General features: G+C 34.6%; 3 protein-coding genes across 4 annotated transcripts; 1 reads left to right on the plus strand and 2 right to left on the minus strand.

The window, feature by feature from the left end:
• Positions 1 to 7,506: 7,506 nt before the first annotated feature.
• LOC139844047 (PHD finger protein At1g33420-like) lies at positions 7,507 to 11,038 on the plus strand. Of its 2 annotated transcripts, XM_071834255.1 has the most exons (5): positions 7,507 to 7,822; positions 8,701 to 8,827; positions 9,086 to 9,301; positions 9,377 to 10,018; positions 10,180 to 11,038. In XM_071834255.1, exons 1-5 carry the CDS (start codon positions 7,507 to 7,509, stop codon positions 10,952 to 10,954), a joined length of 2,076 nt encoding a protein of 691 aa, XP_071690356.1. In that variant the 3' UTR covers positions 10,955 to 11,038. The 2 variants fall into 2 exon arrangements, with proteins under 2 accessions (XP_071690356.1, XP_071690357.1); XM_071834256.1 differs by lacking the exons at positions 7,507 to 7,822; positions 8,701 to 8,827 and having other exon boundaries at positions 8,936 to 9,301; positions 9,377 to 9,991; positions 10,141 to 11,038.
• A 1,537-nt stretch (positions 11,039 to 12,575) lies between these two features.
• LOC139840750 (DEAD-box ATP-dependent RNA helicase 10-like) lies at positions 12,576 to 15,769 on the minus strand. The gene is made up of 13 exons (XM_071830999.1): positions 15,595 to 15,769; positions 15,359 to 15,482; positions 15,209 to 15,278; positions 14,679 to 14,741; positions 14,417 to 14,491; positions 14,103 to 14,222; positions 13,930 to 13,971; positions 13,773 to 13,847; positions 13,550 to 13,696; positions 13,341 to 13,478; positions 13,148 to 13,259; positions 12,945 to 13,033; positions 12,576 to 12,864 (listed from the first exon to the last, which is right to left on the minus strand). The coding sequence occupies exons 1-13, from the start codon at positions 15,767 to 15,769 to the stop codon at positions 12,745 to 12,747; spliced, it is 1,350 nt and encodes a 449-aa protein (XP_071687100.1). The 3' UTR covers positions 12,576 to 12,744.
• A 7,528-nt stretch (positions 15,770 to 23,297) lies between these two features.
• On the minus strand, positions 23,298 to 55,601 carry LOC139840751 (ATPase family AAA domain-containing protein At1g05910-like). Its single transcript, XM_071831000.1, has 11 exons — positions 55,550 to 55,601; positions 54,770 to 55,333; positions 54,565 to 54,607; positions 54,231 to 54,440; positions 53,279 to 53,281; positions 49,482 to 49,514; positions 49,133 to 49,319; positions 49,027 to 49,066; positions 24,596 to 24,633; positions 24,273 to 24,522; positions 23,298 to 23,653 (listed from the first exon to the last, which is right to left on the minus strand). Exons 1-11 carry the CDS (start codon positions 55,599 to 55,601, stop codon positions 23,298 to 23,300), a joined length of 1,776 nt encoding a protein of 591 aa, XP_071687101.1.
• Between the last annotated feature and the right edge of the window lie 16,488 nt (positions 55,602 to 72,089).

Below are 72,089 nucleotides of genomic sequence, written 5' to 3' on the forward strand. Positions count from 1 at the left end.
TGTTTGTGTGTGTTGAGAAACCGGATAGTAGTGACAACAACAGTGAGCACCAGTAGCAATAATAGAGTGTTGTTAAGTGTTGTAATGGTGACATTTTAAGCTGGGTTTTGGGTCTCGGTTAATAATAAAACAGGGAACAGATAGCAACAACATATAATTTTGGTGGTAATGGGTTTTAGCAAGGGTGATAAACCGGTGATGAAAGGTGGTTGTGGGTGGTGTTTTAAAGTGGCGATGATTTCAAGTTGATGATGGCGGTTACGATGGAGAGTGGTAGTAGTTAGATGGTTCTCGAGGATGTACGAGGGTGGTGTGTGATTTGTAAATGAGAAAGGTGATGAAAAAATGGTTGTAAAAGTTGTTTGAAACAGAAAAACAGAATAGAAGTGGGTTTTTGTTTGGGGGTTTACGAATACACAGAGAAAGAAGAAGGTAGAGAGGGAGAGTTAGTCTTCATCTATATGTATATTTACTAACTATATGTATGTATATATATATATATATATATATATATATATATATATATATATATATATATATATATATATATATATATATATATATATATATATATTATAGATAATGGGATAGTGGGACAAACAAGACAAACACAATGCACAAATATAAATCCCGTGAATCTAATTTAGTTTTATGTTACCGACAGTTTTGTAGGGATTATTTCGTACTCCGTTGTTCATCAATGACGGATAAAAGTACACAGAAAAATCCTAAATTTTTATATTAAGTAACATCATTTAATTTGATCATAAAAACAGTCATTGATTGTTTAAAATACTAAATAAAAATTTAATCAACTGTCTGCACTCGACCCCAGGTAAAATATAAAAAAAAATTCTAAAATTTAACAAATAATTCGTAAATACATTTTTAATAAGCCTAAAATTTATATTACTCATTTTCGGATCATCGTTTATTTTAAAATCATATAAGTTCGAATTAAACTTCTCTAAATAATAATCGAAACGTCAAACGAGTAATACAATCAATAAATTATTATTTTAAGTTATTATATATACATATATTTAAATATTTATATTTATATGTATATATATACACACATTTATTAACAAATAATGGTTCGTGAATCGTCGAAACTGGTCGAGGTATGAAACAGTTCAAAATTTTTGAGACTCAACCTAACAGATTTCTCTTATCGTGTCAAGAATATTAAATCGTATCGAGAGTTTCATTTAAAATTAGTCGGAAATTTCCGGGTCGTGACATTATGTCCCGGTTCCGGTTTCTCGAATGCATTTTCGTACGCTTAGAAAACTCGCAATTTACGTTTTGTGACTCGTACCTTTGTCAAAATATAATCTTAAATTATCAATAAACTATATTATTCAAAGTGTATCTTAAACTTTCGAGTGTTTTGGTCATTTACTTCTATAAATCATTGTCTCGCTATTTGTTAATATATATATAATAACAAATCGTTTTATGACCAAGTTAATATATATTTTCAACATTCATAAACACGTTTTAAATATACGTCGCAAGTTATTCATACAATTAATATTCCAACTTATCATATATATTCAAATAAATATTTAAACCAATAAGTTTAATGTACGATATCAAACAATTAATACATTGTTACGTTTTCAAGTTATAGTATATATATATGTATCTATATACATATAATTGTTCGCGAATCGTCAAGAACAACCGAAAGGTATTTGAATATATGAAAGTAGTTCAAAAATTTTGAGATTCAGTTTTACAGACTTTGCTTATCGTGTCGGAAATGTTAATCATACAAAGATTAAGTTTAAATTTGGTCAGAAATTTTTGGGTCATCACACAAATAGTTAGAGACGTCACTCTCAGTAGCGCTACTCACAATAACTGAGTTTGCATCTTATACCTCAGCAATTAACGATATTACGGTGGGGATTTAGCATGACAAAGCACGTATATAGTATAAAAGTTTGAGTACGTGTGTCTAACGTGTAAAACAGTTATAAAAATAGTGCATGTATTCTCAGCCCAAAAATATAGATAAAAATGGAGCAAATGAACTCACGATACGATACGATAGTTTGTAGTAAATATGTGTATGATGATACTGAACAAGTGCGAAGTTGTCCTCGGATTCACGAACCTATATTCAATTATATATATTAAAACATATACTTTTAATTGAACCAATATATATATATATATTATTATTAATGATATAGTTTTTATATTAATAAACTATATATTTCATTATCTTATTAAATATATTCATTTTATATATTTTAATAAATAAGATATTAATATAGTTTAATCATGTGTATTAAGTATATTGTTATATGAATATCATTTGTTAGTTAAATTAATGAAAATATTAAGATAAGGGTAATAATACTATTAGATTTAATAATAATAATAATAATAATAATAATAATAATAATAATAATAATAATAATAATAATAATAATAATAATAATAATAATAATAATGAAATTTTTATATAATATGATAATTTTAATAACACTTATAATGTTAATAATAATGATACTACTAATAATATTCTTAATAATAATACTAGTTTTAATAAAATGATAGATTTAAAAATTAATGATATTTCTAGTATTAATGATAACAGTAATAATAATGATATTAATAATAACTATAAAAATAACCATTTTGTTACTAATGATAATAATAATAGTTTTAATAATAATAATAATAATAATACTATTAATGATAATTATACATATTTTAAATTTTTGATAAAAATACTTAGTAATGATAATAATATTAGTAATAACAATAACTACTAGTAACAATAATAATAATAACAATAAATAATAATAATAATAATAATAATAATTAGAAAGCTACCTTATAAGCCTTAAAAAAAATGTCACGAACCAGGTTCGAACCCGAGACCTCTCGTTCACATACCCAACACTAAACCATCGACCCATATCTATTTTTCCGTTTTTATTACCAATTCATTTGTATTTAAACCCGTTTATTCGGTTTCCCTTTTCTTCATCCTCTTCAAAAACGACTCAGGATCAAATCCAAGTACAAAGGAGTTATTTCATAAATTTTATGGTTTAAATCTTATACAGAAACGTTTAGTGGTTGCTGGAGTTAATTATAAAACATATAAAAATAAATAAAACGAACTGAAACAGAAAAATAATAAAATTATGAACTTGAAATCGACTTTTGCCATTAGAGGCTGTTATAGACCTCCATTCTAACATGAAAAATATTTCAAATCACCTCTAGAAACTTTCCAAATCCTCAATTGATCCAAAAACAACAAGCAGAGTTCAAATTTCTCGAAGAACAAATGGTTGACTTTTTTTAAATTGAAACTTTGACTCGATAATTAAAGCTCGATAAAAAAATTGAAAGTTGATACTTTGCAGAAAGATTAACTAAATAATTCCTAACGTTATTGCATTATTACATTTTGAAATACAAATCGAAATCGAGTTTTGGCAAAAATCCTCAAGAACAGAGGTATATCACTGTTTTTAAAAAAAATAAACAATTAAATAATTCTGTTTTTCTTCAACAATTAATAGCAATATATAGAGTGCTTGTGAGTGATTGATATAGATTATGTGGATGTCGACACAAATTTGGTGGCCAGTAGTCAGGAAAAAAAATATAAAGTTTGATGGTGGTTGATCACGATCAGATGAAAAAGAAATTAAAAACAGATAATGATCTGAACTGAATTAGGTATATGTCTGATCATCAATTTCCTTTTTTTTTATATATATCTGTATTATTTTTACTTAATAATATTAATTGATAAATATATTAAAAAATACTAATACTAATAATAATAATTAATAGTATTAATAATAATAATAATAATAATAATAATAATAATAATAATAATAATAATAATAATAATAATAATAATAATAATAATAATAATAATAATAATAATAATAATAATAATAATAATAATAATAATAATAATAATAATAATATCAAAGTAATAGTTAAAATACTAAAAATGATATCAATGATAATATAGTTTATACTAATTATAATAATAATTATATTATTAATATTAACAATAATAATAATAATAGTTGACATCATAATATCAATTAATTAATAATAATATTAATACTAATAATAATAATAAAAGTAATAATATAACAACAATATTATCTTGTATAAAAGTTTTACGTTTTTAGTTATAACAATTAAGTCGTATAATATTTCAAGATTATATATATATATATATATATATATATATATATATATATATATATATATATATATATATATATATATATATATATATATATATATATATATATATATATATATATATATGTATGTATGTTTATTTAAAATTATTTGTTCGTGAATCATCGAAATCGAAATAAAGATTAAGTTTAAATTTTATCGGAAATTTCCGGGTTGTTATACATGAGCCATCCAATAATGCTTGTGAGCCAACAGGAGGAGCTGCTTGAAACATCTTTGTAAAAATATATGTACTTTAATAGATATGAACCTTACCTTTAAACCATTATGACCTTTCTGCAAATCATATCAAAGACTACCACACTACAGACACGAACAAAAACTCAAACAAAAAGATTACAAGCCCATAACCATGTCAGGTACCACTTGACCCGCCCAAATGAAAATTATAGTAGACAATGAAATTTAAAAAAAAAAAAAAAATTCAGAAAACCCAAATGAGGCTAAGAAAATTGTCTAATAATCAAAATTCTTTTAGATAGACATATACGCATACATATAATATAACATACAAATATTATAACGGCACAATCATGAGTAGGCCCAATATGACCCAACCCACTTGGACCCCATATAAAATAAAATAGTTAATCATTTAAACCTTTAGTTTAAAGTGTATAGACCCGGTAATAACAAATATGTTACCAAGTTAATGATAATATACCATCAATCAAAACGAAGTGCAGGTAAGAAACATATACAGTAGCATTCATCACCACTTCCGTCACATTTGCACATATATTGCAGTGCTAAGTCACAAAGAAAGCAACTCACTCAATGGCGCTTGCTTTCTTAAAGAGCAACACACCAAACACAACAAAATACATAAGACAGAGCAACAAACCAGAAACTATATACTAAAAAACGACAGTCAAACATAAACTATAAATAGAAAAAATTGACACAATGAACAATAAAATGTATTACCTTCACCAAACTAACCCACCTACAACAGATAAGAACTACTGCGATAATGGAAGGTGCAGAAAAACCTGAAAAGAAGAAAGAAAAAACCCCACAACACAAAAATATTAGCAACAACATAATTCGATATCAACATGGAATCCGAAATTGAATACGATTTCAACATCAAACTTGAACAAAAAAAAACACTAAACATTACGAATAACCAAAAAAAACACCTAATGTTAGTCCCTCTGCAAATTATTTCAGAAATTCTGAGCAAGTTTTTTGCTTTGTGAATATGAGGACCAATCAATTGTTGACGATGGATATAAAATAGGTAGTTCAGATTGACTGAATCTTCAATCTGAAACACTTTATTTGTTAGTGTAAGGCAGTAAGGGGATCGTAATGCTTTGCCTGTGATATACGATTTGTAAATATCGCTAATTTGTGATTAAATGAATTGTTTCAAAAAAGTGGCCGAGATTGATAAAGGGAAGCAATGATGGTTTTGACTCAATGCATTTTGCAAAAGATTGACTCAATTGAATTTTTCATTTAATGGATTGATTTTGGAAAAGAAATATGGATTGTAGAGAACATCACTCCTAAAGAGATTAATAAATAAGAATATATCTCTCCATTAATTGTATCCAAACCGTTTGATTGATTATTGTGGCGTAATAATAGGAAGAATTTTGTTTTGGTTACTGATTGACTTTAATTGATTTGATTATTTATATGTAATTTATCTAATTTTAATTTCAAAATAAGTAATCCAAATTTTTTGGTCAAATAGTTGAAAATGGATGCGATTTTAAATGTGATTTTGGAAGTTTGAATTTGATATTCATAATAAGCTGTATGATATCGTAAATAAAATGTAACATGAGGTTATTATTGTCATTAGTTCTCAAATTGAAAAATCTATTATGTAATAATCTTTTCAACAATCAATCTAATGGTTGTAATTAACTTTTTTGATTAAATCAATGGTTAAGATTAAATACTTGAAAAAATTATTACTCATTTTAGCTTCTCTTTTAATAAGAAGAGAGATATGAAATATGGATATATGAATATGAATTAATTAGCTAAGTAAATAAGAGAAGAAATTATGAGTAAATGTTGTTCTGACTTTCATATATAAAAATGTTAGTATTAGAATTTCATTGACTTTAGTGTTATTTTGAGTAAGAGATATTTTTTGAGACAAATATAAATAGTAATGCAAATTTTTTTTATGAGACGGGAGTATAATGATCAATTTCAAATTTTTGAGATTTAATATCCTCTTCCAACCATGTCAGGCCGTAAGCAATAATTTCCCGGTTTTATACAAATGGTATTTTAATAATTACTAAGTATATATTTTTTTACAATATTTACTTTTAAATCTTTTTTCTTTTCTATTTGGAACTTCAAAATCTTTAATTTCTTTAAATCTTTTACTCTTTATTTTTTGAAGTTCGATTTCACATTCTAATAAAACACTCTGTACCAAAGAGCCAATGTACCGGCAACAAGAAAGCCAAGGTTCCGGCAAAAATGTGATTAAAGGTTCACATTTTTCAACAATTCAAATTTTCTTTTAAGACGGTTATATTTTCAAGTAGTTTCAATTCATTGGGTTTTCTCTTCACTTCGTTATCTATCTCAAGTGTTTCAAGTTTTCAAGGATGGTTTTATTGGATCGTAAAAGACTTTTGTTTTACTAGTTTAGCTCAAATTGTTTGTCTAGGTTATGTTTCATTGTGTTGTAGGTTTTAGAACGAAAAAAAAAAAAAAAAAAAAAAATTTCAAATTTTCTATCATTGCCCTTCCCAGACAAAAAAGTGATCGTATCAAATGTTAACCTTAATTGAATTAAATTTAAATTTAATTAAATTTCCAATTAAATTAATTAATTAACTGTATCATGTACGGAGTACTCCTTACTCCTATAATTTAATTTTAAAGGATGGATGGATGGATCCCAAACATCTTTTACAAATTAATTTTAATTTATTTATTTATTTTATAAGTGTATAAATATACCTATAAATACAGATATACATATACTCCGTATTTTCGTATAGAAGCACTTGACTCTCCCTCCCTCCGAAACCGACTCTACTCCGTTCCCTTCAAATTACCCTATTAATAATTTTAAATTTTAATTTTAATTTTATTTTAAGTTTAATTCTAAATTTATTTTAAATCAACTGTTTAAAATAACTTTCGAGCCCTAATTTCCGCCAAAATCCCCAATTCTTTTTTTCCTCCCTCAAACTTCTTCAGTTTTTCGAACACTTGTATGTGATTCGTGCACAAGTAGTCCAGATCTAAACGTTTATAACTATGGTCGTTAACGGACGTCCAATAAAAAGAATGAAACGACGAGTAACGGCCGATCTGAACGACTTTTTGACTTTTCCGGCCGGAGAAAACACGGCGACGGCGCCGTTTAGGACAAGCGTGAGAGAGTTTTTACTCCTGCACGCGTTGTTACCGCCGCCTTCAAATCTATTACCACACCTGTTGACGTGGCAGATATTATTTAGGGTTGGTGAAGAGAGGAGTGATGTGAATGGTGATGCGTCTGTTATTCTTGATGTTATTGAAGAAGATGTGATGAGATCTAGATCGGTGTATTGTGATCAGTGCCGAGTTGTTGGTGAGTTAACTCAACTCGACCGAACGATTTAGTTTGACTTTCTCATTATATTGGTCAATTATTATTTTCTAAAAAAATCAATATAATTGCGAGCTGTATTGGCGGGAAGTTTGGTAAAGTTTTTTAATCTGATTGATACACACGTATCGAATAAGCGATGTCACCATAATTTAACAGGCCCAAACATCACCTATGTCTTTTTTATTTTAATAATTAATAATTAATAATTAAATTATATAAATTTAAAATCTATTTAAGTACTCCGTCGACCGTCAGTCTCTATTGAGTATTGAGTATTTGTTTTAAAGCCGTCCCAAATTAAATTAATAGTCTAAAACTAATTTATTAAAATTTACTTTACAAAATATGTGAAAGATAAGCTATTAATGAAAATAATGAGTAGTAAACTTTAAATATTTTTTCAAACATAAAAATATAGTAAAGTTTTAGAAATATCAACTTCCTTAATATAATTAGCATTATTCTTTTATTCTTTATCAAAAATAAAATACCTTAAAGTCACCAAACATAATTTTTTACTAAATAATTGTTGGATGTGTGAGAATCACCTCTTACCATTAAAGAATATTCATTTTTCATTTTACATACTATAATAAGTATGAAAGATTTTTTTTTTTCTGTATCCCCTAATAAAACCATTTTTTAATATTTAAGATTGGTTGGGTAAAAAGCCAGAATTTAAAATTTAGATCAACAATAATCGGAGTAAAATTAAAATATATGTTTGGAGCGGAAACCCGGGGGTAAATAAAAAGTAGTATATAACTACACGTAATCCATTGGATTTGGGAATTTGTTTCTTAATTATAAATTATAATTGAAAATTGAATTGAATTGAATAAACTTGATACATGAAGGGTGGAGCGGAAACCCGGTATGTGGGAAGAGGTACCATTTCATAATAACGGGTCATGGGGCCTCCATTGGTGGCTACAACAAGTCTTGTGCTGCTTGTGGTACTTACCTTCAATTGACTTATTCAAGGTCTGCTCTCTGCTGCGTGTGTTTGTTTCCCTAAAATCTTTTTCATTTTTTTTTTTTTTTTCCTTTCTAACTTTAGCTCATATCAGCAAGTACTTATAATTAATTGCAATCATAAAACAGTTAATGGGGTCACGGAGATGTTAGTGAATGTCATATATGAAGTTCAAAGCACAATACACAATAGTGATTCTTGTATATAGTTACCTGGGGTTTATAGTTACTTTTTTGAGCATTTGTTCTGATGTTGAGCTTTTGCAGGTGCAAATCATGCAACCATGTTATGACTACTGAAGAAGTTGAGGACTGGATGTATAAACAATTGGAGGATACCAATCATCTGTTACATGGTGTGGTCCATGCGAATGGGTTTGGTCACCTACTCAGAGTCAACGGCCGAGAAGGTGGGTCCCGTGTCCTCTCGGGCGCTCATATTATGGACTTCTGGGATCGTATTTGCAAAGTACTTGGAGTCAGGTTAGGGATCTTTCATAACATAATTGAGGTTTAAAAATGTTAACGTATCGTGTTTCTAATTATTTTATCATACAGACAAGTGAGTGTTACGGATGTGTCTAAGAAATACGGTATGGAGTTTCGGCTACTTCATTCTGTTGTTAAGGGTAATCCTTGGTATGGCGATTGGGGTTACGAGTTTGGTGCAGGAAGCTATGCTATTACTCGTGAAGATTACAAAAATGCAATTGAAACTCTAGCAAATGTCCCGTTGTATACCTTTTCTTCACAAGGAAGTAAACCTCAAACACATTTGCAGGACTTGATTGCGTTTTACCAATCTCGTTCAGAGTTGGAAATTGAAACTGTTAGGGATTTGTTCCGTTACTTGACTACGTTAATGCATAACGCCGCCAAAAACCGCACAATGGTTGGAAGGACCAGTAAGAAGGCTAAACCGAGTGAGTGTAGGGTGTTATCTGTTTGGAATGCGAGTGACATTGTACTTGTTGAGGAAGCAATGTTTAGAGTATTGAGAGCAGTTAGTGGGACATCGTGGGTCAGTTTGCGTTCTTTACGTGGGGCCGTTTGCAGAGTGGGGCCACCTGAACTTCTAGATCACTGCCTCAAGGAACTAAAAGGGAAACAAGTACCTAACGGTATGGTGGTTGACGCCCGTTCCAATCCAGAATCGGGTGCTCTTGAATACAGGTTAGTAATTCACACTTGCTATCTGCAGTAACCCACTAGACCCAACCCATTTTGCCACCTCTGCTATTATGGTTGTGGCCTATTTTCCCATCTATACTCCTATAGTTGTTTATGTTAAGTTCACTAAATGTTTCTATCAATATTTGCAGGCTTGAACCTGGTAGCTTGCCACTGATTTCTGCCCACAGAGACGATCCAATTGCTATCTGCCCGTCTGAAGACCTTTTGCTGCGAGATCTAAGATACTTATACAAAGCTTTACTATATCCTCGATCCATGGTTAATCACGTACCTATCACAAAGAGTAACACAATGGTAAACTCTGCAATGAAACTTCTTGATTGCAAGCAGTTTGTCAAAAACTACCACCCTGAAAGCTTATATTCAAAAGCAAACCCGAACTCACTAATACTCTCATGTAAACCAGAACTCACTGAACAAATTTCGCTAAACCTACCTCCAGAATATATTATCCTTTCCCCAAACGCCACCATTCACTACCTTAAAGTCGAAGCATCAAAGGCTTTTCAAGAAGTGTATATAATTCTGAGAAGATTCCAAGCAGAAGAGCTTGTTGGACATACGGGTGTTGATGATTCTACCAAAATCAAGCTTTTGGGCGGGTCAAAAGTTGAGACGCTTACTCTTCGTGGGAAGTGTCAAAATGGGCTTAGTAAGTTTCGAATGGAAAGAGGGGAGGAGACGTGGACAATGGATTGTCGGTGTGGGGCACAGGATGATGATGGGGAAAGGATGTTAGCGTGCGATGTATGTGGGGTTTGGCAACATACTCGATGTGCAGGTATTCCTGATTGCAATATGGCGCCGGGGAAGTTTGTTTGCTGTAAATGTGACCATGTTCGTGACGGAAATGGGGCTATGTTGAAGGGGAGCTTGTTTGAAGTTGGTGGAAAAGTGGATCTGTTTCGGGGTTGTCGTGTCTCGATGCATCTCGGTGGCTAATTTTTTGCCTGATTTTGTAAATTTTTGCCTTTTTGAAGTTGCCTTTCAGATTTTGGTGCATGAGGTGATCTAACGTCTAGCGAAAATGTGTAAATATTTAGACTTATATAGCCTCGTAGTCTCGAATAAAGGACTTAGCCATCGATCTCCTTTCTGCATTTTTTTTTTCCTGTTGAAAAAAAAAAAAAAAAAACAAAAAACTTATGTTGAACCTAGGACCTTTCATAAAACATGAAACCGACAGGGAGTCGACTAGCACCTAGCAAACAACAAACGAAAACCTAACTGCTAAAACTAACAAACACAACCAACCAAGGCACGAGCCAAACAAAACACGGGATGAAATAAGATATAAACAACACTAACATCCAGTCATCCACAACCACAAGATCATAAACAAAAGCAACAACAGAAAAAGAGAAACATGAAAATTGTCAAACACGGCTAACAAACCCGGAACAAACTTAATCGAAGCGAACCTCCTAGCTAACACCAAGCTTTTTCGCCGCCATGTAAGCCTTCCTACCTCGATTCTCAGGTTTGGAGAATTTACCAAAGAACTTGTTTGTAGTTAACCGTTTCGTTCGATCTTGATTCGTAAAAACCGTTGGATACGCACTCTCGTCCGTAACAGAAGTAGCACCAACATCGAAATTACCAACAGCACCTTCATCTTCAACGATTGGAAAAAGGAACTCCTCGAAACCAGGTTTCATTTTTCAAATTTGATTTCCTAGTCGCACCCGAAAGACAATCGAATGCCACTTTGTAATCACGAGTGAATATCCATGCCTTGAGGCACCTTTTTTCACAAACTTATACCAAAACACGGGCCCGCCATCTAACCTTCCAAGCATAAATGGGGAGTCAAACCTCCTCAACCGCAATGCTACTCGAACCCACGTTTGAACCACCATAATAATCAACAACCGAGGCTTCGATAAATAACTTTTGAACCGCTTCACCATAATCAACATCCTTCATCTACACCGATAACAATCCGATTCAACTTTGAGACCCAATCCGATGACCAAGCATCGTTCCACCCCTGATTAATACAAGCAAAATTGGTAACTTCGTTGACTCAAACATGCGTGCTAAGACCACCCTCATTGGCCTCCAACACGACATCGACTAGATCATGGATATGTTTGACCTTAGATGATTCGACGGAAACAAAAAGAGATCCAAATACACCAACACCAACAGAAGGTTTAACAGAACAGAAACAAAGTTATTAAACATAAAAGAACATATTATAAAAATTCATAAGTGGATAGTTTTTAGTGCATAATCAGATTTAACTATATTTGAATACGAAATCAAAAGTACTGATACATAATTTAGATTTAAGTCACCTTCGATTACTGTCGAAAGAATTTCAATGTACAACATCTGTTAACAACAAACAACTATTCAAGATTTGTGGCAAAGATTTGTACAATAGAAACTGCTGCATCAAATCATAAACTATACCATGTCATTCGAGTAAGAGCACCCAAAGAAAACATGCTTACACACCTAACAAAATACATAAACAATTACTTTGTCATTGCAGCTACAGAAAAAAAAGATAATAAACGATAAAGAGAACTTTGAAAGCAAAAAATCTAGACTACCATAAACATTCAATTTTAAGTTGCTTTAGTAATATTAATAAGGTACCAAAACATAAAATCCAAAACTTTCAGAAATAATGAAACCAGACGACGAGAATTTGCGAAGCTAAGGTTCAATTCTGTTTTACATTATCCATTCATATATCTGACTGCAATTATCAAATGCTCGATCTATCGTCGTTTTGACTTGTTATTTGATGACCTCTTGTTGTTTTTTCCATGAAACTTCTCAACTTCCTCGTCATCTTCACCACCTCTCCTTCTCTTATGACCTCCCCCTTCCTTTATTTTCTACATTTTTTACAAAAACAAGTTCAGTACACAGCATAAAATCATATTCTTAATTCTATTAAAAAAATTCCCTTTTATACCATCGCAGTTAAACGTTTGGCCTCGGTCACACGTTCCAAGAAGAACAGAACTTCCTCTTCTTGGGCTGGATACTCTGGCAGCTTATAACCTGAACCATTCAATGGTAAATAAATAATTGAGAGCTATACGCATTAAAAAAGAGACTTTTCATACTTCTCTACCCGAATAAAAAAACTAAATGGCCAATAATGTCTGGGCTTACCAATAAGTTTCTCTATTTGGAGATACCACTCGAGTTCATACTGATTTATTAAAGAGATTGCAACCCCAGTCCGCCCCGCACGTGCAGTTCTTCCCACTCGATGAAAATAATCCTGAAATTCCATTTCACACCTCATTAAATGCTCCAAATGCCAGCTGTACATCCTTACAATTCAAACATGTTGTAATTTTACCTTTGAGTTTGTAGGTATATCATAATTTATAACCAACTCAACAGATGGAATATCGAGCCCTCTGCTAGCTACATCAGTACAAATAAGAATATTACACTCTCCAGCCTTGAACTTGTTCAGCGCTCCCAGTCTTTTTGCCTGTTAACAACATCAAGAAACTAAGAATAAAAAGCACAATGTGATAAATGTTTGAAAAGTCAAAATGGTACCTGAGTCATTTGTCCAGAAATCGGTATTGCCCGAAAGTTAAGGTTCCGTAGCATAAGAGATAGATGGCGGGTTGCTTCACATGTACGGGTGAAAACCATCGATGTAGTTTCAGATTTTTCATTCAAGATATATACTAGATAACAATCCTGTAGATACAAAAGTACTTATATTTTAAGTCATATACTTCATATATGATTAAAATCTAGTAGTCAGGTTACAAACCTTATGCTTAGCAGGAACAAAACGATACTTTTGATTCAAGGTAATAACAGTGGAATATTTGGAGTCAGCTTCAATCTGAAATAAATTAATAAAAAATGGTAAACCATCTTACACATTAAAAAGACTTGCAGTTTTTAAGAAACGTTTATAATGCTACCTTTACAGGATTCCTTAGACAAGCCCTCTGTAGTTTTTTCACCTGAAATGTTCATAAAACATCAGCATATGCAAACACAATTCTTCACATGAAAGGTCAAAAATTCATATTATAACACTAATGACAATCATAAATAAATTCTAAAAATACAACGTGACGTAAAACATTCACACCTTTTTGGTCATAGTAGCAGAAAACAAGTATGTTCTTCTCTCACGGGGAATGGCATTAAGGATCTCATCGAGGGATTTCTCAAAATCGACATTTAGTAACCTATCTGCCTCATCCAACACCTGACAAATAGGCAATGAGAAAATCAAACATGTATATTAAATTTTTTTTTTAAATAAAAACACTATTCACAAAAAAATATAATAGTATGTCGATATGCAAAAGGAAAATCAAACTAAGACCATCGGGCATCAATTGGCTAACTTAGCAAGAGAGAACATGCTAAAAAAAATTGTCAAAATTCTTATTTTTTTACCAAGTACTTGATGGTACGAAGAGAAAAGCCTTTAGTATTTGATAAATGATCCACGAGACGTCCAGGCGTGGCAACCTACATCAAGAGAAACTCATATAAGACGCATTTCATGACAAAACAATCATGTTCAGTGCGAATAATATAATGTTTCGAGAAATCGAAATGTTATTTGAGAAGACAAATCAGCATGTGATTTAACAAACATTTGTGAACATAAAAGGTGAACTGAAAAATATAGAGATCATGGGCAAGTATATCTTACGACAATATGTGGTCGCTTTCCAAGTTGAATGCTTTGTTGCAGTTGGTCAACCCCTCCAACAAGCTGCAAAATTAGAAGAACTAATCACACAAAATCCTAAACCCTAACTTAAGAGTTTATAAAAAAGGCATTAGTTATTCAATACTCCGTAGTTGATATCCATCACTGTCGTTTTCAGCCTAAACTTTCTATAACTATATTTTACTATCTTGAATAAATTCTGAAGTGTTATTATTCATTTCAAATGCTCACATTTCCTCTCTAATATATGTTAGGAGTGTTTAATCATGGATATTGTGAGTTTTTACATTGGAAATAATCAATTTAAGAAGGCTTAACCATAGTTGATAGCCCTAAGGGTTACCATTAGCATTTTAAAAAAAAAAATTCATAAATATATACGTCCTCGCATTCAAAGTTTTAAGAAATAAATAGAATTATGTAACACGACAATAAAAGAAGAAAAAAAATCATCCTATGTCTGCAAACTCGATAGATCATAGCAAGTTATCAACTAAACAAAAGCTCACCACTGCAGACTTTACACCAATGCTTGATCCCAAAGCCTCAAATTGTTCAGCAATCTGAATTGCAAGTTCCCTACAACACCATAAACAAAACATTAAATATAATATAATCTATTTCAATAGAACAAATAACCAAGAAACGAAATTAGAAACCTCGTCGGAGAAAGCACTAGAGCAAAGAATGCCTGTGGAGCATCCAATAATGATTGTATTATTGGCAATGCAAAAGCTCCGGTTTTACCCGAACCCGTTTGCGCTACTCCAATTAAATCTTTCCCTAAATATTATTATTATATAATAAAAGCACACAACTTCAGCAACACATACATATAAACAAATATACTTTAATTATTTAAAAAAAAAAAAAAAAAAAAGCAGCAGCAAACAACCTTGAAGTGCAAGAGGAATAGCATCAGCTTGAATTTTAGTAGGTAGTTTCCAGCCCAAACTATCACAAGCTTCAATCAATTGGTCAACGATACCTAACTCTTTAAAAGATTGCACCTCTTCTTCTTCTTCATTTTCTGCTTCTTCTTCTTCTACTACTACTTCTTCTTCTTCCATTTTTTCAATCTGCAAAAAATCATACTTCAGACTGATTATTCGTTATCATAAACTATGCGATATATGTTTTTAATATAATTAGGGTTTACCGATTTTGATCCCATAGGAAACGAAGAAATTATGGTTCTGCTTGATGATTAATTACAACGTATTTCGCCGATTGCAAAAAATGTGAACACAAATTGATGGCTGGAAATTAGGTTCAAGTAAGGGTTTAGGGTTTATTATATTTGGGGAAATTTTTCTATACCGCTACTATTTGGACTGTGGCCCAACGGGCTCCATTCCATGCTTGTTTGGGCTTATGAATTTATTATGATGTTTATTTTACTTTTTTTAAATAAAATTAAACGACGAATTTTTTTATTTTTTTCGAACGGCTAAACGACGATTTTGTAATTGAACTGAAATTGAAACTTTAAATAAGTCAGACACTTAATTTAATTTTTATGTTTGATGTTTGATTTTTTTGAATAAATTGGTAAATAGTTAAACAAGTAAAACATGTCATAGAAAAACTAGTAACCTACATGTGCTTTTCAGTTCAATATGATCAGATTAAAGTTGAGATATACAAAATCACCAATGAAGCATTTATTTCAGTTAATCATAATTCAGACTCAGAACCATCAATTAATATTTTCGATGATTAACTACACATTGCAGTTTTGATCAATGGAATACATTGTAATATAAAAGATAAAGACAATAATTAGTAGAAATACAAGATAATGTTATGTTGTTCCGAAAAAGATATACTAGATGATGTTAAAATTTATCTTTATTATAATAATGAAAGCGGAAAACATGATAAAAATGCAAGTGTTGTGGATAGAAAGACAATGTAATTTATAATAGGATTTGTTTCCAAAGGATCCTGAACGGACTTTTAGGCCATGTTTGACTCACGCGTGTCTAAATTCAATTTTAATATCGCCTGAATCTCATTGATTCCGTGAGCCAAACGGGGAGTTAGGTGTTGTTTGTTTTTTAGTCTGCATATCTTATTATGTCTTATGTATGCGTGTTCGCAGACGTTTTTACTGCAGACCTGTTTGTTTTTCTGAAGACATAAGATAACATAACGTATTATTCTGTCTTCAAACTCGTAGACTTGGAAATATGCTTCTAAGTGATGCAGACAATATTAAATTATTTTGCGGACATAAAAACAGTCTTCACTATTTAGCATATATACCTTTTGAGCCACATCTTTTCTATACATATGGTCCACTGATCTTTAAACAAAATATCTTAAAAAAACAAACACCTTAGTATTTGATGGGGCCGTTGGCCGATGATGCAACAAACATATACAGAGTAACATATAACATAAACACAATATAATAATATCGTTCTATATTTATGAAAATATATTGATTAATAGCATATTGTCACAACCCAATAAGTTTGTGGCCCAACCCACTAAGATTATGACCCAATTAAGGGTTTTAACCCAAGAACTTCATGGAAGGCCCAAGAACATCATGGAAGCTCCCTAGAACTTTCCCATGAGTTCTTCCATGGAATGGTATGGAATGTTCATGGAAATATCTATCTCCATGTATATACTTGAAGTTTCTAGTACTTAGATCCTAACCATTGATTTAGATTAATCTTAGCCATCCATTTTGTGTTAGAAGTAGTATAAATAGGGGTGGTCTCATTTGGCACACCACACCTCAAATCTCAAAACATTCTCTCTTGTAAAGCATTCTCAAGCAATATAAGTATTTTCTTCAATTCCACTTGTTCTATAATATTTTCTCTTTTGGTTACTTGAATCATTATAAGGTCCGAGTAAGGCTGACTTAGTAGAGACTAAGTGTCGCACGTGAGCTTATTGAGATAAGTCCGTGACATTTGGTATCAAGAGCAAGGTCGATTCAAGGAGATGGCAACCGAGACAGAGAAGAATGTGAGCGCAACAAGTGGTGTGATGGGTGATGAGACTCGTGGTCGGGTAGAGACTCGACAAGGAGCCAAGAAGAACCGAGGTATGTCCAAAGACTTTATCGCAAACTTGGACAAGAGGATCATGGATGTAGAGACATCCATGGACGACGTGAAAGCAAAGGTCGAAGACGTCCACCAACGTTTGGATGGTTTGGACGGGGACTTTGACGAATTGAAAGATGATTGCAAGAGTGCAATCAACGTGCTAGACGTTGACATGCGACGTGAGATCCATGACTTAAGGGGTATGCTCATGGGTGAGATTACGAAGTTGCGAGGCGAAATGGAGGGGGAGGTCTCCACTATTCACCAACGCCTCGTGGATTTACAAACCAACATGAACTCTTGTTTGAGATTCATGGCTAGTGGGGGTAGCAACACTGGATGCAATGATCCGAAGGTGGACGTTCCCAAGCCGTCACCGTTCGTGGGGAAGCGGGAAGCCCGAGCGGTTGATGATTTTATATGGGAGATGGAACAATACTTGGAGGGAGTCAACATAGTGGATGATGCAATGAAGATCAAGACGGCAACCCGTTACCTGAAGGATACCGCAGCGTTATGGTGGCGTCGTCGATATGGAGATATCGAGAAAGGTACGGTTACTATTGATACTTGGGATGATTTCCTTACTGAACTTAAGAATCAATTCTACCCCAAGAATGCTCAAAAGGATGCGATGAGTCGTCTACGTAAATTACATCATTCCGGGACGATTCGGGAGTATATTAAAGAATTCACGAACCTTAGCCTGGAGGTCCCAGATATTCCCGATGATATTCTCCTCTTCTATTTTCTCGATGGTTTGCAACCTTGGGCTAAAACGGAGTTGGAGAGACGAGGAGTCCAAGACCTTGCCACCGCAATTGCTCAAGCGGAGGCACTAGTCGACCATGCTAATAGGAAAGATTCGTTCAAGTCAAAAGATAAGAAGGTGAGCCATGAGAAAGGTGGGGGAGATAAGCCCGCCCAATCAAGGAATGATAATACACGTAAGCCACCAACCGGGAATAACAAGAGCATAAAAACTTCTTACAAGAATGATGGATGTTTCATATGTGATGGACCGCATAGAGCCCGAGATTGTCCGAAGAAAGCTAGCCTTCATGCTATGGAAGCTCAAAAGGCGGGTTGTCAGGATGAGGAGCGGTGCATAGGATCAATGCATATCCTCAACGCAATCAAGGCCAAGACGGAGATACCCAAGGTAGTGGCTAAAGGACTCCAATTCGTAGATATTAACATTTGTGGAGATCGGGTACGAGCTTTGGTGGATACGGGAGCAACTCATAACTTTATCTCCACCGATGAAGCCAAAAGGCTAGGACTTAAGGAAACAAAAGAGAGTGGCATGATGAAGACGGTGAACACGAGTGCCAGACAGATTAGTGGGGTGGCTAAAGACGTATATGTGAAGATTGGAGAATGGGAAGGAATGATTGATCTCTCAGTCGTGCCTATGGACGACTTCAAGTTAGTACTTGGGATGGAGTTCCTAGATAAGGTACGCGGTTTCCCTATGCCGTTTGCTAATTCACTGTGTATCTTGGATGGTGAGAAGACTTGTATGGTGTCAACCGAACGTGGAAGCAAGAGTGCATCCAAGTCACTTTCGGCCATGCAATTCAAGAAGGGGTACAACAAGAATGAGACATGCTATTTAGCGGTAGCAAAGCAAGAGACGGTCGAAGATAAGGGAAAACTAGAGGTACCCAAGGAAATTGAGAAGGTCCTCGATGAGTTCAAGGATGTCATGCCCAAGGAGTTACCAAAAAAGTTACCACCTAGGAGGGAGGTTGACCATGCGATCGAGTTGGAGCCGGGATCAAAACCACCTTCCAAAGCCCCATACCGAATGCCACCACCCGAGTTGGAGGAGTTGCGAAGACAACTCAAGGAGTTGCTGGATGCGGGATACATCCGACCGTCAAAATCCCCGTATGGTGCTCCGGTACTATTTCAAAGAAAGAAGGATGGGTCCTTGCGGATGTGTATAGATTACCGGGCACTTAACAAGGTAACTATCAAGAACAAATACCCAATCCCACTTATTGCTGATTTGTTCGATCAACTTGGGAAGGCGAGATACTTCTCCAAGTTAGACTTGAGATCGGGATATTATCAAGTCCGAATTGCCGAAGGAGATGAGGCTAAGACCACATGCGTGACGAGGTATGGCGCTTATGAATTCCTAGTCATGCCCTTTGGTTTAACCAATGCCCCTGCCACATTTTGTACTTTGATGAACAAATTATTCCACCCGTTCCTCGACAAGTTTGTCGTGGTGTACTTAGATGACATAGTCGTATATAGCGACACCATGGAAGATCATGTGAGGCACTTGAAACAAGTTTCCAAGTACTAAGGGATAATAAGTTGTATGTGAAACTAGAGAAATGCTCATTTGGATTAAAAGAGGTGGAATTTCTTGGACATCGAATAAAAGATGGGAAGTTGCTGATGGACGGGGCTAAGATCAAGGCAATCCAAGAGTGGGAGGCACCAACCAAGGTTACTGATTTACGATCTTTCCTTGGTTTAGTAAACTACTATCGTCGTTTTATCAAGGGATACTCGGCGAAAGCGGCTCCATTGACAGAATTGTTAAAGAAGAACAAAGCTTGGTTGTGGGATGAGAAATGTCAAGCAGCATTCGAGGAGTTGAAAGGAGCTGTCATGGAAGAACCGGTGTTGAGACTTCCGGATGTGACCATTCCGTTCGAGTTACACACAGACGCATCAGACTTTGCTATTGGAGGAGTTCTAATGCAAGAAGGTCACCCAATCGCGTTTGAAAGTCGAAAACTTAACGAGACAGAAAGGAAGTACACTGTGCAAGAGAAAGAGATGACAGCGATTATTCATTGTTTGAGGACATGGAGGCATTATCTTTTGGGATCAAGGTTCGTGATCAAGACGGATAATGTGGCAACGAGTTATTTTCAAACCCAAAAGAAGTTGAGTCCCAAACAAGCTCGTTGGCAAGACTTCTTAGCTGAATTTGACTATGTGTTGGAGTATAAGCATGGGAAAGCCAGTGTGGTAGCTGATGCCCTAAGTCGTAAGGCGGAGTTTGCAGCGATCACAAAACCACAATTCTTCCTTCAAGATCGTATAAAGGAGGGATTAGAGCATGATCCTATAGCCAAAAACCTTGTTGGATTGGCTCGAGATGGGAAAACGCGAAGGTTTTGGCTCAAGGGTGATCTATTATTCACCAAAGGAGACTGGTTATATGTGCCTAAGTGGGGTGATCTTAGACGGACAATCTTGAAGGAGTGTCATGATTCAAAGTGGGCTGGTCATCCAGGTATTAAGAGGACGCTGGCATTAGTAGGAGGCACTTATTATTGGCCAAGGATGGAAGACGACGTAGAGACGTACGTGCGGACATGCCTAATATGCCAACAAGATAAGATAGAGCAACGCCAACCAGGAGGACTATTACAGCCGCTACCTACACCTAAAGGACCATGGGAGAGTGTTTCCATGGACTTCATTACTTGCTTACCTAAGTCGGAAGGGTGTGGGAGTATTATAGTCGTGGTAGACCGGTTTTCTAAGTATGGTACCTTCATAGCCGCATCATCCGAAGTTACCGCGGATGAAACCGCAAAACTATTTTTCAAGAATGTGGTGAAGTATTGGGGGATACCGCATGTGATAGTAAGTGATCGAGATCCGAGGTTCACAGGGCGTTTTTGGACGGAGTTGTTCAAGATCATGGGGACGGACTTGAATTTCTCCACGAGTTTTCATCCCCAAACAGACGGACAGACGGAAAGGGTGAATGCACTATTGGAGCTCTATCTTCGACACTATGTAAGTGCAAATCAACATGATTGGACTAAGCTTCTTGATATTGCTCAGTTCTCTTATAACATGCAAAGGAGTGAGTCCACGGGGAAGAGTCCTTTTGAGTTGGTGACAGGACGCCAACCATTGACCCCGAATGCTTTGGCCGCTTCATATGATGGAAGCAGCCCAGCCGCTTATAGAACGATGAAGGAGTGGCACGAACAAGCCGACTTGGCGCGAGCATCACTAGATAAGGCGGCCAAGAAAATGAAGAAATGGGCGGATGAGAAAAGACGACATGTTGAGTTCAAAGTTGGGGACCAAGTGATGGTGAAGCTTTTACCTCAACAATTCAAAACATTTAGGAAGGTGCACAAAGGATTGATCCAGAGATATGAAGGCCCATTCCCGGTAATTGGACGTGTTGGGAATGTATCTTATCGAGTTCAACTACCGCCCAAATTAAAGATTCATCCAGTCTTCCACGTAAGTTTTCTAAAACCTTATCATGGGGACGAGGAAGACCCAGAACGAGGAGTTTCCAAACGAGCACCAATGGCAGTTGCGACTTCATTCGATCGTGAAGTGGAAGATATCTTGTTGCATCGAACGGTACGGAGACGAGGTGTGCCGAGCTATAAAGAATACCTAGTTAAGTGGCGTAACTTGCCCGATAGTGAAGCAAGCTGGGAAGCTGAAGACTTATTGTGGCAGTTCACAGACAAAATCAAGAAGTATCACGAGGATCACACGACGAGGACGTCGCGAGCTTAGGTGGGGGAGAATGTCACAACCCAATAAGTTTGTGGCCCAACCCACTAAGATTATGACCCAATTAAGGGTTTTAACCCAAGAACTTCATGGAAGGCCCAAGAACATCATGGAAGCTCCCTAGAACTTTCCCATGAGTTCTTCCATGGAATGGTATGGAATGTTCATGGAAATATCTATCTCCATGTATATACTTGAAGTTTCTAGTACTTAGATCCTAACCATTGATTTAGATTAATCTTAGCCATCCATTTTGTGTTAGAAGTAGTATAAATAGGGGTGGTCTCATTTGGCACACCACACCTCAAATCTCAAAACATTCTCTCTTGTAAAGCATTCTCAAGCAATATAAGTATTTTCTTCAATTCCACTTGTTCTATAATATTTTATCTTTTGGTTACTTGAATCATTATAAGGTCCGAGTAAGGCTGACTTAGTAGAGACTAAGTGCCGCACGTGAGCTTATTGAGATAAGTCCGTGACAATATGTTGACACTCTATATTTATGAAAATATATTGATTGATAGCATATGTTGACACACCGTTGAATGCTCATTTTAAATCATAATCACTCCTCAATGACTGATGTCATATTTGTATATCTTCTATCTTTAAACCATTGATTTGAATTTCAACTACTGATTAGAATTACATTCAAAATATTATGTATCGTAGACATTCCTCCTATTTTGTTATATCTAAATTAATTATTTGTCTGTCAACAAATTAGTTATATGTCCCCTTTCTAATTAAATATTATTTATACATTTATATTTATTACTATTACTAACAAATTGTGCATTAACTAATTATTGATATTAATCCGCGATGTCACGAGTTATAAACTGATAGTACAAATACAAAATGTGAGGTTAAAAAGTGAAACATCTCATGTGCATGATTCAAACTCGAATCCACCAAAATGATTTAATTAGTAGATTAAAAACAATTGATTAAATAAGCAAACAAAACCTATCCACAGGTAAACAAAAACAGTTCCACTTCAAAAATTAGCCTTGTTTTCAGCAAACTTCAACAAAAAGTCAAAAACTAGAGGCTTGAAATTGTCCTGTTCGTTTTTCAACTCAAAAACACCTTTAACGATTCGAGTATACAGTCTTTCCAGCTGTGGCACTCCATAATCAGATGTGCGCTCCAGTAAAAGCTTCTTAGCAGACTCAATTTTACCGTCACTCTCCACATCTAGAATGGTTACATCTTGAGATTTGGACTCACTAACCTCATTGGCTGTACTAGCCACCTCATCGCAATCAGGAGGCGAGGTTGTAGGGTTTGCGTCATTTTGATCATCGACTGTTGGTTCTTGAGGCTGCTGAGACCCTTCATCGGCAGTTGAAGCTGAAATTCCACAAAAATTGTAGATTAGATACCCACTATAATGTCATGTTAGATGTTTGTAGAGATAAAAACAAAATACAAATAAGAAGTTACAATTTTACAAGAATGGGCGGCCTAATCTAGCCAAGGGTGTGTTTAATAAAACTGAATGATTAACCGCTAAATGATTCAAAGCACTGAATAAAGTTGGTTCTTAATGAAAAATAATAATCATTTTGAATAAACATTGTGAATGATGTAGAATTACCTTATTAACCTTTGCATGAATAAAAAATATTATAATTGATTAATAAGTGTTATTGATACGAGTATAATTTAAAGAGGATAATATATAAATTTTCGGTGCATAATGGTTAAGAGAGTATTTCAACTCTGTCATCACTGAATGAATGTTGAACCATTCAGCACCATGTGTCATTTAGAGGTAATGCTGAATGGTTTAACATTCAACGCTGAACCATTCAATTAAGAGGTAATCAAACGCATCCTAAGATAACTAATAAGAGACTTGAAATAAATGAGATACAGTAAATCTGTAGTTAGATAAGTAGCTTGGATTTATTCAACTTTCTCTTTTAATATAAAAGCAGGAAAGCAGGATATGAACGCATGTAATAACCTGTATGTGAAGGATCAGCACTCTTTTTGGGCCGCTTCAGAGCTTCATAGCTCTGATCTAAATTAACTTCTGGTTGAGCATGACGAAGACGTGCGATAGCCCTAGTCGTAGTTGCCGCCTGAACAACAGGAACATTCTGGAAACAAGAAACAGAAATATCTTCTGGAAGAGTCAACAGACCACCATTTTCAGCAATCATCTCACAGGAAGCAACCAATGCGGGGTCCATTTGCGATAGCATCCCATGTACCTACAGAGATATCAAAAGTTACAAACAATGGCATAATAAATGAAGCTTTATTCACACTAACAAAACAGCGTACTGAATCTCGAAGTTCATGAGCCCTACTGATGTAACACCCTGATTTTTTTTAAAGTCACAGCGGAAGTCCTGTTTATAAAATATGACACGTAATACAAACGACATCTGTATTACATTACATTAATATCACATCAAATATTAAAATCCGTTACATATATAAAAACCATGTGTTACATTAAGCAAAGACACTATTAACAAAAGACACGAAATCAGAGTCTCGACTTGTCAAACATATCATCCCGCATCTCGTCTTCACCCTGGTATCTAACATGCAATCGTACTGAACCTGCAAGGGTGGAAATGTGGGAGATTAGCACAACTGCTAAGTGAATGGAATCTATCTAACGGATCAAGTCTAAGCATCAATCCATCAACCATATAAAAGTATGCTAACGTCCTAACAGCATACAAACAAATACAACGACAATATGAGGATTGGCGGCTTGTACGAGCACACGACTCCTAGTTGATCGGGCTAGAGTCTACCGATTGTCCTCGCTACTCGATTCACAGTATAGTCATTCGGACGCAGGGGATGCGTCATTCAAACTATACTCCACAATCAGTAGCCTTTGGACCCAACCTCCCCAGGCTCGGTTGACCTCATACGGACTCTAACCTCCCTAGGCTTAGTTATGAGTCCCCAGCCTCCCTAGGCCCGACTGGCGTCAAACACAGTGCACATAATATCACACAATATCATCAACGTGTAATAATTCATTAACATGTTAACCATTATCTAAACATGGCAATGAGATATCTAATCATGGCAATCAGATATAACCACGGTCTAATAAAATAGAGTAAACGACAGTAGCGCGACTTGCTACTCAAACTCTATCCTTAGATAGACCCACTCACCAATCGCCAGCAAAACTCAGTAGTCTAATGTCACTGAGTCTTCTCCTCGTCAGTATCACCTGAGAAATACTGAACAAGTTAGTAAATCACATCACATTTACTAACAATATTTCACTATATATGCATATATACAATACTACCACTTTATATAATATGCATATATAAATATATATATATATATATATATATATATATATATATATATATATATATATATATAAACATGTATATACGAATCATGCCTCATCGTAACAATATATATATATATATATATATATATATATATACACTTACACACACACATATATATATATATCACAATACAACATGCACTTGTATATATTTGTATAAATATATACACACTTACGGATATATTATATATATACACTAAACATGTCCAAACGAGCGGGTCATGAGCAACACGAGCGATTAAACAACACACATGAACCACAAAACAAAGATACGGGTAAACTAGTTGCGCACCACGGCTGCGAACAGCAGCAAAACGGGCTGCAACAGCAACTACAAAATGTTGTAGCAAAACAGTAGCAGCAGAAGCTGCTGTCCATCCGGGTTTCGACCCCAAAATCTATGATTTTTGATTATTTTGGTCGACTTGCAAGTTCACAAAGGTCATAGAAACAGGTCATTAGTAAACAAGCAATCCACCCAAAAAGTCCATTTATACAATAACAACCCAATTACCACTAAAAATGGCTTATGGACTAATAACGGTAATTTATACAAAATGCACACTTATACACATCGAGTCACGAGTAACAACAACAATCTACACACTAGGTACACTTATACCAATTTCGACCCAAATAAAAATTAACCATTGAATCGAGACTAAAACGGGCAAAACCGAGTTATTCCTAATTTAACATGAACGGTTCGAAATCAAGCAACCCGCGCATTTCGCACAAAAAGTCCACTTTAATAAATTACAACCCAAATTAAACTAATAAAATGGGTATTAGAATGATAAAACCAAATGTCCACAAATTAATATAAACGGGTCGGGATCCAATCGGGTAAACCGAAACCTTTCGCGGGCCAAAACAACAAACCACCACCGCCCGACTGCCAACCACCACCGCCGGCTGCCGCCAGCAGCGGCGGTCAGCAGTCAAACAGCAGCAGTAGCAGCTATAGCTGCTGCTTTGGTCAAGAAACAGAAGAAAACAGCAGCGTCAACCAACGGGGAAGCCACCATCGCCAACCACCACCTGACCACCACCAGGTGGACCTGCTGCCGCCGGCAGCGTGGTGGCCGTGGGCAGAAACAGCAGCGGCAGCAGCCATGGCTGCTTCCCATGTCCATGGTGGTTCATGTTTTTGGTGTTCTTGCTAGCTTTTGAAACTAAATCAAATCCATAACAATTTCTAGCAATTATACAAACAATAACTAATATCACTAATTCATCACCAATTTCAAAGATTCAAGCACAAATGCATCTCTTTCTAAAAAAAAAACTTGTATAAACCCTAAAAGCAAGAATTAAAGAGCAAAAATGGGAAGACAAACCTTGTTAGAGAAGCAAGAATTCATAGATTAAAGCTTGTAATTTATCATCATCTTCAATTAATCAAAACTTAGGGTTTAGTTCATGTATGTGTGTGTGTGTCATGATTGAAACAAGAAAAAGGAGAAGAAAAACCACATACAGTAATATAAAACAAGGGGTGGGCGGTTTTTGTTTATTTAATGGTTATTAAATCACTTATCCGATAAAACACGGGTATTTACCTGTTTTCAGAAACGAAACCCACCACAGTAGGGAGTCTAAACGACGAAGTCCAAATTTAATAAATAAAATATCTTTGTGACCCTTGTCACAAAACGCACTCATTGAACTTAATAATTAATTAAATACACTCAATAATTAATTATTTCACTAAAACACATTTTAATACGCAAAAAGGACAAATAGGTAATTTCACCTAGGCCCGACACTAGGATGTTACAAATCTACCCCCTTAAAGAGATTCCGTCCTCGGAATCTGGTCAGTCAATGTCAACAAAGGTCATGAGTGCTACGAACCACCACAACGGGTCACAACTAGACCTTAATCAAAACAGGTCTTACGGTACCCTATAAAGCTCCGTCCATTTCTCGTAGGTCAAGAGATAACTCACAGGCCGAAATTCAAACACACCGTCTACTAAGACTACCGCAAGGGTCAAGACCCGCTATACTCTGAGCGGCAAGTTTATTTACCCTACACAACATCCGAATCGTTCCCTACAGTCTACACCACTTACAAAAGTAATTCAATGCTGAAAACCTGTCGCTATTTAATAACTGAACAAGTTTAATTCCGTCCGAATTCCAAACTTGATCTGTCATCAATCTTACGAATTACCACATAAATTCCATCTCAAGTCTAAGTTTTACACACTAACCTATCGAGTCACCACTAATGACCTCTACATGATATCTGTCAATCATAATTTGGGGTTATCCCCGAGTCATGTTCATCGAATTTTCCCAAATCAACTCAGTCTAAAATATTGCTAATGGCTATCATTTACCTTAGAACACACAAACTTAGCTAATTTCATCACTACAATATCGCTAAGTCAACTCGGATTAAACTACATTACCCAAATTCCGTAATTTAATACCTGTTTCAATCTTGATGTTTAAGAATTTCATCGAAATTCACTCAATCGTGTCGATATTCACTCACTAATTTCACTAATTTAATGACTGAATTGCAATTCTGGTCCACACATCCATTGTAGAACCGCTTACCAACACAGTTCCAAGTAAAATCTAATCTTTGAATCACGAATCCTGAGTATAGAATAACCATCATCCTATACCGGAAGTAATTATCTAATGATTAATTGCCTCAAATAACCTTAATTCTTTTGTCCGACATCGTTAAAGTTATTCCCCAAAGGTCATGACTAGGTTAAGATTCCATCAGAATCTTCAATCCAAGCCTATTTGACTAATAATTACACAAAGTCTAGGTACATTACATCCGTCAGCATCAAGTCAGGAAAATCAGCTTTTGGTCAAAATTCTTCCGAAATTCAAAACAGACTATCAATCACTACATCTCCTCCGAATCCCGAAACTATTGTATGATTTACCATGATGTATGCCGTTAGCCAGGCGTAATACATCATCACAAATCATATATCCATTTCGGTATTTCATAGCAAGACCCTAATCGAATCCATCGATCCATCACAGTCTATTTACTCTGATCACTGACAGTTATAATCTACTAATAACAAATATATTCTAAACTCGGGGTTTCTAAATTTGTTATCCGATTACAACTATCCTGGCACATTTTCACTGTTCAAATGTACCTAACTATTCCTTATTTTTTGTTTTTCGCAACACACTAATAAATTCCAACACTTCTCTCTAAATCCTCTACAGTCACAATACCCCTGAACATGGTATTATCAACTTACATCGATTTATCCTTAAGTGATACTAATCGCAACCTCACTCACAGTCGGACACTCACCCTAGTCTTAGGGTTAACTCACACTCAAAACTCAATCCTCAGTCCAGTCAAAGTCCGTCTCTACCTACCCAAGAGACCAATACAAGGAAACAGCCTGCACTTACGTTCTAAAGACCACACATAAGGTCACATCAGGTCAAGGAATGAAGTCAGTTACTTAGGACAACCCTACGGGTCCTATATGACTTGTCCATTCATACATGGATACCCCTGGTCCGGTCACATCTACTGGTTCTGTCACTGTCTATTAACCATACATATGATGTCTCAAAAGGCCACTAACTAAGGCTCAAGTCTCTGATCAAGACATAAGGGAACTACGACTCTAAAATAGTCCCTGCGGGCACTACGTGTGTCCCGCCAGTTAATAGCCAATGATAAAGAAAAAGCTTCCTACAAGTCTTAGTTCCCACTAACGGATCTTGCATAGTAACATAAACTAAATCTGGACTAACAGGCCAATCGCATTCAGGATAGCTATCCAATACCTAGAGCAAGGCACTATTACAACAATATTAACACGTCACGTCAACAGGTTGCATGCATTACAAATATCCTGTCTCAACTAGCATGGCAACCTATTACAATAATTAAGCCACTATGCACTACTAAGCAGGAAACTAGTCTAAGGTCATCTAAACAGTTTCCACTACATTAAACAACATATGACTATCATACATTTCCACATTGACGACTTACTATACGCAACTACTAATTATCAACTGTAATAAAATCACAAAAGTGTAATAAACACATACCGTTAGCCGAGACGTCATATGTATCACCAGCCTCTGCCAACATCTGGTGTGCTCCAACTGTATCCACTGTGGGATTTCTTCTCTCTTGTCGGACTACAAGAGCAGAAGGTTACCCAGCTCATGAAATCTGTGCCCCAGACCCCGCCCCAGAACTCCACCTCTGATCTGTTAAACACCGAAATGCTCCGTGTCCCATACACTGACCTATCCATCCAAAACTGCCTCTGAAGGATAATAACTGAACTTTCTAATCTATCTTACCACAACTCACTTATTTCACCGTCAAAGAATCGTATTGCGAAGTAGGGCAACCCATACCCATCACACCCTACTCACATAGAACTCGTACCTTCCCGTCTTGGTCCTTTTACTGGGTTAAATCCATAAAAGTTCTTTAAATACTGAATGATTTTAACCCGCATTACCTAAGGGGTCAACTACCTACCAACTGTACAACTGAACCCCTTTTTTTCCGTATTATTATTTTTTTATTACCCTCTGTAGTTTCACCTAAGCAAAACTGAACACCCGCCCAACACTATCTAACCGTCTGATCCAAAGGTACAATACTTGCGTCCACATGCACTTACTATTCTAACTCATATTTAAATCATATAACCTTACTGGAAACCCTTGGTAACTGACCTTACCACCAAGACATCAGTCCTTACAACCATGACATCTGTTTCTCAGATTCTTTACCTGATACACATCTGTATACTCTGAAGCTCTAACTGTTCCAAGGGCGTTGGGGGTCACAGCGTCACTGTCACTATCAGCCATACATGTACTGCACAACATCTCACAACAAATCTTAGTACAACACTGGTTAGCAATTAAAAAAACTAACGCCGTTATACCTATCTCATTCACTTAACCCATCCCCCAAGATATGTTTGACTCGACACACGATTTGGGAACATGTCACTTTCGTGAACACGCTGCCAAATCCACGCTCTGATACCACAATTGTAACACCCTGATTTTTTTTTTAAAGTCACAGCGGAAGTCCTGTTTATAAAATATGACACGTAATACAAACGACATCTGTATTACATTACATTAATATCACATCAAATATTAAAATCCGTTACATATATAAAAATCATGTGTTACATTAAGCAAAGACACTATTAACAAAAGACACCAAATCAGAGTCTGGACTTGTCAACCATATCATCTCGCATCCCGTCTTCACCCTGGTATCTAACATGCAATCGTACTGAACCTGCAAGGGTGGAAATGTGGGGGATTAGCACAACTGCTAAGTGAATGAAATCTATCTAACGGATCAAGTCTAAGCATCAATCCATCAACCATATAAAAGTATGCTAACGTCCTAACAGCATACAAACAAATACAACGACAATATGAGGATTGGCGGCTTGTACGAGCACACGACTCCTAGTTGATCGGGCTAGAGTCTACCGATAGTCCCCGCTACTCGATTCACAGTATAGTCATTCGGAAGCAGGGGATGCGTCATTCAAACTATACTCCACAATCAGTAGCTTTTGGACCCAACCTCCCCAGGCTCGGTTGACCTCATACGGACTCTAACCTCCCTAGGCTTGGTTATGAGTCCCCAGCCTCCCCAGGCCCAGCTGGCGTCAAACACAGTGCACATAATATCACACAATATCATCATGTAATAATTCATTAACATGTTAACCATTATCTAAACATGGCAATCAGATATAACCACGGTCTAATAAAATAGAGTAAACGACAGTAGCGCGACTTGCTACTCAAACTCTATCCTTAGATAGACCCACTCACCAATCGCCAGCAAAACTCAGTAGTCTAATGTCACTGAGTCTTCTCCTCGTCAGTATCACCTGAGAAATACTGAACAAGTTAGTAAATCACATCACATTTACTAACAATATTTCACTATATATGCATATATACAATACAACCACTTTATACAATATGCATATATAAATATATATATAAACATGTATATACGAATCATGCCTCATCGTAATATATATATATATATATATATATATATATATATATATATATATATATATATATATATCACAATACAACATGCACTTGTATATATTTGTATAAATATATACACACGGATATATTATATATATATACACTAAATATGTCCAAACGAGTGGGTCATGAGCAACACGAGCGATCAAACAACACACATGAACCACAAAACAAAGATACGGGCAAACTAGTTGCGCACCACGGCTGCGAACAGCAGCAAAACGGGCTGCAACAGCAACTACAAAATGTTGTAGCAAAACAGTAGCAGCAGAAGCTGCTGTCCATCCGGGTTTCGACCCCAAAATCTATGATTTCTGATTATTTTGGTCGACTTGCAAGTTCACAAAGGTCATAGAAACAGGTCGTTAGTAAACAAGCAATCCACCCAAAAAGTCCATTTATACAATAACAACCCAATTACCACTAAAAATGTGTTATGGACTAATAACGGTAATTTATACAAAATGCACACTTATACACATCGAGTCACGAGTAACAACAACAATCTACACACTAGGTACACTTATACCAATTTCGACCCAAATAAAAATTAACCATTGAATCGAGACTAAAACGGGCAAAACCGAGTTATTCCTAATTTAACATGAACGGTTCGAAATTAAACAACCCGCGCATTTCGCACAAAAAGCCCACTTTAATAAATTACAACCGAAATTAAACTAATAAAATGGGTATTAGAATGACAAAACCAAATGTCCACAAATTAATATAAACTGGTCGGGATCCAATCGGGTAAACCGAAACCTTTCGCGGGCCAAAACAACAAACCACCACCGCCCGACTGCCAACCACCACCGCCGGCTGCCGCCAGCAGCGGCGGTCAGCAGTCAAACAGCAGCAGTAGCAGCTATAGCTGCTGCTTTGGTCAAGAAACAGAAGAAAACAGCAGCGGCAACCAATGGGGAAGCCACCATCGCCAACCACCACCACCAGGTGGACCTGCTGCCGCCGGCAGCGTGGTGGCCGTGGGCAGAAACAGCAGCGGCAGCAGCCATGGCTGCTTCCCATGTCCATGGTGGTTCATGTTTTTGGTGTTCTTGCTAGCTTTTGAAACTAAATCAAATCCATAACAATTTCTAGCAATTATACAAACAATAACTAACAATTTATCACTAATTCATCACCAATTTCAAAGATTCAAGCACAAATGCATCTTTTTCTAAAAAAAACTTGTATAAACCCTAAAAGCAAGAATTAAAGAGCAAAAATGGGAAGACAAACCTTGTTAGAGAAGCAAGAATTCATAGATTAAAGCTTGTAATTTATCATCATCTTCAATTAATCAAAACTTAGGGTTTAGTTCATGTGTGTGTGTGTGTGTCGTGATTGAAACAAGAAAAATGAGAAGAAAAACCACGTACAGTAATATAAAACAAGGGTTGGGCGGTTTTTGTTTATTTAATGGTTATTAAATCACTTATCCAATAAAACACGGGTATTTACCTGTTTTCAGAAACGAAACCCACCACAGTAGGGAGTCTAAACGAAGTCCAAATTTAATAAATAAAATATCTCTGTGACCCTTGTCACAAAACGCACTCATTGAACTTAATAATTAATTAAATACACTCAATAATTAATTATTTCACTAAAACACATTTTAATACACAAAAAGGACAAATAGGTAATTTCACCTAGGCCCGACATTAGGATGTTACAAATCTACCCCCCTTAAAGAGATTCCGTCCTCGGAATCCGGTCAGTCAATGTCAACAAAGGTCATGAGTGCTACGAACCACCACAACGGGTCACAACTAGACCTTAATCAAAACAGGTCTTACGTTACCCTATAAATCTCCGTCCATTTCTCGTAGGTCAAGAGATAACTCACAGGCCGAAAGTCAAACACACCGTCTACTAAGACTACCGCAAGGGTCAAGACCCGCTATACTCTGAGCGGCAAGTTTATTTACCCTACACAACATCCGAATCGTTCCCTACAGTCTACACCACTTACAAAAGTAATTCAATGCTGAAAACCTGTCACTATTTAATAACTGAACAAGTTTAATTCCGTCCGAATTCCAAACTTGATCTGTCATCAATCTTACGAATTACTACATAAATTCCATCTCAAGTCTAAGGTTTACACACTAACCTGTCGAGTCACCACTAATGACCACTCCATGATATCTGTCAATCAAAATTTGGGGTTATCCCCGAGTCATGTTCATCAAATTTTCCCAAATCAACTCAGTCTAAAACATTGCTAATGGCTATCATTTACCTTAGAACACACAAACTTAGCTAATTTCATCACTACAATATCGCTAAGTCAACTCGGATTAAACTAAATTACCCAAATTCCGTAATTTAATACATGTTTCAATCTTGATGTTTAAGAATTTCATCAAAATTCACTCAATCGTGTCGATATTCACTCACTAATTTAATGACTGAATTGCAATTCTGGTCCACACATCAATTGTAGAACCGCTTACCAACACAGTTCCAAGTAAAATCTAATCGTTGAATCACGAATCCTGAGTATAGAATAACCATCATCCTATACCGGAAGTAATTATCTAATGATTAATTGCCTCAAATAACCTTAATTCTTTTGTCCGACATCGTTAAAGTTATTCCTCAAAGGTCATGACTAGGTTAAGATTCCATCAGAATCTTCAATCCAAGCCTATTAGACTAATAATTACACAAAGTCTAGGTACATTACATCCATCAGCACCAAGTCAGGAAAATCAGCTTTTGGTCAAAATTCTTCCGAAATTCAAAACAGACTATCAATCACTACATCTCCTCCGAATCCCGAAACTATTGTATGATTTACCATGATGTATGTCGTTGGCCATGCGTAATACATCATCACAAATCATATCTCCATTTCGGTATTTCATAGCAAGACCCTAATCGAATCTATCGATCCATCATAGTCTATTTACTCTGATCACTGACAGTTATAATCTACTAATAACAAATATATTCTAAACTCGGGGTTTCTAAATTTGTTATCCGATTACAACTATCCTGGCACATTTTCACTGTTCAAATGTACCTAACTATTCCTTTTTTTTTTTTTCGCAACACACTAATAAATTCCAACACTTCTCTATAAATCCTCTACAGTCACAATACCCCTGAACATGGTATTATCAACTTACATCGATTTATCCTTAAGTGATACTAATCGCAACCTCACTCACAGTCGGACACTCACCCTAGTCTTAGGGTCAACTCACACTCAAAACTCAATCCTCAGTCCAGTCAAAGTCCGTCTCTACCTACCTAAGAGACCAATACAAGGAAACAGCCTGCACTTACGTTCTAAAGACCACACATAAGGTCACATCAGGTCAAGGAATGAAGTCAGTTACTTAGGACAACCCTACGGGTCCTACGTGACTTGTCCATTCATACATGGATACCCCTGGTCCGGTCACATCTACTGGTTCTGTCACTGTCTATTAACCATACATATGATGTCTAAAAAGGCCACTATTAAGGCTCAAGTCTCTGATCAAGACATAAGGGAACTACGACTCTAAAACAGTCCCTGCGGGCACTACGTGTGTCCCGCCAGTTAACCGCCAATGATAAAGAAAAAACTTCCTACAAGTCTTGGTTCCCACTAACGGATCTTGCATAGTAACATAAACTAAATCTGGACTAACAGGCCAATCGCATTCAGGATAGCTATCCAATACCTAGAGCAAGGCACTATTACAACAATATTAACACGTCACGTTAACAGGTTGCACGCATTATAAATATCCTGTCTCAACTAGCATGGCAACCTATTACAAAAATTAAGCCACTATGCACTACTAAGCAGGAAACTAGTCTAAGGTCATCTAAACAGTTTCCACTACATTAAACAACATATGACTATCATACATTTCCACATTGACGACTTACTAAACGCAACTACTAATTATCAACTGTAATAAAATCATAAAAGTGTAATAAACACATACCGTTAGCCGAGACGTCATATGTATCACCAGCCTCTGCCAACATCTGGTGTGCTCCAACTGTATCCATTGTGGGATTTCGTCTCTCTTGTCGGACTACAAGAGCAGAAGGTTACCCAGCTCATGAAATTTGTGCCCCAGACCCCGCCCCAGAACTCCACCTCTGATCTGTTGAACACCGAAATGCTCTGTGTCCCATACACTGACCTATCCATCCAAAACTGCCTCTGAAGGATGATAACTGAACTTTCTAATCTATCTTACCACAACTCACCTATTTCACCGTCAAAGAATCGTATCGCGAAGTAGGGCAACCCATACCCATCACACCCTACTCACATAGAACTCGTACCTTCCCGTCTTGGTCCTTCTACTGGGTTAAATCCATAAAAGTTCTTTAAATACTGAATGATTTTAACCCGCATTACCTAAGGGGTCAACTACCTACCAACTGTACAACTGAACCCCTTTTTTTCCGTATTATTATTTTTTTTATTACCCTCTGTAGTTTCACCTAAGCAAAACTGAACACCCGCCCAACACTATCTAACCGTCTGATCCAAAGGTACAATACTTGCGTCCACCTGCACTTACTATTCTAACTCATATTTAAATCATATAACCTTAGTGGAAACCCTTGGTAACTGACCTTACAACCAAGACATCAGTCCTTACAACCATGACATCTGTTTCTCAGATTCTTTACCTGATACACATCTGTATACTCTGAAGCTCTAACTGTTCCAAGGGCGTTGGGGGTCACAACGTCACTGTCACTATCAGCCATACCTGTACTGCACAACATCTCACACCAAGTCTTTGTACAACACTGGTTAGCAATTAAAAAAACTAATGCCGTTATACCTATCTCATTCACTTAACCCATCCCCCAAGATATGTTTGACTCGACACACGATTTGGGAACATGTCACTTTCGTGAACACGCTGCCAAATCCACGCTCTGATACCACAATTGTAACACCCTGATTTTATTTTTTTTAAAGTCACAGCGGAAGTCCTGTTTATAAAATATGACACGTAATACAAACGACATCTGTATTACATTACATTAATATCACATCAAATATTAAAATCCGTTACATATATAAAAACCATGTGTTACATTAAGCAAAACACTATTAACAAAAGACACCAAATCAGAGTCTCGACTTGTCAAACATATCATCCCGCATCCCGTCTTCACCCTGGTATCTAACATGCAATCGTACTGAACCTGCAAGGGTGGAAATATGGGGGATTAGCACAACTGCTAAGTTAATGGAATCTATCTAACGGATCAAGTCTAAGCATCAATCCATCAACGATATAAAAGTATGCTAACGTCCTAACAGCATACAAACAAATACAACGACAATATGAGGATTGGCGGCTTGTACGAGCACACGACTCCTAGTTGATCGGGCTAGAGTCTACCGATAGTCCTCGCTACTCGATTCACAGTATAATCATTCGGACGCAGGGGATGCGTCATTCAAACTATACTCCACAATCAGTAGCCTTTGGACCCAACCTCCCAGGCTCGGTTGACCTCATACGGACTCTAACCTCCCTAGGCTTGGTTATGAGTCCCCAGCCTCCCCAGGCCCAGCTGGCGTCAAACACAGTGCACATAATATCACACAATATCATCAACATGTAATAATTCATTAACATGTTAACCATTATCTAAACATGGCAATCAGATATCTAATCATGGCAATCAGATATAACCACGGTCTAATAAAATAGAGTAAACGACAGTAGCGCGACTTGCTACTCAAACTCTATCCTTAGATAGACCCACTCACCAATCGCCAACATAACTCAGTAGTCTAATGTCACTGAGTCTTCTCCTCGTCAGTATCACCTGAGAAATACTGAACAAGTTAGTAAATCACATCACATTTACTAACAATATTTCACTATATATGCATATATACAATACTACCACTTTATACAATATGCATATATAAATATATATATAAACATGTATATACGAATCATGCCTCATCGTAACAATATATATATATATATATATACACACACACACACACACACACACACACACACATATATATATATATATATATATATATATATATATATATATATATATATATATATCACAATATAACATGCACTTGTATATATTTGTATAAATATATACACACTTACGGATATATTATATATATATACACTAAACATGTCCAAACGAGCGGGTCATGAGCAACACGAGCGATCAAACAACACACATGAACCACAAAACAAAGATACGGGCAAACTAGTTGCGCACCACGGCTGCGAACAGCAGCAAAACGGGCTGCAACAGCAATTACAAAATGTTGTAGCAAAACAGTAGCAGCAGAAGCTGCTGTCCATCCGGGTTTCGACCCCAAAATCTATGATTTCTGATTATTTTGGTCGACTTGCAAGTTCACAAAGGTCATAGAAACAAGTCGTTAGTAAACAAGCAATCCACCCAAAAAGTTCATTTATACAATAACAACCCAATTACCACTAAAAATGGGTTATGGACTAATAACGGTAATTTTTACAAAATGCACACTTATATACATCGAGTCACGAGTAACAACAACAATCTACACACTAGGTACACTTATACCAATTTCGACCCAAATAAAAATTAACCATTGAATCGAGACTAAAACGGGCAAAATCGAGTTATTCCTAATTTAACATGAACGGTTCGAAATCAAGCAACCCGCGCATTTCGCACAAAAAGCCCACTTTAATAAATTACAACCCAAATTAAACTAATAAAATGGGTATTAGAATGACAAAACCAAATGTCCACAAATTAATATAAACGGGTCGGGATCCAATCGGGTAAACCGAAACCTTTCGCGGGCCAAAACAACAAACCACCACCGTCCGACTGCCAACCACCACCGCCGGCTGCCGCCAACAGCGGCGGTCAGCAGTCAAACAGCAGCAGTAGCAGCTATAGCTACAGTGAAACTGACTTTGCTACAGTAAAACACTATTTGCTACAGTGAAACTGTCTTTGCTACAGTAAACACTATTTGCTACAGTAGACACTATTTGATGTCGACGAACTAGAAAACAAGCAGAAATGAGTTGTCCAGCCTAGCCATGCGATCGCATGGAAAAAACACTGAAAACTCATGCGATCGCATGGGGACCAAAATCAGGAAACATGCCTATAAAAGGCAGTTTACTCGACGAAGTATTCACACAATTTTTTTTCACTCTATATTTATATTTATATTTATATTATAATTATAATTATAATTATAATTATAATTTTAAGTTTAATAATAATAAAGTATATTCGAGGGTGTTTTAATTCGGGTTTCAAACCGCTTTAAGCTAAGGAAATATTGGGTATTGTTCGGGGTATTGTTCTTGAATCCAAGGCCAACCATACAGTCGTCTACCATCATTACGTCTACACAATTTGCCTACAATATTGAGTCTCAATATTGAACTGTGAGTTTATAGTCTCCCTTTTTAAATACTTTAAATATTTTTGGGCTGAGAATACATGCAATTTATTTTAAACGCAATAAGACACAAGTACATACTAAATTCTACACTGAGTTAAATCGAAAATTCCTTAGCTTTGGTAACTAGTAGCTGCCAGTACATAGGATATGGACTGGTGGGCGCGAATAATTGTATATGGATCCATAGGGCTTGACATCCCCGTCCGAGCTAGAGCGCTAGCCTTTTAACGGACGTATGTTATTTGATTTTATGACACGTTGGTTTGCGTGTATTAAAACGAATGAGGTAATTATCATTATAGCGTTAAGTTTAGTTACCAGGGTGTTCTGTTACGTAGAATCTATTGATAAAGTTTTAATGAAATCTTGTGGTCTATCTTTATATACTTATGACTCGAGCAATTAAACCTATAACTCACCAACATTCGTGTTGACTTTTTACAAAAATGTTTTATTTTCAGATCCTTAGACTGCTTCCTCTGTGATGTGTTTGTTGCCTGCATGGAGTCTCTCATGCTTTGTACAAAGTTTATTGCATTCAAAATAAAACTGCGTTGTGTAATACTACCTCCGTCCCACCACAAGTGTCCACATTTCTATTTTGGGATGTCCCACTTCAAGTGTCCACTTTGTATTTCAACCAATGAGAAGAGGTTATTCTTGAGAGAGAAGATTTCTGATTGGTGGAGAATGGAGTTAGTGGGATTTCCTAAAACTGTGTGCAAAAAGTAAGTGGACACTTGTAATGGGACGGATGGAGTAAATAATTGGACTGTGATGTCAACCTGTAAATTAAAGACTTATGTATTTTGGGGTTTTGCTTATACCTAAGCACTCGCCCACATGTTTATACCTTTCTATGTTTAGAAAGTCACTTATTTTAATGAATGCAATATTTTATCAAAACGTATCATATAGAGGTCAAAACCTCACTGTGGAATCAATGATTAACGTGCCACGTCAATAGCGATTTTGACGGGTCGTTACAGCCAGCTTTCCAAAAACATGTATATCATATACCTTTTACCAGTAATATATGTATTTAATTCGTGATTCATTATAAACTGTTTAACGACGAAATTTAGCATACAAGCATGCATAAATATATATACTCGAGCACTAGACATGGATACACAATTAATATATAAAAGATAAGATATGAATGCTCACGTATCAATATTGTGATTCAATATTGCAGGAAAAGTATGTAGACGCAACAGAGATGATAAACACTAGGTTAGACTTGCGAATAATACCCACGTACATTACCCATAACCTCCATAGCTATAGCCCATAGTTTCCTTAGCTCTATCCCGCTCGAAAAGCTTGTTTTGAAAATAACTTGCTCATGACCTCGTCGTAGTATTTTATGTATAATAATACTAATAATAATACTAACACTACTAATAATAATAATAAGATTTATAATATAATAATTATAATAATAATAATAATAATAATAATAATAATAATAATAAATAATAATAATAATAATAATAATAATAATAAATATAGAGAGCATAGATGGAGAGATATATGTGTGTGAGTGTCGACAAACTGTCCAATTTATAGAAGAATTCTGATTTCTGACCCTCATGCGATCGCCTGGGTTTTATGCCTATTTCTCATGCGATCGCATGGCCCTCTGATCCAGCTCACAATCATTTGTTGTTTTATTTGTCGACATATTTAAATATAATATATATAATATATATAATTTAAATAATTAATTATATATTAAATTAAATTCATGTGCATAGTTGACTTGTAATTTTCGTTCCGATGACTCGTACGTTGTCACTCGACTTATGTCCCGGTTTCGGTTTCTTGAACGCATTTTCGTACGCTTAGAAAACTCGCAATTTACGTTTTGTGACTCGTACCTTTGTCAAAATATAATCTTAAATTATCAATAAACTATATCATTCAAAGTGTATCTTAAACTTTCGAGTGTTTTGGTCATTTACTTCTATAAATCATTGTCTCACTATTTGTTAATATATATATAATAACAAATCGTTTTATGACCAAGTTAATATATATTTTCAACATTCATAAACACGTTTTAAATATACGTCGCAAGTTATTCATACAATTAATATTCCAACTTATCATATACATTCAAATAAATATTTAAACCAATAAGTTTAATGTACGGTATCAAACAATTAATACATTGTTACGTTTTCAAGTTATAGTATATATATATATATATATGTATCTATATACATATAATTGTTCGCAAATCGTCAAGAACAACCGAAAGGTATTTGAATATATGAAAGTAGTTCAAAAATTTTGAGATTCAGTTTTACAGACTTTGCTTATCGTATCGAAAATGTTAATCATACAAAGATTAAGTTTAAATTTGGTCAGAAATTTCCGGGTCATCACAGTACCTACCCGTTAAAGAAATTTCGTCCCGAAATTTTAGTGAGGTCGTCATGACTAACAATAAAAATGTTTTCATGACGTATATGTATTGATAAATAGAGTTTTATCACCGTTGAATAATATGGATAAAACAATCCGATTATTCGAAGCGTATGAAAGAAGTTATCGTAAAAGAGTGAAATGAAGAATAGAGATTCGTCTTAACTCTTGACGTATTAACGATTGATTTCCGTAATTTAAGGAATAGAAAATCTTCATAATCTAAATAAGATTTGATTCTTCGTAATTTAAGAAAATTAAGATTTCTTTTGATTAAATGCGTAATTTGCCTCGATTGCTATGTTTGATATTTCGCTATAAATTGAACTCTTCCGTTTCATTATTTTCATCACTCTTGCATCTTCTTCCTCATTTCTTATTTTCAAAAGATTGTGAAAAATGCTTCATCCAGTTCTGATTCTTGATATACTCCTAACTTTCATATCTGTCATTCTTCTTTTTCATCTACCACCGGAGGAATCTGCTTACTTCTACTTTGCCCTTGGGGTTATAGTGCTTTTAATTCTTCCGTGTCTTTATGTTGCGATAAACATTGATATACACGGTTTGTAATTTATGTGTTGTTATCGGGCTTTATATTCTCCCTTATATTTCAAAGTTCCTGCTTCTGTTTTCTATAATTATTGTCATCCCCAGTTAATGCTTTCTTTTATTTGCTGCGATTTATACCCCAATTTCTATTTCGGAGTTTTGTCCCTTCGTTTCTTCTTCTTGTGACTAAGCATTGCTTGTAATGGTCCAGAATTCGCAGATATGAATTTCAGAATGAACATTGTTAATGTTCTAAGAAGAAAATGGTAATGGCACGATCTTGATTTGTTAAATTACCAGAATACCCTGGAAAAGACAGAATCATCAAGAAATATTTTCTTGATATTTTAGAGATTAACTAGAATACAAGAGTCGTATGACATAGCACATGATGACGTTATGATCTGTGAATCATCACGTTCCATTTAGAAACTCAGCATGACTTACTGTAATATAATCACATTGATCAAGTGTCATTATATTATACTAACTCATGCTTCAGCTCCCAACACCACTTCAAAAATATTCATATTTTAAACTCGAAGGTTTCAGAATTTAGAAACTAAAATAGTTTCTTTTATGATGTAACACAGATATCATAAGGAGAAAATTGATTTCCGATAAGAATGATTATGGAATTATCTCCAGAAATAAGGAGGATATTTATAATGAAAGATACAATGATATCTTAGAATTTCTAATATCAGAGGATGATGAAGAATATTGTCCGCAAGGGTTTAGATTCGAAAGCAAGGTATTCGTTAATGGCTTCACCAGATACTGAATCATTTGGATTCTTTGAAGGCAGGTTTCGTCTTTGTGATTTATCCACAGCCTCCTTCATACTTTGCTCAATCCGTTTTCCAGTTCCAAACTTTCTCTTTTTCTGAGCTTTTCCAGCACACTATCCTTTATCATTAAACTTTTTACTGTTAAGGTCGTTTACAGTTTTTGCTGCTTCATCAGCATTTTTCAAGATTTCTAGAACTAGTTCGCGATTTAAGGTGTTTTTCAGAAACTTCACATTCGAAGTCTGTAAGTCTTGAAGGTAAACGTTATATGTATATATATAACTGTTGGCGAAAAATTGCTACGAAATTCAAAATACTGATTTGCTAATTCCCAGTAGTTGGTATGACAATTGTTGTTACAAGTTGTATATGGGTACTTGATAGAGTTTCAATGAATAATTATCGTGATTTTTCGGAGAGGCTTAATGATCAATGAAGTTGTTGATAAGTTTACTGCTAATATGGTGGAATATGAAAGGTTCCCCGGTAACAATGATGAAGGGGTAATCATTATAACAAGGCTTTTTCGAATGAACAATTGAAGGTGATTTGCTGGAGTGGTGACAAAACTGTCTATTTTGAAAAGGGATTGAAAAGTTATTTTAGCTAATAAATGCCAAAGGGTCTGACACGGATACGTGTTAAACTATGACTTTGATTTCGAGGGTTTTCCAGGTACAAGACTGCGGTAACATGTGGTTGGATCATCATCTCGATGATTCATTATTTGAAGTGTCTTCAGGAATTTCGAGGGATTTGAACATAGATTGTAATCGTTAATATTCTTATGATGTTCTAGGAATTTGAATGATACAAATACGTTTATGGGTTCTATGATGTTCTAGCACAGTTTTGAAGTCAAAGTATAGCTTCGAAAGATGTAGGAATCTAAGAATGATGTCTTTTGTTAAATCTTGACTTGGATTTTGATTTGTCAAAATCAAAATATGTAATCAAATTTGGATGAGGATGGTTGCTTTGATTTTTATAAAAGAATATATATTGTTGTGAAAGTAGTGAGTATAGTTGATGATTTGTTGAATCAGAATCGAAGAATGTAACATATTAATTGTGAATTTATATATCCCTCGGGTATTACCTACCCGTTAAAATATTCTCACCATTAACAGTTTGTACAAAATAATTTTCTTAATTACAATCTTTATGAAAATATACCTATATATATAGTTTCCTTAGATGTAATCATAGATTTAATGAGTTAACATAATATTAATCTCATATGGTTTTCGACTAAGACTAGAATATATAATCTCTAAAACTTTTAGAAACTACATATTCTCTGCAGAATATTTCTTTGATGAAGTTATGAGTCAATACTTCATCGTTTGTTGTTGTTGGTATTCCTTGGTATTTATGATGCGTATGACGTTGATGTTCGAGGTACAGATTGTGATGTTGAGGTGTGGGATGTGGATGTTGTTGTTGGTGGTGGTAATGATACTGTTGGTGTTGATGATGGTGGTACTATTGATGCCGGTGATGCTGCTGGTGCTTTTAACCCTTGCACCATATTCTCTAAAGTCACTACCCGAGCGCGAAGCTCGTTGACTTCTTCTATTACACCGGGATGATTGTCGGTTTGGACGAGCGGACGAATAAGATTTAGAATGTGAGATAGTATATAATCATGACTAGATACTCTGGAAATGAGAGAGAAAATGGTATTACGAACAGGTTCGCCGGTAAGTGCTTCAGGTTCTTCGCCAAGAGGGCAATGTGGTGGATGGAAGGGATCACCTTCTTCTTGTCTCCAATGACTAAGCAGGCTACGAACCCATCCCCAATTCATCCAGAATAGGTGATGGCTGATTGGTTGATCCATTCCGGTTATACTATCTTCGGAATTCAGGTGAATATCCATATCGGAATAGCTGTCGGAGTTTAAGGAATTTGAACTAGATACGGGATCCATCTTGTATAATTAGGGAGATGATTTTTGATATGAATTAGATTATAGAATTTAGTTTGGTATTCTTCAATACATAATTTACGTATGTATATATAATACCAAATTCCATAAATCACGGAGAAATTTTCGAAAGGTGTCAGGAAAAGTTTACAGTAACAGATACGCTAAGATATGAATTTTCGTCTATACACTATTTATGCAATAAATGCAGGAAAACGTGTCTAGACTAAAGAATGATAAGCATGTAATTTCCGACAAGAAATGATAAGCAAAACTTTTAACATGTAGACACGGTCGAAGTCCAGACTTACTAATGCATCTTAACAACTATCAGTTAGACACACTCATGCAAGACCTGGTTCACTAGGACCAACGCTCTGATACCAACTGTGACGATCGCTCCAAATCTATATGGACAAACACGTCATTCATCAATTTCATTACGAGGTATTTGACCTCTATATGATACGTTTTGTAAACATTGCATTCTTTTGAAAAGGCACACCATAAATGAATATTTAAATCAAAGGTTTTCGACATCTGATGATTTCTACATATAGACAATCACCGTAATTAATAGTTTACAATAGTAGTTCCGTTGATAATGCAGTCAAAATAAGATACATGGTGATGATTTGGTGAATGCAACGTTTCCTTGAAAAATATGCCATGTAAGACTCCATGCACATAGCTTGTCTAACATATAAGCAAACAACGGAAGACTTCTAGGGAACCTGAGAATAAACATCCTAACAAGTGTCAACACAAAGGTTGGTGAGTTCATAGTTTTAGTGTTTCACATAATCTGTATATAAAGGTGGATCACAAGATTTCAGTTGTTTCATCCAGAAATGTTTATCAAAATATTCTACAAGATTGAGCACCCTGGTAACTAAGCTTTAACGTTATAATAAGTACCCCTGTTTTAACAAACATTCAACCAATATGTACAATACACGCAACCAACATGTACAATACACACAAACCAACGTGTACTAAACTCAAATAGCATACGTCTGTTTTATAGTTCAGGCTAGGGTTTCTATACCTGGAACAGACGGGGATGTCAAGCCCTATGGATCCATATATAACTACTAGCGCCCACCAGTTCTTATAACCGGCAGTTACTAGTTACCAAAGCTAAGGGATTTTCGGTTCAAACTCAGTGTAGAATTTAGTATGTACTTGTATCCATTGCGTTTAAAATAAAGTGCATGTATTCTCAGCCCAAAAATATATATTGCAAAAACAATTAAAAAGGGAGCAAATGAAACTCACCTTAGCAGCATATAAAGTCGTTTACCAAAATGTGACCGAAACTCGGATTACCAAATAACCGTAGATCTCAACCTAAAGAACATATGTTGGTCAATAAATGTCTATCAAGCTAGGTCAGGTCATAGTGTATCACAATCCTAATGCTCGAGATCGACATACAAAAGTTATCCAAAGTCGTTTCAAAAAGTTAATTTTGGCAATAGTTCAACAAAACGAGACGTACCTTATATAAGGATTCATTTACTCGGTTGGTAATATTCAAAAATTCAATTTATCAATCTTACAAACAAGTTGTTTAAATATTAATTGCAGATTCAAAAGCAATTCCAATTAACGTCAATCATAATTCAGTTGACCATATCCTTTAATTCGTTCATCGAAATTACGCGATTTCTAAATGAAAAGTTATTGATTTTTCGCCAGCTTTCCAAAAACATATATATCATATACCTTTTACCAGTAATATATGTATTTAATTCGTGATTTATTATAAACTGTTTAACAACGAAATTTAGCATACAAGCATGCATAAATATATATACTCGAGCACTAGACATGGATACATAATTAATATATAAAAGATAAGATATGAATGCTCACGTATCAATATTGTGATTCAATATTGCAGGGAAAGTATGTAGACGCAACAGAGATGATAAACACTAGGTTAGACTTGCGAATAATACCCACGTACATTACCCATAACCTCCATAGCTATAGCCCATAGTTTCCTTAGCTCTATCCCGCTCGAAAAGCTTGTTTTGAAAATAACTTGCTCATGACCTCGTCGTAGTATTTTATGTATAATAATACTAATAATAATACTAACACTAATAATAATAATAATAAGATTTATAATAATAATAATAATAATAATAATAATAATAATAATAATAATAATAATAATAATAATAATAATAAATATAGAGAGCGTAGATGGAGAGATATATGTGTGTGAGTGTCGACAAACTGTCCAATTTATAGAAGAATTCTGATTTCTGACCCCCATGCGATCGCATGGGTTTTATGCCTATTTCTCATGCGATCGCATGGCCCTCTGATCCAGCTCACAATCATTTGTTGTTTTGTTTGTAGACATATTTAAATATAATATATATAATATATATAATTTAAATAATTAATTATATATTATATTAAATTCATGTGCATAGTTGATTTGTAATTTTTGTTCCGATGACTCGTACATTGTCACTCGACTTATGTCCCGGTTCTGGTTTCTCGAAAGCATTTTCGTACGCTTAGAAAACTCGTAATTTACGTTTTGTGACTAGTACCTTTGTCAAAATATAATCTTAAATTATCAATAAACTATATCATTCAAAGTGTATCTTAAACATTCGAGTATTTTGGTCATTTACTTCTATAAATCATTGTCTCGCTATTTGTTAATATATATAATAACAAATCTTTTTATGACCAAGTTAATATATATTTTCAACATTCATAAACACGTTTTAAATATACGTCGCAAGTTATTCATACAATTAATATTCCAACTTATCATATATATTCAAATAAATATTTAAACCAATAAGTTTAATGTACGGTATCAAACAATTAATACATTGTTACGTTTTCAAGTTATAGTATATATATATATATATATATATATATATATATATATATATATATATATATATATATATATAATATATATATATATATATATATATATATATATATATATATATATATGTATCTATATACATATAATTGTTCGCAAATCATCAAGAACAACCGAAAGGTATTTGAATATATGAAAGTAGTTCAAAAATTTTGAGATTCAGTTTTACAGACTTTGCTTATCGTATCGGAAATGTTAATCATACAAAGATTAAGTTTAAATTTGGTCAGAAATTTCCGGGTCATCACATAGAATGACAAAACCAAATGTCCACAAATTAATATAAACGGGTCGGGATCCAATCGGGTAAACCGAAACCTTTCGCGGGCTAAAACAACAAACCAACACCGCCCGATTGCCAACCACCACCGTCGACTGCCGCCAGCAGCAGCGTTCAGCAGTCAAACAGCAGCAGTAGCAGCTATAGCTGCTGCTTTGGTCAAGAAACAGAAGAAAACAGCAGCGGCAACCAACGGGGAAGCCACCATCGCCAACCACCACCACCACCAGGTGGACCTGCTGCCGCCGGCAGCGTGGTGGCCGTGGGCAGAAATAGCAGCAGCAGCAGCCATGGCTGCTTCCCATGTCCATGGTGGTTCATGTTTTTGGTGTTCTTGCTAGCTTTTGAAACTAAATCAAATCCATAACAATTTCTAGCAATTATACAATCAATAACTAACAATTTATCACTAATTCATCACCAAATTCAAAGATTCAAGCACAAATGCATCTTTTTCTAAAAAAAACTTGTATAAACCCTAAAAGCAAGAATTAAAGAGCAAAAATGGGAAGACAAACCTTGTTAGAGAAGCAAGAATTCATAGATTAAAGCTTGTAATTTATCATCATCTTCAATTAATCAAAACTTAGGGTTTAGTTCATGTATGTGTGTGTGTGTCGTGATTGAAACAAGAAAAAGGAGAAGAAAAACCACGTACAGTAATATAAAACAAGGGGTAGGCGGTTTTTGTTTATTTAATGGTTATTAAATCACTTATCCGATAAAACACAGGTATTTCCCTGTTTTCAGAAACGAAACCCACCACAGTAGGGAGTCTAAACGAAGTCTAAATTTAATAAATAAAATATCTCTGTGACCCTTGTCACAAAACGCACTCATTGAACTTAATAATTAATTAAATACACTCAATAATTAATTATTTCACTAAAACACATTTTAATACGCAAAAAGGACAAATAGGTAATTTCACCTAGGCCCGACACTAGGATGTTGCAACTGACAATCCTAGCTCCGTTGTAATCATCCCTATTATATATCTGCATGAACAAAGGAAATTATTACAAGTGGTTAAAAATGTTCTAGTTTGAAAGCGGGAAATGTACCTTTGTGTTTGCTAAAATGAGATCAAAATCTTCTAAGTACACTTTGCATGTTATGTATTTTCCACTATCAACACGTTGCAGAAGGGTAGACATATCCATAGGGCTCTGTATAACTGCATGATAGTTTGGAGCATCTTCATCTAACACGGGGTAATGAAACGCACTGAAACGCTTATCATATAAAACCTTGCACCAGGAAATACAATTCTAGTTAATCAAGTATGTTTCTGACACAAGTGTCAATGATAATGTAATTTTGCATGAATGTGTGACAACCATCAATGTGATAATAGGCATCTAGTATGTATATAATGGCATGATAATAATACATTTGATCATGGAAAATTACCGGTTGCAAACATCACGTAGACACATTCTCAATCTGCCAAAGAATGAAATGTCTCGTTCATATCGATTATAAACGTTTCATATTTATTGGTTTCGTTGCGAGGTTTTGATCTCTATATGAGACGTTTTTCAAAGACTGCATTCGATTTTAAAAACAAACCATCACCTTTATTTTATCGATAAAGGTTTAAAAGCATAACTTAGATTATCAAGTAATGATAATCTAAAATATAAAGTTTTACAGACGACCATTACATAATGGTTTACAATAATATTACACATCGATTTAAATCTCCGAATGCAGTTTTTAAACAATATTTTACAAGCATGCTGACTCCAATTCTTGTCCTTAATTTAGCATGCAACAGCGGAAGCTCTTAATAATCACCTGAGAATAAACATGCTTATCAATAATAATCAGCGGAAGCTCCAATTCCACTTTGAGTTTAACCATGATTTTTGGATATAGTTTCATGTTCATAAGAAAAATTATTTTCCCATAAGAATAACTTTTAAATCAAAGTTTATCATAGTTTTTAATTATCTAACCCAAAATGGCCCCCGGTTTTACTACGACGGCGTATATCTGATTTTACGGTGTTCTCCGTGTTTTCAGGTTTTAAATCATTAAGTTAGCATATCATATAGATATAGAACATGTGTTCAGTTGATTTTAAAAGTTAAGTTAGAAGGATTAACTTTGTTTGCGAACAAGTTTAGAATTAACTAAACTATGTTCTAGTAATTACAAGTTATAATCTTCGAATAAGATAGTTTATATATATGAATCGAATGATGTTATGAACATCATTGCTACCTCAAGTGTAGTAGGTAAACCTACTGGAAAAGATGAAAAATAAACTTGAGCTTTGTGATGACCCGTCCAAATCCACTTGGACGAATACATCATTCATTGATTTCGTAGTGAGATTTTGACCTCTATATGATACATTTTGTAAACATTGCATTCTTTTGAAAAGGCACACCATAAATGAATATATAAATCCAAGGTTTTCGACGTCTGATGATCTCTACGTATAGACAATCACCGTATATAATAGTTTACCATAATACATCCATTGACAATGCAGTCAAAATAAGATACATGGTGATGATTTTGTGAATGCAAAGTTTTCTCGAATAAAGCATGTATGACTCCATGAACATATCTTGTATAACGTATAAGCAAACAGCGGAAGACTTCTATTAACCCGAGAATAAACATGCTTAAAATGTCAACACAAAGGTTGGTGAGTTCATAGTTTTAATGTTGCGCATAATCTGTATATAAAGGTGTATCACAAGTTTTCAGTTGTTTCATCCAGAAACGTTGATCAAAATATTCTACGAAATTGAGCACCCTGGTAACTAAACTTAACGTATATATAATTTGTACCCTTTCTATAATCATCTTAATAATACACGCAAACCAAAGTGTGCGCGTCTCAAATAGCATACGTCCGTAAAAAAGCTAGCGCTCTAGCTCGCGCTCTAGCTCGGACGGGGATATCAAGCCCTATGGATCCATATACAACTACTCGCGCCCTCCAGTTCTTATAACCGGCAGTTACTAGTTACCAAAGCTAAGGGATTTTCGGTTTAAACTTAGTGTAGAATTTAGTATGTACTTGTATCCATTGCGTTTAAAATAAATTGCATGTATTCTCAGCCCAAAAATATATATATTTCAAAAGCAATTAAAAAGGGATCTATAAGACTCACCTTAGCAGCACATATATTCATTCATCGAAATGTGACCGAAACTCGAAATGCAAAATAACCGTAGATCTCAACCTAGAGAACATATGTTGGTCAATACATGTCTAATAAGATATGTCGGGTCATAGTGTATCACAATCCTAATGCTCGAGATCGACATGCAAAAGTTAACAAAAGTCATCTCAAAAGTCAACTTGACCCAATATGATCTTTAAATCTATACATGTTTATTATCATAGTATAAGTCTTGATAATTGAACGAATTTATAGTTTATCAAACTCAAAATATTATTTATTTCAGGAACTATATTATATTTGAATTATCATGGCAATCGAAAATATTTTATTATTTCACATAGCTTTCCAATACTTGTAAAATCAGATTATAGTGTTTATAAAGCTTTAAAACATGATAAGACAGTCAACTTTGACAATTGTTCAACAAAACGAGACGTGCTTTATATAGAAATTCATTTACTCGATTAGTAATATTTGAAAATCCAATTTATCAATCTCATAGACAAGTTGTTTAAATATTAATTTACAGTTTCAAACACAATTTCAATTAGCGTCAAACATAATTCAGTTGACCATATCTTTTAATCCGTTCATCGAAATCACGCGATTTCTAAATGAAAAGTTAATAATTTTTCGCCAGCTTTCCAAAAACATACATATCATATACTTTATATCAGTAGCATATGTATCAAATTCGTGATTTATCATAAACTATCTAACGATAATATTAATCATACAAGCATGCATAATCATATATACTCGAGCACTAGTCAGGGATACACTATTAATATATAAAAGATAAGATATGAATGCTCACGTATCAATATTGAGATTCAATATTGCAGGAAGGTACGTAGACGCAACGGAAATGATAAACACTAGATTGACCTCATGAGCTATACCCCCGAATAATACTCCTAACCTCCATAGCTATAACCCATAATTTCCTTAACTCTATCCCGCTCGAAACCCCTTTGAAATAATTCGCTCATGACTTCGTCGTAGTATTTTATGTATAATACTAATAATAATAATAACAATAATAATAATATTAATAATAATATTAATCTTAATTATATTAATAATAATAATAATGATAATAATTTAATAAATATTACGGAGTATGATATAGATCAGAGAGATAGAATGTGAAAAACTGCGCGAGAATTCAATCAATTTATAGACCTGGCCTTACCAACCCTGCCATGCGATAGCATGGGAATTAGTATGTGTGGCCATGCGATCGCATGGCCTTGTAATATAGCTCACCATCCACAAATTCTTCTATCGACATAATATATATATATATATATATATATATATATATATATATATATATATATATATTATTTAATATATAATATATTTAATCTTTAGAATTAATTAAATATTATATTATATTCTCGTGCATAGTTGATTTGTAATTTTTACACCGATGTGTAGTACATTGACCCTCGACTCAAGTACCAGTTCCGGTTTTTCGAACGCATTTTCGTACGCGTAGAAAACTTGTACTTTACGTTTCGCGAGATGTACCTTTATCAATAATTAGACTTATTTCACCAATGAGTATACTAATTAAAATGTAACTTATACTTTTGAGTGTTATGGTCATTTGCTTCCTAAAATCATCGTCCTAATATATATATAATAATATTAATTTAAATTTAAACGTTTTATGACTAAGTTATTATTATATTTTTATCACATTATAATATATATATATATATATATATATATATATATATATATATATATATATATATATATATATATATATATATATATATATATATATATATATATATATTCATGTCTAGTTACAAATATTTGTTCATGAATCGTCGGTCAAAATCATATAAATTTAAAATTTAAATTTGGTCGAAAATTTTCGGGTCGACACAAGCTTCAAAGGATCTTCGATGGCTTGGAAGTTCTTGAATTAGAATCATGTCACGAAAACAAATTCAAGTAAGATTTCTACTCGAATTAAGATTGTTATAGTTATAGAAATTGAATCAAAGTTTGAATATGAGTATTACCTTGAATTAAAAAGATAACCTACTGTAAATAACAAAGGTTCCTTGATTTTAGATGATTACTTGGAATGGATTAGAAAGCTTGGAAGTAGACTTGTAAACTTGAAAGTGTTTATAAAGTGTTCTTGAGTAGTTGTTTTGTATGTTGATCTAGGTTAACTAGATTGAGCTAGATTATGAAGAAAATGATGAAGAACACTTAGAACAATAAGAGAGGAATTGAGAGAGAGTAATTTGATGCATAAAAGTTGGAATGAAAATGTGTTTATGGTTGGTGAAGAAAAACGTGAATGAGCACTTGTGATATAGGCTCCATTAGTTTGTATTTTTGTTAGATATTTCATGCTAGATATTAAATGATGGTTCCCACATGTTTAGGTGACTCACCAAGGCTGCTAAGAGCTGATCATTGAAGTGTATATACCAATAGTATATACATTTAGAAGTTGTGTATTGTACGAGTATGAATACAGATTGAATACGAGTAAATAGTGACTGTAGTAAATAGTGTTTACTGTAGCAAATAGTATTTTTACCGTAATAAATAGTATTTAACTGCAGCAAATAGTTTTTACTGTAGCAAATAGTATTTTACTGTAGCAAGCGAAAATTTACTGTAGCAAATAGTGTTTTAATGTAGCAAATAGTGTTTTATTTGTACATCTTTGATTTAATTGTATATCTTCTTATATATATATATATATATATATATATATATATATATATATATATATATATATATATATATAATATATAAAATAAAAACTTACATCATAAAAAAATAAAACGATTATATAATTATCACAAGTTATGACGTTCGTGAATCATCAGGCAAACGGGGTGGTCAATTGTCTACATAAACTCATTTCAATTAATTAAGTCTTAACAAGTTTGATTGCTTAACATGTTGGAAACATTTAATCATGCAAATATAGTTTTCATTTAATATATAATCATGGAAAAGTTCGGGTCACTACAAAGAATGACCTTCAGCTTCAGCTTTAGCTTTCAGTTCAGAGATCTTAGGACCAGTGTCTATTTTTGGTGCCTTACCGAGTTCATGAATAGTAGATGCTTTTTGGGACTTTTTTGAGGCTCCCTCTGAAGGTATTGACAACACAGCTTCAATCAAACGGTCGAAAAAGGTACTTCTATCCTCCATTACAGGTTTGTCAATCTGATAACTGTAATAGATACATATAAGAAATTATTATTATTATGTACCATGAACTTAAGAATCGGGAATTGATAATATTACGAGCATATAAAAAGCAGTCAATCATTTAGAATGTCAGTGGTCAAAAATACCGATCATAGTACATCAAGAATGTGCCCCTGCTAAAGCCAACCGCTAGTCAGACATTATCGAGCAAACATTTCAATTTAATAAGATGAAATGATAACAATATGAAACTAAGATTGTGTAGATACGCGCACCTACATTTTCCCACCAAAGTTGAAATTAAGGTATATACAGTATTGAAGGTGTAGTTCTTCTTGCTTCACCAAATACATGAACCAACTAAAACCACTTGTCCCCGTGAATCAAGACCGTCCATTAAAGCAAGCAGAGTTGAAACAATTGAGTTATGAATCTGTTCGTGTTTGATTGACCTAATAGGAGCAAGGCCATCTATTTCATCGAAAAATATTATCGATGGCTGATTCTTTTGTGCTTCTTCAAAAAGCATCTTCAGTTGTCTTTCAGCCTCACCTACCCATTTGCTAAGCACATCAGCACCTTTCCTCATATAGAAACTTATTTTCTGCCCTGCCTTTGAGGCCACACAAGCTAATGCTCGTGCAATGACTGTTTTCCCAGTGCCAGGGGTCCTACATAGCAACACTCCTCTTGGAGGGGTAATATGGTAACTGGCAAAAAAGTCAGGATAGAGTAAAGGAAAAAAGACCATTTCTTTTAGTGCATCAATATATCCTGAAAGCCCGCCTATATCATCAAAACTAACACTCCCATCAACCTGTAATGGCTGAATGTCAGCCCCTCCCTTGGAACTGGGCCCTGCGGTTTGAACACCAGAAGCTAAGTTAGCCAAAGAGAATGATACTGAAAGTCTGTCTATTATGAGTATTATTAACTAACAAGGTTATATCTATAATCTGACAGCATGAGAACAATAATTAAAAGGTGTAAAATATAATGGGTAATTTGATTTGATATACATGATTAGATTTAACTAAACAACTGTCTCTCAAAACCAAAATGCGTTGAAGCAATTATGATATATCAGGATTATCTAGCTTGTATCTATACAAGTTAACAAGATAGAGATACACAAATACATAAACAGAACAAATAAGCTAAAATAGTTAATCATAACTCTCATGGTTATCAGAATCATCGATACCGTACTAGGTGTCTGCTTTTTATCCAAGCAGTGAACGCGCTGTTACTAGTTAACTTACGAGATCGAATAGCATTATAAAACTCCTACAAAACACATTCCTCCAAAGCCCTAAAATTAAACCTACACTTGTAAATTGGAGTTCGTTCAGTTCCATTTCTGATACAAAACCCCTACACTTATATAAAATCATCATACATTTAGACTACCCCTACCATTCATGAAAATATTCAAACACTGATGTGTATGTGTGTGTATAAATTGCTACAAAACACATTCCTCTAAATTCCTAAAATTTAACCTAAACTTATGAACTGAAAGTAATCCAGCAGCAGACTTAATTCTAAAACCCTAGCATTATATATAAATCATCATAAGTCAACATTACATCTACTGATCTACAATTTAACAAACAATTACCACAATGAAATTACCACAATTAAGTGTGCGTAAGTATATAAATGTAGTGACCCGAACTTTTCCATGTTTATATATATTAATTGAGATTGATATTTACATGACTAAATGTTTCCAACGTGTTAAGCAATCAAACTTGTTAAGACTTGATTAAATGAAATAAGTTTCATATAGACAATTGATCACCCAAGTTAACCGGCGATTCAAGAACGTAACAAATTTGTAAAAACTACATGTTGTGGTATATATAGACATATATATATGGTTGACATGAGATTATGATGAGTAAGTATCTCACTAAGTATATTAACAATGTGTGATACACATAAGAAATGAGATTACTAAGTTAAGAAACTCGAAATGATATATATAACGATTATCGTTATGATAACGTCTACTAAATACATATGTATCATATTAAGATATTGATACACTATATTTAACATGATAAAATGATATTTAAATATATCATTAAGTGTGTTAACAATGAACTACATATGTAAAAACAAGACTACTAACTCAAGAATTACGAAACGAGACTTATATGTAACGATTATCGTTGTAAAGATATTTTAATGTATATATCATATTAAGAGATATTCATACATCATAATATCATGATAACATAATAATTTAACATCTCATTTGATATAGTAAACATTGGGTTAACAACATTAATTGAGATCGTTAACTTAAAGGTTTCAAAACAACACTTACATGTAACGACTAACGAAGACTTAACGACTCCATTAGAATGTATATACATGTTGTGTTTTGATATGTATTCTTACACTTTTGAAAGACTTCAAGACACATATCAAAATACTTCTACTTAACAAAAATGCTTACAATTACATCCTCGTTCAGTTTCATCAACAATTCTACTCGTATGCACCCGTATTCGTACTCGTACAATACACAGCTTTTAGATGTATGTACTATTGGTATATACACTCCAATGATCAGCTCTTAGCAGCCCATGTGAGTCACCTAACACATGTGGGAACCATAATTTGGCAACTAGCATGAAATATCTCATAAAATTACAAAAATATTAGTAATCATTCATGACTTATTTACATGAAAACAAAATTACATATCCTTTATATCTAATCCATATACCAACGACCAAAAACACCTACAAACACTTTCAGTCTTTAATTTTCTTCATCTAATTGATCTCTCTCAAGTTCCATCTTCAAGTTCTAAGTGTTCTTCATAAATTCCATAAATATAGTTTCATAAAAATCAAGAATACTTCCAAGTTTGCAAGTCTACTTCCAAGCTTTCTAATCCATTACAAGTAATCATCTAAGATCAAGGAACCTTTGTTATTTACAGTAGGTTATCTTTCTAATTCAAGGTAATATTCATATTCAAACTTTGATTCAATTTCTACAACTATAACAATCTTATTTTGAGTGAAAATCTTACTTGAACTGTTTTCGTGTCATGATTCTGCTTCAAGAACTTTCAAGCCATCCAAGGATACTTTGAAGCTAGATCCATTTTTATAATTTCCAGTAGTTTTATTTAGAAAACTTGAGGTAGTAATGATGTTCATAACACCATTCGATTCATACATATAAAGCTATCTTATTCGAAGGTTTAAACTTGTAATCACTAGAACATAGTTTAGTTAATTCTAAACTTGTTCGCAAACAAAAGTTAATCCTTCTAACTTGACTTTTAAAATCAACTAAACACATTTTCTATATCTATATGATATGCTAACTTAATGATTTAAAACCTGGAAACACGATGAACACCATAAAATAGGATATACGCCGCCGTAGTGAAACCGGGGGCTGTTTTGGTTTAGATAATTAAAAACTATGATAAACTTTGATTTAAAAGTTGTTCTTCTGGAAAAATGATTTTTCATATGAACATGAAACTATATCCAAAAATCTTGGTTAAACTCAGAGTGAAAGTATGTTTTTCAAAATGGTCATCAAGATGTCGTTCATTCGACGAAAATGACTACCTCTTTAGTAATTGACATGTAACTTAAATTTCTGACTATAAACCTATACTTTTTCTGTTTGGATTCTTAAATTAGAGTTCAATATGAAACCATAGCAATTTGATTCACTCAAAACGGATTTAAAATGAAGAAGTTTTGGGTAAAACAAGATTGGATATTTTTGATCTTTTTAGCTACGGGAAATGTTTAACAAATCTATACAAATCATATCCTATCTAACTTATATTGTATTATACATGTATTCTAATATATTATGTAATCTTGGGATACCATAAACATGTATGCAAATGTTTTGACATATCATATCGACCCATGTATATATATTATTTAGAACAACCATAGACACTCTATATGCAGTAATGTTGGAGTTAGCTATACAGGGTTGAGGTTGATTCCAAAAATATATATACTTTGAGTTGTGATCTAGCCTGAGATGTGTATACACTAGGTCGTGGATTTATTCAAGATAATATATATCGATTTATTTCTGTACATCTAACTGTGGACAACTAGTTGTAGGTTATTAACGAGGACAGCTGACTTAATACACTCAAATCTTTAAAACATAATAAAAATGGTTGTAATTATATTTTGATCATACTTTGATATATATGTACATATTTGTATAGGTTCGTGAATCGATCCGCGGCCAAGTCTTATTTCCGAGGAAGGAAATATCTGTGAAAGTGAGTTATAGTCCTACTTTTAAAATCTAAAATTTTTGGGATGAGAATACATGCAGGTTTTATAAATGTTTTACAAAATAGACACAAGTACGTGAAACTACATTCTATGGTTGAATTATCGAAATCGAATATGCCTCTTTTTATTAAGTCTGGTCATCTAAGAATTAGGGAACAAACACCCTAATTGACGCGAATCCTAAAGATAGATCTATTGGGCCTAACAAACCCCATCCAAAGTACCGGATGCTTTAGTACTTCGAAATTTATATCATATCCGAAGGGTGTCCCGGAATGATGGGGATATTCTTATATATGCATCTTGTTAATGTCGGTTACCAGGTGTTCACCATATGAATGATTTTTATCTGTATGTATGGGATGTGTATTGAAATATGAAATCTTGTGGTCTATTATTACGATTTGATATATATAGGTTAAACCTATAACTCACCAACATTTTTGTTGACGTTTAAAGCATCTTTATTCTCAGGTGAATACTAAGAGCTTCCGCTATTGCATACTAAAATAAGGACAAGATTTGGAGTCCATGTTTGTATGATATTGTGTAAAAACTGCATTCAAGAAACATATGTTGATGTAATATATTTCTATTGTAAACCATTATGTAATGGTCATGTGTAAACAGTATATTTTAGATTATCATTATTTGATAATCTACGTAATGCTTTTAAAACCTTTATTGATAAAATAAAGGTTATGGTTGTTTTAAAAATGAATGCAGTCTTTGAAAAACGTCTCATATAGAGGTCAAAACCTCGCAACGAAATCAATTAATATGGAACGTGTATAATCAATATGAACGGGACATTTCAGTTGGTATCCGAGCGTTGGTATTAGAGAACTAGAAAATTTGCATCAGTGTGTCTTATCGAGTTTGTTAGGATGCATTAGTGAATCTGGACTTCGACCGTATTTTCTTTAAAAATGATTGCTTCACATTTTTGTTGGAAACTATATATTATTAACATGTAAATATTATGTGATATATTAATCTCTTAACATGTTTGATATTGTGTGATAGATGTCTATCTCTAGCACAAATCCCATTGACTCACCTAATAATAACGAAGAGTCGAATATATATTGGCAAGATTCACAAGTTCCCGAAGAACCGGAAGAAGAGGAAACGGAAGAAGAGGAACCAGAAGAAGAGGAACCGGAAAAAGAAGAGGTTCCGGAGGGGGGAATAGTAGGAACCACAGAAAACCGGTCAAATAAAAGAAAATCCTCAACCAATGGACCAAAGTTAATAATGGTCAATGGTGTTTCCGCTAAGGAAGCAAAATATTGAGAAAATTACCAATTTTCCGATGAATCGGATCCTGATGAGGATTCTGATGATGTTATAGAAATTACCCCGACCCAATTTAATGAGGCAAAAAAATAATAAGGGAAAAGGCATCAAAATAGAGAAATTTGATTCCGACCCAGATGAACTTTATATGTACCGTCAACACCCGTATTTTCAATATCGTGACAATAACCCGGGAACCTCTAAACCACCAGGTTTTTCTAAACCAATGTGGAAAATGACGGCTCGTATTAGAGGAACATCATATATCCCTAGAAAATTAGGAAAAAGAACCAAGTCCGAAGAAGAAGAAACCAGTGATTCAGATTAGAGGGGTGTGAGCATATTGTGTAATAAATATATTGTAGTGTGCTTGTACTTTTATGTTCTATGTAAAAATTGCTTGTATTGTTTGTTATTATGAATCTAATCCTTGTCTATTTTACAGTATAAAAACAAAATGGACGTTAAGGGTAGACAACCGAATATTTTAGAAGACCTACCAGAGGATATGATTGAGGAAATCTTGTCTAGAGTCGGTCAGAATTCATCAGCACATTTAGTTATGGCGAAATTAACTTGTAAAACATTTGAAAGACTTTTCAGAAATGCCTTAGTTTATAAAAGGCTTTCCTTTGATAGGTGGGGTATATCACACTGTGGAGACTTTAAGTTACGTCGTGTTTTCTTTAAAGCGTTAAATGCGGGGAACTCAAATGCAATTTTACGCTACGGGTTAAGAACCTATTTTGACTCAACATATCCCAACATAGGATTTCGTGAATTAGAAAGAGCTTCAAACATGCAACATAAAGAAGCATGTTATGCTTACGGGTTAGTGATGTTCGCTTCTTACCAAAGTGAGAAAAAGAACATCGGATTGCAGCTTTTAAATAAAACTTTCCCACAAGTGACGGATTCAGTAGTTGGAGTGAGAAACAAGGTTTTTAGATTATTACGGGGCTGTTGGACATTACGAAACCCTCGTCCTTTTGACGACATTACAACATGCTGCCTAGCCAATGGTCATAACGGTTATTTTCCACAAGACCAAGGATGGGAAGTCGTCTTAGTAAAACCAGAATGCATGACTTGTTTTTGGACTTATGAATTACGTGTCTTTATTTCCTTTGCTGAACAACTTGCGTATTAACTAGATTTATCTTCAAAACTGTCATGTATCATAGTGTACTATATTTCATGTTATATGTAATATAGCGAAGTTGTAAGTTTGAAGAATATTTGTATGTGATATATTATTATAATCAGTTTTTCATATGGAATTGTAGTAGTTGAATTGTATATTAGCTACTAAGTATGAACTTAACGGGTAGGTAGTACCCGAATTTAAACTTATAAAACGCTAATATGAAGAAAAAGCTTTTATAAATGAGTTCATATTATGCTACGAGATACTATTGACTACTCTTAATATTCTGTATGATTAACTTGTTTCATTTGACTATTTTGAAGGAAATGGCACCGACTACTCGACACACCTTGAATATGAGCGAAGAGGAATTTCGTGCCTTTCTTGCTTCAAACATAGCCGCAGTACAGGCCGCGCTACATACCAACAATAACTCTGAATCTAGCGATACAGCTAACGGCGCAAGAAATCGTGTAGGATGCTCCTACAAGGAATTCACTGCCTGCAAACCTTCAAAATTTGATGGGACCGAAGGACCAATCAGATTGAAACGGTGGACCGAGAAAGTCGAATCGGTGTTTGCCATAAGTAAGTGTGCTGAAGGAGACAAAGTGAAGTACGCTACGCATACCTTCACGGGTATTGCGTTAACATGGTGGAATACCTATCTAGAGCAAGTGGGATAAGATGCTGCTTACGCGCTACCGTGGTCAGCATTCAAGCACCTGATGAACGAGAAGTACCGTCCCAGAACCGAGGTCAATAAGCTCAAGTCAGAACTTAGAGGGTTACGAACACAGGGATTCGATATTACTTCATACGAAAGACGATTCACAGAATTGTGCCTATTGTGTCCGAGAGCGTTCGAAGATGAGGAAGAGAAGATCGACACGTTTGTGAAAGGGTTACCGGAGAGAATCCAAGAAGATATAAGTTCACACGAGCCTGCCTCCATACAAAAGGCATGTAGAATGGCTCACAAACTAGTAAACCAGATTGAGGGAAGAATTAAAGAACAGGCGGCCGAAGAGGCCAACGTGAAGCTAGCCAAAAGAAAGTGGGAGGAAAACGGTGATAAGAGTCACCAATAAACCAACAACTATCCCAACAATCGCAACATCAATCGCAACTACAATAAACAGCACAACAACAACAACAACTACAACAATCATCCCAACAACAATAACAACCGCAACAACAACAACAACAACAACAATCAGAAGCAGCTATGCCAAAGGTGTGAAAAGTATCACTCGGGGTTCTGCACCAAATTTTTCAACAAGTGTAAAAGCAATGGTCATAGCGCGGCGAAGTGTGATGTAACGACCCGCACTTTTCCGATCGTTCTATACTTATGAGATTAATATTTACATAAATTAAACCTTACCAACATGATAAGCAATCCAAATTGTTGAGACTTATGTTTTTGAAAAGAGTTTTACACAACGTTTGACCGTCTAGTTTGACCGATGATATCACGAACTATACAATATATGATAATTATACATACATATTTAACATGATCTAGGATGTTTTAATATCTCATTTTGTATTAATAACAAAAAGTCATAAGTATATTTTGAAACTACTAACTTAAGTTTTCAAAACAATAACCTACGTAACGTTATTTGACATAAATACTGATGATTTATAATGTTTATACATATATCGTATAAGTAATGTATTTAATCATTTTTAAAGGGCTTTTATACATAAAACAATATAAGTATATTTACAAAAGATAGTTATATTTGAATTCTCGTACCGTTTCCTCAATAATCCTATACGTATATCTAGGGTACTATACACAGCTTCTAGAAGTATTTACTATTGGTATATACCAATAGAAATCTTCAATTATTGGAATAATATGTCATTCATGACATAATAAATTTTAACTTATCTTAGATATTTTCACTAAAAACCAAATTTTCAAGCCTATAAATAAGCACCATTTCTAACTCATTTTTACACATTCATTTTCCAAATTTTACTTCCAATTTTCACACACACTTGCAAGAACTCTCTCAACTTTTATTTTACTACTTCTTTCCAGCAACTTTACATTTTAAACTTGAGGTAAAAACTCTACTTCAACTCTTTTTCAATTCATATATTTAAAGCTATATATATAAGAGTTTATAAACTAGAACATAGTTTGAATGATTTCAAACTTGTTCGCAAACTAAATAGATCCTTCTAACTTAACTTTTAAAATACTTCAAGACCTGTAACATATCTTAATTATATGCTAACTTAACAAGGTATAACTTGGTTTTTCAAAGAACACCTTAAAAACTGAATTTACGACGTCGGAGTGTAACCGGGGGCTGTTTTGGGTTGGATAATTAAAAACTATTTTGAACCTTGAATTGGAGGTTTATTTTCTGGAAAAATGATATTTTCTATGAATATGATAATACATAAAAATTTCATGATTTAATTCAAAGTATATGTATTTTTAGAAAAATAATTATTTAAGGTTGTTTACATGATGGAAAATGATTAACTTCATAAGTTTCACTAAAGTTTGACCTATGCCGTGTGATTTTGAATACAAACTAAGGTATTTACAGTTCATAGTCTTAAATAGGGACTCGATCCAAGGAGATGGCAAGTTGAATCAACGAAAACGGAGTTGTAACGAAGAAACTATGACCGAAACAAAATCGGATATCCAAGACTAGTTTAGCTACGAAAATAATTGGAGAAAATTAAATAAATCACATCTTTTTAAAATAACATGATATTTTATATATATGTACTCATAATTTAATTTTATATGGTTCAGGATCACCCGTAAACAATACGAGAAGATTAATCATATGATCCCATGATTGTACGCAACACGTCATTTGACAACACCGGTACTTTATGTACGCAACACGTCATTTGACAACACCGGTACCGTGGGTCAAGATTAATCTCGACCAATACATATACGATGGGGGTTTTATTTATTTCATTGGGGGTTTATTAAACACCTAAAAATGAACCATTAAAATTGAATTACTAACATCGGACTGCTAACTACGGACTAAGAAATTATTAAAAGTATTAAAAGTATAATAAGTATATATATGTGACGAATGTTTTAAAAAGAAAAGGTATTGATATATTATATATGGATAGGTTCGTGATATCAATCAGAGACCAAGTCGAAATTACATATCTTCAAGACAAAAGTGAGTATATAGTCCCACTTTTAAACTCTAAATATTTCGGGATGAGAATACATGTATTTTATGTTTTACGATATGGACACAAGTAACTGAAAAATATATTCTACGTTGAGTTGTACCACTGGCATACTTCCCTGTAGCTTGGTAACTGTTATTTACAGCGGTATTGTAAACGCGAATCCTGTTGATAGATCTATCGGGCCTGACAACCCCAACCGGACTGGACGACCAGTATTCAACGGTTGCACAGTACTTCGTTTCGTGACTATACTTGGTACAGTGTAGTAAGATTTCATATTAAAGGGAATATGCGACGTGATTAAATGTTAAGTATGGTTACCAAGTGCTCAACCACTTAGAATATTTTTATTAAAATGTTTATATATGAAATCTTGTGGTCTATATATATATATATATTGCTGCCGGCATTAAACCTATATCTCACCAACTTTATGTTGACGTTTTAAGCATGTTTATTCTCAGGTGATAACTAAAAGCTTCCGCTGCAACATGTTGAATTTAAGCAAGATCTTGAGTATGCATATTTGTGTCAAAAATAAAACTGCATATCCGAGGAATTGTAATGTAAAATATGCTAGAAATCGTATTGTTATCATCACATGTAAAGTTTGTAAGTCTAAGATTATCGCTAAACGATAATCATCTTTATATTGTCTAAAGCTTGTATTAAAATAAGAGTTATGGTTTGTAATGTAAAATAAATGCAGTTGTTCTTTTAAAAATGTCGCATATAGAGGTCAATACCTCGTAATGAAATCATACGTCATCTAACTCGTTCTTATGGTTAAGGACGGGTTATGACATGTGGTATCAGAGCGGTGGTCTTAGTGAACCAGGTTTGCATTAGTGTGTCTAACCGATAAGTCGTTAGGATACATTAGTAAGTCTGGACTTTGACCGGGTCTGATTTAAAAACCATTGCTTATCATTGTTGGTTAAAATTTATATGTAAATATTATGTAGTACTAATGGGTTAGTTGTTGTATGATAGATGTCGGGCTCAAAACTTGTTATCACATTCAGCGACTCCGAACCAGAATCTTCAGATGGTGTTCCAGTCATTAACCTATCCGATGACGAAAATAATATCTTTGGGGAAGACTCACAAATTCCGGATGAACCGACTATAGAGAACCCGGAAAGTGAACCCGAGGAGGAAAGTGAACCCGAGGAGGAAAGTGAACCCGAGGAGGAAAGTGAACCCGAGGAGGAAAGTGAACCCGAGGAAGAAATACAGGAAATTACAAAAGACGAGTTCGAACTAGGAAAGAAACGAAAGGCTAATGAATTAGAAAATTCAAATCCCGAGTTTAGTAAGGATGATGTGGCACCAACTCCACTAGACACTACCACCCCTATTCCCGCTATTCCTATTCGTGCTGTCCCGGCATCCAGTTCTTCAGCCCCACAGCCAAAATATAGGCAGACAGCTAGGATAAGCGTTAGGCCATTCCTTGAACCTAAACGTCCTAGAAAATAGACCAAACGATGCGCTGCCGTATTAAACCATGGGATCATATAATGTTTTGTATAATATTATTAGTGTGGTTTGCTTAATGTTCGATGTAAGATAAGCATATGTAAAATAGTGAAGTGTGAAATGCAATAATTTTCCATGGTTAAGTATTATTTAGATTGTAGTAATTGGTTCGGTACTAAGCTATTAAGTATGAACATTAACGGGTAGGTACTACCCTAGATATAATTATAAAACGCTAATAAGAAGAAAAGGCTTTTATAATAATACCTGGTTCATATTATTAATAAGCTATAATGTACTGTAAATATACACTACATCTATAATATTCCATGTGAATAATTATTTTCTTTTCATTCTTATAGAAGAATATGGCGCGATTGAACCGAATGACGAAACAAGAAATCCAGGAACTCATCAATCAGCGAGTGAACGACAGAATGTTATGGGTCGAGGCTGCAAGAGGTGCTGCAGTTAACCCAAATCCTCGTGTGGGGTGCACTTACAAAACTTTTCAAGCTTGCAAGCCCTCATCATTCAGTGGAACAGAAGGACCGATCGGTTTAACCCGGTGGATAGAAAAGATGGAGACTGTGTTTAAAATAAGTGGTTGTGTTGAAAAGGACATGACCAAGTATGCATCGTGCACTTTACAAGATAGTGCACTCACGTGGTGGAAAAATTATGTGAAGGCTGTAGGAGGAGATGTAGCTTATGATACTCCGTGGGAAGAATTCAAAACAATGTTAATCAACGAATATTGTCCAAGGAACGAGGTTAGGAAGTTGGAAGATGAGTTACGAAGTCTGAAGGTTATTGGTACTGAAATCACCAACTACAATCAGCGATTCATGGAATTAGTTTTGCTATGTCCTGAATTGGTTCCAACCGAAGAACGGAAGATTGAAATGTACAAAGATGGTTTGCCCAAAAAGGTCAAGGCAAACGTTACAGCATCGAAACCTAAGACAATTCATGAAGCTATAACCATGGCAAACGAGCTAATGGATCAGGTCATCATGGATAAGAAAGTATCCAATACTGATGTGAAGGTATCAGGTAACAAAAGAAAGTGGAATGGAAATTATGATCGAGGTAACCAACAACAATCTTTTAAGAAACAAGAAATCACGCAAGGTGCGGGTAGTGGTTCAAGCTTTGGTTACAAAGGACAAAATCCTTTATGCAACCGATGCCACAAACATCACTCTGGCTACTGTAATGTGGTATGCAACAAATGTAATCAAAAGGGTCATCTTGCTGAAGATTGTAGGGCTCTCGTTACAAATACAAATGGTACCAAGACTCCTGCCACCAATGCAAATAGAACTGCTTTGGCTACCATTACTTGTTATGGGTGTGGAAAACAAGGTCACTATAAGAGCCAGTGTCCGAATCCAGAGAAGAATAATGGATCTGCACGTGGAAGAGCATTTGTTATTAATGCTAGAGAGGCGTGTGAAGACCCGGAGCTTGTTACGGGTACGTTTACCATTAATAACTTATCCGCATCTATTATATTTGATACTGGTGCCGATAGAAGTTACGTGAGTAGAGGCTTTTACGCTAAATTGAATTGTTCATCATTACCTCTAGATGCTAAGTACATGATTGAGTTAGCTAATGGTAAACTAATTAAAGCCGATAAAATTTGCCGTGATTGTAAAATAAATTTAGCCGGAGAAACATTTAAAATTGACTTAATACCCGTAGAATTAGGAAGTTTTGATGTAATAGTCGGCATGGACTGGATGTCCAAAGTAGGAGCTGAAGTTGTGTGTGCCAAGAAGGCAATTCGCATTCCTTGTAAGGATAGAATGCCGGTGATGATTTATGGAGAGAAGGGTAACTCAAAGCTAAAACTCATTAGTTATTTGAAAGCTCAAAAGTGCTTGAAGAAAGGGTGCTATGCTATCTTAGCACATGTTAATAAAGTCGAAAAGAAAGAAAAAGAGAAGTGCATCAACGACGTGCCTGTGGCAAGAGATTTTCCTGAAGTTTTTCCGGAAGAGTTGCCGGGATTACCTCCATTTAGATCTGTAGAATTTCAAATAGATTTAGTACCAGGAGCCGCACCAGTGGCTCGTGCTCCATATAGACTTGCACCGTCCGAGTTAAAAGAACTTCAGAGTCAGTTAAAAGAATTACTGGATCATGGATTCATACGACCAAGTACTTCACCGTGGGGAGCTCCGATTCTATTTGTTAAAAAGAAAGATGGATCTTTTAGGATGTGTATAGATTATCGTGAATTAAATAAGTTAACTATCAAAAATCGGTATCCACTACCGAGAATTGACGACTTATTTGATCAACTCCAGGGATCATGTGTTTATTCGAAAATCGACCTAAGATCGGGCTATCATCAACTACGTGTCAAAGAAGAGGACATTCCGAAAACTGCTTTTCGGACACGTTATGGTCATTACGAATTTTTGGTCATGCCGTTTGGATTGACGAATGCACCAGCTGTATTCATGGACCTCATGAATCGAGTTTGTAGTCCGTATTTAGATAAGTTTGTTATCGTTTTCATTGATGACATTCTTATCTATTCCAAGAGTGAGCAAGAGCATGAGCAGCATTTAAGGTTGATATTAGAGTTGTTGAGAAAAGAACAGCTATACGCTAAATTTTCTAAGTGTGCTTTCTGGTTGAAAGAAGTGCAATTTCTTGGCCACGTTGTTAGTAGCAAAGGAATTCAGGTTGATCCAGCAAAAATTGAAGCCATTGAAAAATGGGAGACTCCTAAAACACCAATGCAGATACGCCAATTTTTGGGTTTAGCCGGTTATTATAGAAGGTTTATTCAAGATTTTTCCCGAATAGCTAAGCCGTTGACAGCATTAACGCAAAAAGGGAAGAAATACGAATGGACCTCGGAGCAGGAGAACGCATTTCAATTACTGAAGAAGAAGTTAACTACGGCGCCTATTTTATCGTTACCTGAAGGGAACGATGATTTTGAAATATATTGTGACGCTTCGCGACAAGGTTTTGGTTGTGTTCTTATGCAACGAAAGAAAGTTATTGCATACGCATCTCGACAATTGAAGATTCACGAGCGGAATTATACGACGCATGATCTAGAACTGGGAGCAGTCGTGTTTGCGTTAAAGATATGGAGACACTACTTATATGGGGTTAGATGCACTGTGTTTACTGATCATAAAAGTCTTCAACATATTTTTGATCAGAAACAGCTGAACATGAGGCAACGTAGGTGGGTCGAGTTAATAAACGACTATGATTGTGAAATTCGTTATCATCCCGGGAAAGCGAATGTGGTGGCTGGCGCACTAAGCAGAAAGGAACGAGAACCAATTCGAGTACGAGCGATGAACATAAAAATTCGCATGAATCTCAACTCACAAATCAAAGAAGTTCAACGAGAAGCACTTACTAAAGAAAATATAGGAAATGAAATAATGAAGAAGTATGAGAAGCAACTCGTTATACGGGAAGATGGAATTCGATATTTTGCAAATCGTATTTGGGTACCGAAGTTGGGTGGATTAAGGAAGTTGATATTGAACGAGGCACATAAGACAAGATACTCGATACATCCTGGAGTTGGAAAGATGTACCAAGATCTTAAGACACATTATTGGTGGCCTAATTTAAAGACAGACGTTGCAACATATGTTGGGGAGTGTTTAACTTGTTCCAAAGTCAAAGCAGAACACCAGAAACCATCAGGGTTACTTCAACAACCAGAAATCCCAGAATGGAAATGGGATGGTATTACCATGGATTTCATCACGAAGTTACCAAAGACTGCCTGGGGATACGACACCATTTGGGTGATTGTTGATCGTCTTACCAAATCTGCCCATTTCTTGCCTATAAAGGAAACGGATAGAATGGAGAAACTATTACGATTGTATATAAAGGAAATTGTTTCAAGGCATGGAATACCTATTTCCATTATATCCGATCGTGATAGTAGATTTACCTCAAAGTTCTGGCAATCACTGCAGGAGGCACTAGGAACTCGTTTAGATATGAGTACCGCATATCATCCGCAAACCGACGGGCAGAGTGAAAGAACGATTCAGACTCTTGAAGACATGCTCAGGGCATGTGTGATCGATTTTGGAAACGGATGGGATAAGTATCTACCGTTAGCAGAATTTTCGTATAATAATAGTTATCATGCAAGCATTAAAGCTGCACCATTCGAAGCATTGTATGGAAGGAAGTGTAGATCTCCTATCTGTTGGAATGAAGTAGGAGATCGACAATTAACTGGTCCCGAGATCATACACGAAACGACTGAGAAGATAGTACAAATCAAGGAGAGATTGAAAACAGCCCGAAGTCGCCAAAAGAGCTACGCCGATGTCCGAAGGAAACCATTAGAGTTTCAGATTGGGGACATGGTTATGCTAAAGGTGTCACCTTGGAAAGGTGTAATACGTTTCGGTAAAAGAGGTAAACTGAACCCAAGATATGTAGGCCCGTTCAAGATCATCGAACGCATTGGACCGGTAGCTTATCGACTCGAGTTACCGCAACAACTCGCCGGAGTACACAATACCTTTCACGTCTCAAACCTTAAGAAGTGTCTTGCAAAGGAAGACCTCACCATTCCTCTTGAAGAAATCCATGTCGATGAGAAACTACAATTCATCGAAGAACCAATCGAAATCATGGATCGTGAAGTTAAACAGCTCAAGCAGAGCAACATACCAATCGTTAAGGTTCGTTGGAATGCTCGAAGAGGTCCTGAGTTTACTTAGGAACGAGAGGATCAGATGAAACAAAAGTATCCACACTTGTTTCTCGATGACGCAAAATAGGTACAATTTTAAAATTTCGGGACGAAATTTATTTAACGGGTAGGTACTGTAACGACCCGCACTTTTCCGATCGTTCTATACTTATGAGATTAATATTTACATAAATTAAACCTTACCAACATGATAAGCAATCCAAATTGTTGAGACTTATGTTTTTGAAAAGAGTTTTACACAACGTTTGACCGTCTAGTTTGACCGATGATATCACGAACTATACAATATATGATAATTATACATACATATTTAACATGATCTAGGATGTTTTAATATCTCATTTTGTATTAATAACAAAAAGTCATAAGTATATTTTGAAACTACTAACTTAAGTTTTCAAAACAATAACCTACGTAACGTTATTTGACATAAATACTGATGATTTATAATGTTTATACATATATCGTATAAGTAATGTATTTAATCATTTTTAAAGGGCTTTTATACATAAAACAATATAAGTATATTTACAAAAGATAGTTATATTTGAATTCTCGTACCGTTTCCTCAATAATCCTATACGTATATCTAGGGTACTATACACAGCTTCTAGAAGTATTTACTATTGGTATATACCAATAGAAATCTTCAATTATTGGAATAATATGTCATTCATGACATAATAAATTTTAACTTATCTTAGATATTTTCACTAAAAACCAAATTTTCAAGCCTATAAATAAGCACCATTTCTAACTCATTTTTACACATTCATTTTCCAAATTTTACTTCCAATTTTCACACACACTTGCAAGAACTCTCTCAACTTTTATTTTACTACTTCTTTCCAGCAACTTTACATTTTAAACTTGAGGTAAAAACTCTACTTCAACTCTTTTTCAATTCATATATTTAAAGCTATATATATAAGAGTTTATAAACTAGAACATAGTTTGAATGATTTCAAACTTGTTCGCAAACTAAATAGATCCTTCTAACTTAACTTTTAAAATACTTCAAGACCTGTAACATATCTTAATTATATGCTAACTTAACAAGGTATAACTTGGTTTTTCAAAGAACACCTTAAAAACTGAATTTACGACGTCGGAGTGTAACCGGGGGCTGTTTTGGGTTGGATAATTAAAAACTATTTTGAACCTTGAATTGGAGGTTTATTTTCTGGAAAAATGATATTTTCTATGAATATGATAATACATAAAAATTTCATGATTTAATTCAAAGTATATGTATTTTTAGAAAAATAATTATTTAAGGTTGTTTACATGATGGAAAATGATTAACTTCATAAGTTTCACTAAAGTTTGACCTATGCCGTGTGATTTTGAATACAAACTAAGGTATTTACAGTTCATAGTCTTAAAGAGGGACTCGATCCAAAGAGATGGCAAGTTGAATCAACGAAAACGGAGTTGTAACGAAGAAACTATGACCGAAACAAAATCGGATATCCAAGACTAGTTTAGCTACGAAAATAATTG

Source organism: Rutidosis leptorrhynchoides, chromosome 4 (genome assembly GCF_046630445.1).
Source record: "Rutidosis leptorrhynchoides isolate AG116_Rl617_1_P2 chromosome 4, CSIRO_AGI_Rlap_v1, whole genome shotgun sequence".
Lineage (NCBI taxonomy): Eukaryota > Viridiplantae > Streptophyta > Magnoliopsida > Asterales > Asteraceae > Rutidosis > Rutidosis leptorrhynchoides.

Bases quoted from the DNA above. Each gene is read 5' to 3' on its own strand.
- LOC139840750 (XM_071830999.1), bottom strand. From the start codon at position 15,769: ATGGAAGAAGAAGAAGTAGTAGTAGAAGAAGAAGAAGCAGAAAATGAA. The intron at 15,279-15,358 runs GTTTCTAATTTC...ATGGTGTTGTAG, and splicing joins CTAGTGCTTTCTCCGACGAG to GGAACTTGCAATTCAGATTG. The intron at 13,034-13,147 runs GTAAGCCCAGAC...TGAATGGTTCAG, and splicing joins CCAAATAGAGAAACTTATTG to GTTATAAGCTGCCAGAGTAT.
- LOC139844047 (XM_071834255.1), top strand. From the start codon at position 7,507: ATGGTCGTTAACGGACGTCCAATAAAAAGAATGAAACGACGAGTAACG. The intron at 7,823-8,700 runs GTGAGTTAACTC...TGATACATGAAG, and splicing joins TGATCAGTGCCGAGTTGTTG to GGTGGAGCGGAAACCCGGTA. The intron at 9,302-9,376 runs GTTAGGGATCTT...TTTATCATACAG, and splicing joins TGCAAAGTACTTGGAGTCAG to ACAAGTGAGTGTTACGGATG.
- LOC139840751 (XM_071831000.1), bottom strand. From the start codon at position 55,601: ATGAGAGTTATGATTAACTATTTTAGCTTATTTGTTCTGTTTATGTAT. The intron at 49,067-49,132 runs GTACATTTCCCG...TTGTTCATGCAG, and splicing joins TCATTTTAGCAAACACAAAG to ATATATAATAGGGATGATTA. The intron at 23,654-24,272 runs GTTATTACATGC...GTGGAATTTCAG, and splicing joins TGCTGATCCTTCACATACAG to CTTCAACTGCCGATGAAGGG.